Consider the following 72,089-nt stretch of genomic DNA (forward strand, 5'->3'; position numbering starts at 1 on the left):
ACTGACCAGGCTCACAACTGCTTAGCTTCAGTGGGATGCCAGTTGCAGGGTGATGTGGCTGATATGGCAGGGTGATATAGATTGTGAAAGGAAATTGAATGTTAAAATCCTTCAGCCATGCAACATGGGTAATGTATAAAATAAAGCACACATGATCTAAACAAAGGTTGATTTTCAAACTGAAAGTCATAGGAAATCAAGGAAGTACATGCACAGGGATCACAAGCATGAAGCACTAGAACTTCTAATTAAGCAGATGTGAGCAGTGGAGTGCTGCAGAGATCAGTGTTATATTATTGTGCTTTATATCACCAATTTAGATTCTGATGTACTTGGCAAACTAGTTAAATGAGGAGATACAAAAACAGGGAGTGTGGCAAACGGACACAAATCAAGGCAATTACAAAATGTTATTTTAAAAAGTTAAACTTAAATGAAAAAAATCTCTTTACAATCCCCAGTAATGATCAAAAGGTGAAACACTGAATTAAGCAGAACTCAAAGAGACGCACCAAGCAAAACTATGAAATAGACCAAACTTAACATCCACTATCCATGGGTAAAAATTCTGTAATTTAAAATCATTCTATTGTGTCCTGACAAATTTTACTTTTTTTTTTAAAATGTGCCAATTCTGCTTAATGCATCACATGAAAATAGGTATTCTTCATTGATTATAGCAAAGGTAACTGAATATACAAAAAAAAGCTTACAGTACATAGGAACCTGAAGAAACTCCCCCTTCCAGTTATTTTTCATTTATAAACTTGCAACTATTTACCTACAGTATGTCTCAATCTTCTGGTAAATGTAATGCATGTTAGATCCAGAAAACAGAACTTTTCTTTGTTCTTTAAATGTTTATTTGCCCATTGTAATGCAGTAGTACTTTGACAGTGACTGACAGGCATCAAAGAACAGAGGATGGATTTACATTTAAACCGCAATTACAATACTACAGTGACAATTAAAATGTCACGGGCACACAAGCATTTGTTTTTTTCCTTTAATCTTTACATGAACTATGCAATATTTGAACCAAAGTAAGGAGCTAGGCATTTAACTTCCATTAGTAAATAAAACCTTCAAACTTTAAAAGCCATAATACAACAAAACAAATTAACACAATCATGCATGTTATTTCCAAAATCATAAAATGGACTGATGCACTATGCTTTTTAACAGCTATTGCAGGACTATATATATATAGTACATATAACTGAGATAACCTTGGAATAAATTTACCACTAACACAAACTTCTCAGCAATCAGTGTCTTTTCAGAAATTTAAAAACAATGCCACAGGACCTATAGGTGCATTTGATGGTCCGGAATGAGGTCAGACCATGAGAATTTAACCTTTTTCCTGTTTAACTGTAAAACAAGACCTTTAGCTTCACACCTTTTGCATTGTGGAATTAAAGAAAATCAATCTTTAAAATTACACTTTTGGAAACAATAAATTGTGTATGATCAGTTGTGTGCTTTACATTGGCTACAGACTAAAGCTGACCCCCTAACCCTGCTGGATAAAAAAAAGTGATTGTAGCATCTATGGTTAGTTCTGGTTAAATTCTTGTGAGTTTTAACAGTATACCAGTTCACTTACTGTTCTGTATTAAACCTTGAGAAATACTTGTAAGGGGCATATCAAAATAAAAAGCATATTCAACAGAGTAAAGGGGGTTATAGCAGAGTTGCTGTTTACAAGAAAATCTACATGTAAGTGCAAGGTGAAAACTGCTTAGCTAACATAAGTCTAGACCTGAAGAACTCTTCAAGTCAACACTGAAGCTAAACAATACAGTACAGCACAGATACACCCTTTTGTAACTCAATTTAGCTGCTGTCTGACATGTACTTTCAATGATTACTGGACCAGAACTGAGGTCAGGCCTGTTACTAGACTACAGATATCACAAAAATATATTAAGAAAAACAAATAATGTAAAACACAATATTTTAGTGTGTTGTCAGTAAGTAGGGTCATTGCAATCCCTAATAGTTGTCATAATCCTTTTTGTCTTTTTTGCCTTCTCCTTCGAAGCCGTCCACACCGTCGCTGTTGTCTCTCCGTCTCTTGCGGTTGTTCCGTACGTTGAACCGGGGGTTCATCTGGGGCAAGGGGTCCATTCCCAAGACTTTGTGAATCTGACGGAAAGCCAGCAGCCTCAAAGCAAACTAAAGACAGAGGAAGAAAAGAAAATAAACTGTGATCCCAAAAACTGGAACCAACTAACCGAGTTAGTTCATTCAGAACTCATCCATACTAGTTAGTACAATGTGATGCGAACACTCAATAAGAAATGCATCGTATGACACCTTCTTCACTTTCTACAGTTGGCGAAGGTTTTGAAATTATCTGAATTACACCAAATTATAATATTCTAAAGAAGACAGCTTCTTTATCATTTCAATTATTCAAAATGTGGGTAACAATTCACATGCTTCGCATGATCAAAGTTTCATAAAAAGAACACTCATAAAAAGAAGAACAGGTGTGTATGAAAGATTTGTCTTGTCTTGTAACTCAACCTCAACTTAAGAACACACACAACTCTTAAAACAGTGCTCCAGAGAAGGAGACATTTATCTATGCTTGATATACAAGGTTGCTCTTGGGTTATTGGAAATACCTCCAATAATGATGCACTTACAATCATTTTAAAGCATTGTGTAAAGAAAAAAATAGTTACAACCAACATCAAAACGGACACTCCTTGGCCATCACATGCCCTAAGATGCAGATTATATCATCCCTACTGTTGCTTTACCCTGGCACTTTTCACTTAAAAGTGCATCTGTTTCCAGGGGGGTTAAAAGTTCACTTTAACAATCATGGCCAAAAACAACCATTTCCATGTGTAATCAAAATAATTTAACTTGACTTCATGCGTCAGTTTCTGTACATTCCCTTACAAACAATGTACAGTCACAAGTTGCACAGTGAAATGACAAATTGACCATGAAGACAAAGGAGCTTTCAGACAAGACAAGGACAAAGTGGTTGAAAGAAACAGATCAGGGGGTAGTCACTAATCTCTTTACAGTGATGCCAATCATCAGAAATTTGAACATGGCAGAATGTTTTATTGTCATCTACACAACAAAACTTAAACATTTTGCCTAAACGCAATGCTGAAGAAGCTGCCTAACAGCACATTATCCAGTTAGCATCATTACAGTGGTCAAGCAAGGTGGTGGCGGCATCATGTTATCAGACTCCTTTTAATGAGCAGGAACTATGAATTTAGTCAAGACAGAGGGGGAAAAACAGGTGGTACAAAGAACCCATGAAGGCCAAAGCCACACTGAAGTAAACTGACGAATAAAGTGAAGGACTCGGTCACTGAATGACTGAGTTGACTCCAATTTAAAAGTTACAGTGATGCTTGACTGCAGTCTATTAAGTACCCAAATGAACTTGCCAGAACTAAAGCACATTTTGCCAGAAAGACAAAAAAGCATTTGAGAAAAGCTGGTAGAAACTGGTATTTTCATTAGAAAACTAATGAAAATAGTGACAGCAATAAGTTCTGCCAAAGATGCTTTCACCAAGAACGGACTTAGTGGGATGAATACTTATATGAAGGGAAAATTGCACATCTTTGGAGGTTTTGCAGACATTTAACATCCTTCACATAAGTGTTTCACAAAACAGAGTGAATACTTCTGCAATGACAGTTCTGCACTTTACATTGGCTACAGACTATAGCCAACCCTTTAACTAGTTTGTGTGTAATTCAGTATTAACACTAAACGTTGTGACGTGGTACGAGATTGTCTGTTTCCGTATATTTACTTTTCACTTGATGTGAAAAATCTGCAAATATCAATGCCATTAACTGTAACTGCATTAAAACAGCAGCCACAATTAAAACAATGCATGTCATTAAACAGTGGTCTTGCACGACAATTAAAATGGGGATTCGCAGCTGTGTTGTGACTTTCAATTGGTAGTAGCTGAACCCCACAAACCTTTGAGAGTGAACAAAAGAGTCTCACTTAAACTGAAGACCATTATTAAGATCCTTTCCACTATAACTTATACAGGACCATTTAAATAACAGATAATTAACCATAATATAAATTAGAGATCCACATTAAAAATAAGAGATTCACATTCTTCCGATTCATATACTCACTTTAGGTCACTGGATTCACACCAGTCACCTCCCCAGCTTGCATGGCAAGAGTAAAAAATTCCAATCTGATCATGAATCTTGAGAGAGATAGCCTGAAACTGCAAGCTTGCAATCTCAAACCAAAGAACTATGAGAAAACCTTAACTTCTAATAGTGCATCTGTTTCCCAATTCTTCTTGGTCAATTTTACACCTGGCACTCTAGTCAGTGTTTGTACAAGCACCTCAATGTACAATGAGGCCAGCCTTCATCCTACTACATTATCGTAAAGTAAAGGGAGACCGTCTATACAAGAAAAGTTATTTAATGTTTACAGCTGCAGCAATGAAAGAGTTACATTTCCTCACTTGTTGACGCTTCATTAAAAAAAATGGTGTACTCCACAAACTACCACCAGAATAATTTTTTTTAAAAGCCAACGATAAAATAAAGATAATGGTCAGCACGTCAAAATTAAGGTATTCAAAATAAGATCACAAAATTACAGTATGGCGGTTCACCAAATCTTTGTAACAAAATTTTGATCTTGCCCATACCTGAGCACTAGAAGTGATGTCTTCACGCTGTTGTTCAGTCATTGCAGATAGAGTATCAGTCGGGTTCTTCTCACAGGGGTCTATTAACCCGGGACCACCTGCACAAAAACACTGGACTAATAAGATGCGGGTCTTCTCCCATTTTTCTAAGATAAACATCATATGCCACAAGTCCTGCAATTAAAACTAATAAACTATTGTTTTTTTTCTAAATTAAAAATGTTGAATTTCAACCACTAATTATGCATCGTAAAACATGGGGTTTCACTGTGGTCCTCAGTGACAAACATTCCACCGGGAAGAACAAACATGTCTAAATCAGATGAATACGTTAAATATCCTCAGACGAGTATATGTACTGAAATTCAAATTGAACCATGCCACTACTAAAACTGATAAAATGTACTCATTTGCCACAATAATCTCCACAAAAAAGTTTCTATTACACTTGAGATACACATACTGCATTCTTAATTTTGTTCTCATCTTGCCCAGCTTCTGCACCAGTTAAGAACTGAATTGTGATCAAAGGGCTGCTTGGGTCCACTTCTATAATACAATTAAGTGGAAGGTCTTATTTCATTACTCCTGACCTACACTACTTTTGGCATCAATTTGCAAGTTTGAACCTACCTGATAGGAGAATTCCAGAAGAAATACATTCAAAAACCCTTCTCAAAGCATCCCCAGGACTTAGGGGCCCAGAAGCACTGCTTATAGCCTTTTCCACTAGCAGCTCCATAGCCTATAAAAAAGAATGTTAGATTCTGATATTAGTTCTGTTTCTTCAAAGCAACTCAGTTCCAACAGAGCAGCACGTTATCGTCTTCCCAACTCAGTTCTCTTAGCAGGAACTTTGCAATCAAATTTTATGTAAGTGAAACATCTGTCAACATGTGACTGTTCCCTTCTGAAGTCCCTTTGTTACAAATAGTAGCTCATCCTAATGCAGTTCTCAACCAATAATTTCCACTTATTAACCACAATGAAATGAAGACTGTTTAAATGTGTTTATCCGAGAAAAATTGGTCTTGATGTAATCTACTCTTGTGACTCAAATACTGTAACATTTAGGCCTAATCTCTATAAACATTTAAGATTCATTACTGAAAAAATATTAGGCATATGCAATCCACCAATAAAGTTTTGCAAAAATGGACAATGTTAATGTTTCTAGGGATAATGACGTCCCCCATCCTTTACCTTAACCGAATTAATCTTTTTTTATATTGACCTATTCATAATAGTCATGGTTTTTGTTAAAGCAGAAATGGTATTGAACTCATTAAACTAGGTGGTAAAGCACTACCAGATTGTGCTGTAAACATTTATTTGGACAACTAGGGATTATTTTATAACTTACATTCTGGAATACTTTCCTATTTAAGTACTTTGACTTAAGTCTCATTCTAAAGTAAAACTACTCCTTAAGTGAAACCAATCTCAAGTTTATTTTTTTAATCTGAAGAAAGGAGGAAACGTATTAATGCACTACATTCAACTTCCCACTGCCAAGAGGAAAAGTAAAATTTAACAAATGTTACTTTTCAGGCTTTAACACCAAATCTGTAAAGATGGGGAAAAGAGGTGTATCAAGCAAAACACTGGTTACTTCTATGGATGTAAGACTGAACATGATAGTATGAGGCCTAGATTCTAGATTATGACCAAATCGAGGACCAAGATGGTATCTACTAATTAAAGGGAAAGGCAAGTTAGTTCTCCCAAAGTCATTGACATCAGTGGACAGGTAAACGTCAAGATTGATCAGCCAATCTGAGTTTCAGGCATTGCAACACTGACTTCTTCAGTATTGTAATAGAGGTAATGTAAAGTGCTACTCTGACAATGCAATAGACATTTTCACTTGACTGTCTTTTCAAAACACTTTATAGATTTATAGAATATTAAACATTACACTACAAATGTACTTTATTATACTGTATAAATTATATAGCACTACATTGAAGTATGGAGTTTCTGAATTTATGAATTGCATGTTTTCACAACTGTGGGACAGACCACAGTTAAGCATACAATACATTCTAAACTGCACATTTACTTTTTTCAAATGGAGGCTATTATATCTCAATCACAGGAAAACCACTGGACTCTACTTCAATATTTAGCTCTACAAAACCTTTGCCCAGAACTCAAGATCATTCAAATGCTGTTTTGCAAAACTGGCAATTCTTCTTCTGGCACTTTCTAAATGTTTTCCACGTTCTTCCAACCAAGGAAATACAATTCTCAACCTGTGGCTGAAATGGAAACCTCATTTCCACTCGTCTGTTAATTAACATCAGATATATTTGGCAGTCAGATTTTCACAATTTCCTACTTTGTTCTAGACCAACAGAGCACTGTGACAGTAAATTGAATCTTGTGCTTCTTAATTATAGCCATCTTTCTCCAGCTGAATGGCAATTCCGTCTTTATCAATAAGTCAGCATGTGGAAAAAGTATTCAAACCAATGATCCAACCTTTAAAGTTTAAGAATGTTCACCTAGAATTGAAAATTTTCTGCGTTTCCCTAGACCTTATCATATGGAAGGCTTATAGCATGTTGCAGATAAAGCTACAATAGCTTCAAATAAGATAAGATCACTTTATTAGCCATATAACAATTTCTTGCATTAGGAATTCATCTTTTTGCATACCCCAGCTTGCTCCCCATGAGACAGAGAGGGAGAGAAGCTTGGGGTTAGAGCGCAGGGGCAGCCATTGTACAACACCCCTGGAGCAGTTGGGGTTAAGGGCCTTGCTCAGGGGCCCAACAGAGTAGAATTCCTCTGTCTGCTGCTGGTTTTGAACCGGCAACCTTCCAGCCACAGGCACAGATCCTTAGCCAAAGAGCCACATCTCCGCTCATGGTAGACATTCTGACTTAGCATTTGAGATATGCACAAAAATTGTGCAAATAAATATTGCCTGCAACTTTTTTCCTCAGCCACAAAACCACAGTTCTTAAAGTTTCTCTTGTTTCAGGAAATTATAAATCGATAACTAAATAAAAGCTCAAAACATACACAAGTGTTCAATGTGACTTGAGCAGAAAAAGCAACTTGAACTGCAGCACTTGTTGGCAGCACAGTCCCCGAACTGATATAAATAGGTGTAGAAAGAGCACACTGAATACTCACCCAACTGGGGAATGCAGACCAAGTTGGAACTCGCTGACAGAGATCACGCAGAATGCGAATAATAATCACACAGGATTGGAGTCCATTCGCTCTAGCCTTGAGTGTAATAAATTCACATTTAGTCACATTAAACCAGCCCGTTATAAATATGGTGGATTTTTAAGGGAGGTGCAACACTACTGTTCACAATGGAAGCTTGTAAAAATTTCAACTCTCATGGCTTTAGTTTATTCTGATCAGCTGCCATTCACAGCAGTATTTTACCTCATAGTTAGTAACAGAGATCAAAGTTTGCAGGACGCCCAAGAAACGAGCCCCAGTCATCTTGTAAACCCTGACCTCCATGGTTCTATATATTTCACAAACAGTAATCTTAATTAAATAAAAAGCTCAGAAGAAAAGCATAGGGACTGAAAAAAGTCCAGGAAATCTGTTTTAGTTTTCCTGTGCATTGCTATAAAGCCATGTCACAGTAAACTAATCAGATTTTCCTTTTCTCTCAATCCCTATTCTATAATCAGAAAAAAATACAAAAGCTCAACATGAAAGCTCCTATAGATGACATACTTTTATGCCAGATTACTCTGCAGCCTTATGGAATAATGGTTTTAAACTAATAAAATACAGTAGATAAATGTGAAATACAAAATCTTAAACCAATACAAGGATGCCTTACTTTTTTTTAGATGACCATAGACAGGTTTACATATGAAAAAAAACAAGGGGACTACAAAAATAAGTAAATGACACTGGTAACTTAAGATCTTTTTTTCTGGTCCTAAATAGATTACTTTAGGCATCCTTGGATGTTTTTTTCTTTCATGTAAAATTATATTGTTTTCCCATTTAAAACCAAATGATTTTTTTTTGTTACATTTGTACAGCTAAAATAAAAAAAAAATGCATCTCATAAGGCTACAATAAGAAAGTAAAATGATGTTCCGAACCTGGAACCACTTAGCGTGGCGTAGAGCAGCCAGAGCGTCAAGGCATTTTTGCCTGTCCAAGACGTCCGCTGGGTCTTTCACCATACCCGAAGTTACATCTAAAAATGGATCGGATTGTCAAAGGCTGGTGAGGAACGGGTGTTTGACCAGGTGAGCAAGACACCTTTCGCAACACAAACACATTGCCACACATACCAAGTAACTGCTCTCCTGGTTGCCCAGTGATAAAAAAGGAATGTTTAGCCTTCACGTTCCCAGAAGTAAAAAGCACGACAACTCTCCAAATCTTGCCTTCTAGCCTATCACTTCTGAACCTTTTCATGCAATACTATATCACATAATGGCATTCCAAATCTGAGAAATGGGAAGTAACCGAAGGTTATTTGAAGGAGAGACTTTTGAATCCCTTTTTCGTCACAAACACTACAAGAACCACTAAGTCTTTAAGAGGAAAGTTGGATGATGTATAATTAGCATTAATTCATGTAGCATTTATCAAATTTAACCCCTCCTGCCTCAGTTCTTGCACATGAATGGCAAATCTCAGAATTAAGAAAGACCTGAAGCTCTTGACAGCAAAACATCTCTGGTATGGGAAAATGTTTAGTCAAGAAAAGCAAGGAAGTGGTAACATACAAAATCCTATAATTTAACTTCGCGGTGTATTCTTCACATTACACATTTGGAGTAACCTCTTAAAGATTCAACTGTGAGATTTTAGAGAGAACAGGTATGGCTTTTAAAAAAAAATCAGTGCTGAAGGAAAAAAGACCCTGAGAGGATAAAAATGTTTTGACTGGATTCCATGTTAATTCATTTTACTAGAATGCCCCCACAGGCTTTAATCAAGCTGTAAAAGATGTCCTGCATTGTCTGAACATAACACTGAAAGTGGGCTTTGAAATGTCACAACTGGAGAAATTTCAAATCTATTTCAATGTTAAAAGAAGATGCTTCATGTTACAACTGCAGCTTAATGAAACTGAGAATTGATGTTGACCCAGAAACATATCATACATGAAATCTTACATGGCTCACCTCAATTAAGAATGTCTACTAGTCTGTTTTACCACTAAACCTAGGTCATTTAAAGAGATTATCACTCTTTATATTTAATATTAAATACATTTTGGAATAAGATTGTTGGTGTAAAAAACAGTCCTAGATTGTATTCCACCTCACTGCAAAATGGAAGGATAAAACCAGTTTGCATGGAGCAAAGACCCCAGCAAACTGCACGCTAACAGAAAGAGGAGAAAAAAAAACAAAAACAAAATGGCAATCAAGAAGCACTGTTAACTCTTAAGCACTGTGTGACATCCTTCTTAGTACTACATGGTAGGTGTGGCAAAGTGTTTTGGGGAAAACCTTGGTCAAAAATCCTTCCGAAGCTGTGACAGCTGTAGGAAACGTGTTCTTGCAGATGTAAGAAAGGCTTTGGACTGGACTCAAAAGCTATGAATACATAAACACAGTAGTCTTGCTGGAAAGAAGGGCAAGCTCCCAGCAAGGGTTAGGACGTCACTGCATGCATACCTCTTATCAGTTGGTTTTTAGACCCCAGAAACATTCCGTACCAATCTCTTTAACCCAGGTCCAACCACAGATTCCTCTCACAAAGCCTTCCTCCCTCAAGTTTACAGATACTCCCCTAAGGATTTTCAACAGGCACAAGGCCACCTTAGATCCGTGAACCTGCACCCCAAAGATTCAGGATTGCCATTTCTTTCACCTTTCCGCATCGTTTTTACCTCAGTTTTAAGGAGGGGGGAAAATGATCAAGAAGCATGTGCTCTTCTCTCATACAAAGCTTTTGCAGGGCATCGAAAAAAGGTCTGACACCCCCGAGATGTAAAATTTTAAAATTAGACCAATCTTTTAAAATCCAGAGCACAGTGATTCATTCACTCAGGGGAGCACTTTCATCTCTACACAGGGGACCCTCAGAATGGTGACCGTTCCACCAGACAAATATTTTGTTTCCTGTGGAGAAGTCATTTATTAATTGACGGATTCATTTTTCCTTCTGTGCCTTGCAGTGCAAATCAAGGGACCGTTTTCATTTAACAACTTTCAGTAAAGCAATATCTATAGGCTTTGTTAGCATGTGGTGTCTCCTTTTTTCCCTGGAATCATGACCTATTACTGGAAAAAAAAGTATATTCCAGTTTAACCATAGGCAATTTCACTAAAACACAGGAAACAAAAATGAATCTTACCTGGGACCTATCTATAATTACACAATGCAAACACTGATCATGCTTGTTGGATTTTTTTTGAAAGCTTTAAGAGCACTGGAAAGTGTTACAGAGAATAGCCAAGAGCTTCTCTGCTGGCACATGAACAGTAAATATCCAGAAATTAGAACATTATTCCTAAAAGAAATGCCGCAAATAAATTTAAAAAGCATGTGATATGGATTTTCACAAAATAACTTGGATGTTAGTATGGTAACTGAAAATGAAAGCTCTCAACTCGTGTAAAGATTTCAGAGGAAAAGAGTACTACTCTGTGCGAAAAAGCACCAAAAAAATCAATTTGATGCAAAACCTTTTCAAATATTTGATTACAGAGAGAAACTTAACGTAGCCTTCAAAACAATTACCATGGATCATGCTTTGTGTCCACAAATAACTGGTTAAAATGCATGTACAGGGTATGGATATTAAAACTACAAGAATTTACATGCAAGGCAATGGTTAGCCATCTGAATATGCACCAGTGTGGAAAATGTTAAATGAACTATGACAAAGCTTGGCTTTAAAAAAAATAGCAGCTCAGACTGCTGCAGGGAGGGAAGTCACAGAATTTAGAATTCACAGATTTTGAAGGCATCAAACACTATTACATAAATCGATGGAGACTGCTTAAATTAAGCTTAGGCATTTTCAGAAACTGGTCAGCATCTAGAATTTTAAAAAATTGTTAGCTTAAAACAGAAAAGCTACATTGCACGAAGCACCTACTGTATGCTAAAGTTTCCAATTACTGCCTATACTGTGCCAGCAAATGGGCTCTTAAGGATAAAAAAAAGTGTATATTTAAAAGAAGTTAATTTCACAGAGCAATAGTAAATAAATGTCCATTTTTTCCCAACCTCCATCACGTGCGTTCTCCTCTCGGATGACAGGAGATGTCAGCGTGATGGTCACCTGCATTTTGGGCTCAGTGCAGGAAGTGAGGATGATGGCGGCCTCTTGGATAGAGCCCTTGACTTCATACTTCTCAGGTGTAACCAGCTTTTTTTCCCCCAGAGAAGAAGCAAGAAAAGGTTAGAATGAGTTTTTTTATATTCTAAACTATATTAATTATAATTGATAATAAAACATCTCAGTTGATTAACATTTTGACAAATTCTGTATGTAGAGCCTGTCATTAACCAACATCTTTGTCTCTGACACAGCATTACAAGCCTACAATACTACTTCAATAATACATGGAATCATTTTACAAGACAACATATTTAAATCTCATCCTTAAATTTAAACAGGAGAGGTTAACACTTGTATCATGACTACAAGTAATCAAAATCCTTATTACAACAGTAATTTAATCCAGTATTAAGGCTAATTGTTTTAAGAAAATGGAAAGTATGCAGTACAGTGTTGTATGTACATAATCCAAAAAATCCTATAAATACTATACAAAATAAATGGTATTAAAATGAAATAAAATGCATTACAGGTGCCTCTGAAGCACATGCAGTTGACTGTTGCACTATTTTATTGCTTTGCAGTTTAGTACAAGACTTTCAGCTTTTGCAGATATGTCCCCATGCATCCATGTCTGACAAAAAGAACAAATGCCCACAGCACTAACAGCACCATGTCTGCAGTGAATGGTCACTGACTTTAGATCAAGGATACTAAAGATAATTCTGAGTGGAAAGTTTTTGCACATATGTAAACACTTTATTCTGTCACACTATCTCTCCATGTGTTCCAAACACAAATTAGTCAAAATTAGGGGTTCTTTTCAAAACAGGAACGCCAAAATTTCCATGACATTTTAATCCAAAATCCAGGAGAGAGTAAGCATCTCCCTGCATTAGCTGTGAATCAAACCCATTTAATTTATATTCTTTGATATGCAAATTGACCTCAAGAACAGCAGCAAGCTTCACTCCGGCAGTGGAGTTGTTAAGAAATGAAAATTTCTCTTTGCAGAAACAACTCTTTGCCTTAGGGTGAGGTCAATAGGGTCATACTTTAAATAAAGGCACCGAAGGCTGCATTGCTACAAAAACGTCCATGTCAAGCTGAAACTTTGCTCCACTATTGCAGAAACATGAATGAAGGCAGTCGATGGCATTTAGAAATGACAAAGTACAAACAAAAATGCAATCAGTGATTGCAAAAAAAAAGACACACCGTGAGCTGTTTTGGGAGGTTTTCCACAATGCGAGTCAGGAGGTTCCTGTTGGGTTTATCGGAGCACAGGAGGACAAGGTTGACGTTCTTGTCTCCCCTCAAGAGCAGACCTTTTGCCAGTACTCCAACACGCATGACTCCCTTCAGAGCCCTGCAGGAATCAAATACATTGTTACCAAATCACAAGTGTGATATGTCATATTTAGGCCGTTTTCCTTAGATTATCATCTTTTCCTTTATTACCATTTGCTACACAGAAGGCTAGGTTTTTCCTTAACATCCCCAAGAATGCAAGACCATGATTTTCCTATACAGCAGAAACAGACCAGAAAACGCTGAAGTGATTTAGCATAATACTTATGAAAATTAGAGTTCAATGATTCAGTGCAAAAACATAAAAAGAGATTTTACAGGATATTAATAATCTGGATCATTAATAATCCATCAGAAATTAATTTAACTGCAAATCATAAATGTTTTTTATTTTTTTGCAAATAATACAAATCACAGTCAACTGGGTGAAACATTTCATTTCACATTTCCAAGTGCAACAAAAATTGGTTATTTAGGAGAAGCTTGATTTCCTCCCAAAATTTGATGACTCTAAATAAATGCTAATTACAGTTTAAATTCATCCAGTTTATGAATCCATGGCAACATAACCACACAATCTAGTTAGAAATGGATTTGAAGGGTGATCGTATTTATACCGGAGACTTGACCAAAGCATACATTTGAATTTTCTTGAAAGGAAATAATTAAACATTACCATTGTTCCCCTTAAATATTCAGATCAATTTTATACATTTAACTGCTCTTTTACAAGGAAATACATATTGAGTAAGTTTAAGTCTTGGGACAGTGAAGTGAAATGTCATTTTTGCTGTGCAGTGCCCCTATACTTATGCTTTTCAGTAAGTAACGTAAAAAGCATGCATGAAAATGCCAAAGTGTAAATATTAAAATCAGTGAACAGTAGGTGGCAGCAGAAATAAATTAGAAAAATACATCACAAAAGTTTAAAATGATTCAAACACTAGCGGTCAACAGTAAGTAAATGAACCCATTTTACATTATTTACACAATCTACCCCACTTAGTAAAGGGCATCTTTACCTGTCCCTCTGAATCTCCTTTTTGTCCTCGTCTTTGGTCTTGTTCTTGTCCTGTTCAGTAATGATGTCCGACACCAATTTCAGTGCTCGCTCTGTTATGGACACTATTTTCTGAATAGCCTGGAGTTCTTCCTCCACAGGGTAAATGGCTGCATGCTTGGTCATCACATATCGGTCATCTGAGGAATCTGGGCGACGAGGGGGCTAAAAGAACATGACATACAAAATGCCATAAGCTTGCAGAACAGGAAAAGAACTACACTATAGCCATCACAATGGTACTAGCTCGCAGCACCTTAAGACGCCTGGAACCTTCAAAACGCCACTTTAATAATTATCACCACAGTTTAAGGGACCTTGTAACCAGATTAATGCAATTGAAATATATGCAGAGGGCAAAACTGTATTTGATAATTTGTCGAGTTCATTAGTGCAAACACTGTAGCAGTCAGGTGCCTTTAATAGTACTTTACGCTCAAACCTAATTTTACTTTGATGGAAAACTCCAGTTTAGAACATACTCAACTTTCCTTTTCTGGCACTCTAATAGATTAGAATGAAAACCAAAAGGAAAAAAAGAAAAGTTTCATTGAGGCATCCAATGACAAGAATGGTATGGTCACAACATTAGAAAAACAGAAATGTTAAATGCACACAATACATTGTGAATATATACAGCTGTCCACCTTACCAGGGCAATATAAAAGGAGCTCATGTCAAATAAGCAGTGGGCTTATATCTGACATGCGAGATGAGAACTACTCCCTGACCCCACAGAATCACCTCCACTGTCCACAAGTACACTACGTCAGTCAGTAACTTTCATATTTCCCGATTTGAAAGAAGTAGATCTAAATAAGCCTAGTTTTCTCAAACATTGAGCCAAAACACAGGTTCACTCATGGCATTAGCAAAAAAGCAGAGGAAAAGCCACTGAATAAAAGTTTAAACTCCAGTTTACAGCTTTAGCCAACTCATTTCTAGTGCACAAGATGGAATATCTGCCATTGACAATTTCCACACTTTATTCATCTTCTAAAACAGCCTTGGGCAGACAGAACATGGAAAGCCTACCACTGGTCCCTGGGGCTGTGGAATGGGCAGGCCAGGTCTGACTCCCAACAGGCCCGGCGGGCCAGGAGGTCCCTGTGGATAACCGCCATCTGGCATCCTGCGCCGGTCATCCCAGTGATGCTGTTCCTCTTCCATCCGACGCCAATACATGTCCTCCTCATAGCGCCTGCAACCAGGACACGTCTGCTTTGTCAAAACCCTTTACACAACTGGCTTTGTAAACACCTGGCATCATGGTTATTTAATTCTATGTTTCATTTACAGGCCCTCATCCATTTCTCTGCTGGATCACAGGAACACTTATTCTGAGACTTATTACCTGCAAGACTTACACTTCCAAACTCCTGCTCAAGTCTAATTTTTATATTAATACAAATACTCTTCTATAAAAATCCAACTAAAAAAATACGATGAATGCAGCTAAAATTACATTACTCCATGCTACAAGCAAGCGACATTAGGAATGAACATCTCAGATGATAATGAAGGTTTTGGAGCAGTGTGGTGCTATTCTGGACACCTTCATTTGAAATTAATTTTTCTATATTAATCCACCTTCTCAGGGAAAAAAAGAAAACTTTCCTTGGATAGAATCAAACTTGCATATTTTACCTCATTTCCATCCTCCAGCGCTCCTCCTCCTCACGCCTCCGCCAGTACTCCTCCTTCTGCATCTGTTTGCGCATCTTCTCCTCTTGGATCTTCCGGGCCCGGATACTGGGTTTCACTTCCACTTGGAGATCAGGGTTGACTTTTTTCTAATTTAAAAAAAATCATTCAATAAAATATTCACGCAATGCTGATTTTGCAGGTGAGCAATAACGTTGTCTACAGTTTCAAACAAACTAAACAAAGGAAGGGGGATAGAATGTCTTCCCTTCCAACGCAGGGCCAGATCCCACTGAAATGCAAGCCAACTCTATAACTCTATAGAATTCACAAAAGGAAATAGAGAACTGTAGCTGCACTCAAGTGTGTAAGTACTAAGATTGCATTTGGTTAATTTTGATTTTAAGTGAGCAATTAATGAAAGTTTTAAATAGATCTACTAACCTTATACTGTAATCGATGTCTCCTTCCCTTTAAGTGCATCTCCTTAGCATTGGGATCATTGAAGCTGCATTCACAAAGCTTGCAGTGGAACCTAATAACTTTTCCCTCATCATTACGAACCTGAAATGAAGAAAGGGAACAGCAGCTTGTATTTTATTTCAACTATCAATCCATTAATCTGCTTATCCAGTATATAGTCGCTAGGGAGCCAGAACCTATCCTGGCAAGCAACAGGCGCAAGGCGAGATATACCCTGGATCAGACATCGATTAATCCATCACAGGCGCACACTCACAGCATGGCTAGTTTTCTCAAAAGCCAATTAACCTATCAGCATGTCTTTAGACTGAGGGTGGAAACTAGAGCAACCACAAGGAACCCACACAAACAAGGGGGAAAGACTCCAGCACCCCAGGAATTGAATCCAGGGCCCCAGCACTGTGAGGCAGCAATACTAACCACTGTACTGCCCCATCCTCTCAAACCAATATAAATTCAGCACTTAGAAAAGGGAAAAATGTTACAATTTTGGCTTAAGAAATTAAAAAAATACCATCTGAACCTAAATAAAGCATCATTGTACCTCTTCCACGTAATCATGACCAACAGGCTGAACGTCACTTTGTAAAGCAGCAAGAGTTGCTTGTGTGGAAAGCGGCTCAGGAGTCACTTCAACTTTGGTCTCCTGTGGCTGGGGAGCCATTGGTGGCTGTGTAGGCTTGGCTGTGTCGTTTTTCACATCCTCCACTTTCGCGCCCGTAGTCTGCAACTTGTTTCCTCCTGCATTATGGGGGAACACAGTTTCATCTTTAAAACCTCAATACTCGCCATTATAAATTTCCAAAGCCGTACTGGATGCATTCCATTTCCTTTAACAAGGTCTGATGCTATTATAAGCATGTCATTTATTGATCTGCATTTTCACATAAATTCCGTTAAAGAAATCATACTTTAAATGTACAGAACACAAAACTTCTTATCAAGCACAAAGCCTAGCAGGACAGGCTAATACAGGAGAAAAAAAGAGGCAACCCTTTATTCATTTCACAACATGGAAGGCTACTGAAGGCAGACGGGTGAGGTCAACCCTCTCCAGGAGACAGAAAAAGAAAATCGAGTCCAGGCTAGAGGTGAAGCAGCCATCAGGCCTTTGGGCTTTATTTCAGTACTGAAGTCATGGCAGAGCAGCAGTGTGAGAGCAAGAGAGTTCTACCAATTTTTCCGACAGGTCTTTTTTTAAAGCCTGAAACAAACAATCGCTGCAAAAAACACAAAAACCACTATCTTAGTCGACACTTCCTCCTGCAGGCTTAAATGACAGATTACCTCATCCTACAGTTAGGAGCAAACCTTCTCCCCCCTGTCCGTTGCAGAAAGTTCTTTATAACAGTTTTATAAATAACAGTTTATTTATAACAGTCCACAGCTTGCTTCTGTTTTCAACAAGCGATACAGAGCTTCTCATAAATTAGTCCCCATCAGCTGTCTGCATTTTATTTATCAAATATCACAAAAACATGTTTTCAAACATACAGTATATGGTGGATATACTGTAAGCACTTTTTTGTAGGCTACAGGTTAACAGTCCTCTTGTTAAAGTTATGTTATACAAAATATAAAATTCTATCCTTCACCACCTTAGTTAAGTTTTCAGTGGTACTTAAAAGACCACTTGACTTCAATGTGATTGGATCACACAGTGGTAATGACAAGCTGGTTTAGGGATATCTACTATGGAAATTCCAGAAAAGGCAGTTTAGCTTGATTAAAATGAGAACTTTCAGAAAAAAGAATAAAGGTAACCAAAAAAAAAAAGTGAAGACTAACCTTCGCCCCCTTAAGAAAAATATACTCAGTTTGGAAGAGCTAACTGTTTAAAGACTTGGCTCTCTAGCACTGATTCCTGTACCACATAGGAAAGAATGAGACATGCAGGCACGTTCCTTTGACATACACACATGTGCAAATCTGTTACGCATGTGACATGCTGGAAGCTCTAAAGCCCAAGAGGAATGAGCTCTAACTGGTAGACTGGCACCTCAGTTATTGATTTATTTCTCTACAAGCCTGTAAGTGCCTAGGAAGTTGTAGGCGCCCCTTTTGTAGTTACAGCCAAGAGAACCCTGGCCAACTGTTCTCAGTCCTATCTTTGGTAACATTCTGTGAACTGTGTACAGCTGCTTGGGAGAATCCTAACACAGCTGGCTTGAGACAAACCAGTCCTGAACTTCTGACATTAGATCACAGGGCTCCACCTGAGCTCCAGGCAAGTACCTTAACTTAATTTGAGAGTAAAATGCAATAGACTTACTCCTCCTTTAACAAAAGTACAAATCCACGGAGCAAAACCTTTTAAGATGTTGTGCTCAAATCAACTTTGACTAAAAATGTTCAAGGCAGGAATTTTTATGATGAAAAATAAGATGTCATTTTAATGTGTATTAACAGATGTCAACAGATTCCCAACTAGGCTTTATCAAATGCAGTTGTAGTTTTACTCAAGGAATTAAGAGGATGTTACATTCTTTAATGTACTGGAGCCAGAAGTGTGAAACTTTTTCCATGTAACTTACCTTCAAGTTAAGTGCTCCGCCCAAGGCGATAAGTAAGTCAAAGTATGCTTGCTCTCTTACCTGACAAAATCCTATATTGTTTTAAACTATAGTATGGGCCACCTTTTAAGCCACTTATTTTTCTCACATGCAGCATGTGCCCAAACAGCTTTTAGTACCCATTCACAGCTATGTACATGCACATGCACTGAAATGTTTCAAGATTTTAGTTTTTGAGCATACATAGAATAATAAATGTGTGATAGGTCAGACACTTGTTTCTGGAGTAAAACATTATCTCGTGAGGTAACTATTTCATAAACACTTGAAGATGAAGACCACATGGACACTCCCTCATGAAATGCACATAAGAGTCATCAGTAACCATCATTAACTGGAGGCTTACCAACAAAATTAATCTTGGGGGTTGCAGCCTTCTTGACATTGACAGCTGCACTAGCTGTAGCAGTGGTTAATGCACTGCCCTTGTTAACTCCACTGCTCGCTGTGGGACTGCTCACGATGTTGACCGGCTTCAGGTAGGACGAGGAAGTGGAAGCGGGCGCCGAGGCAGTAGTGGTGCTGCTGTTGCTGCCAGCAGTGCCACCGCTGCCAATCCCAGTGCTGACGGCCGAACTGGTAGCCTTGCTGGAAGCCGCTGTGGTCGATGTGGTAGTCTGGGTCACCACACTAGGCTCAGTTGACGGAATGGGTTTCCCAAGTTTGGTGTGTAACTTAACCACCTGTATGGAATTAAAAAAAACAGTGTCAAATGTTAGGCTTACTTATTCCTTTAGCAAATCATAGTTAAGCACTGCTCACCAAAAAGCTTTAGACATCACATTACCGTTAAGCAGAATAGATTATTAGAGCTCTTTCTTGATCTTAAGATGTTCATTACAAAGCACAGGAACCCTATACTCCTGATGACACAATAGTGCAAGAGAAATCACAATATATAAAAATACACATCTAAATCTAAAAAGAGGAGATGCACAAATACAAGATACTTCCAAAATTCCACAGAAATGTATGAGAAAGAGATGATAATTTTATTCAGAGACTCAAAACTATTAAAAGAGACAGAGATTGGACCGAGACCAAGTAAGCAATATAATCCTTAGACATGCACATCAGGACAGTATTGCTTTCAAAGTTTGTCCAGTGGTTGACAGACAAAAACCTTGGAAAGGAAAGCTAATGGAGTCTCACGGCATAATAATGATATCATACAACTTATCTGACTGCAGATACTGTGTAAAGTGTGGCTCTTAAAATTTGGTTTCTTTTAGGCCTGGTCACAACCTAGCTACCTTCTGGTGCTTGGCTCCCCGTATGTGGGCTGCGTATGCGTCTGCGCCAGTGCAGGAGACATCACAGAGCTCGCAGCGCAGCTGGTTCTGTGTGCCCCGGGCAGAGCTGCCACTGCCACTACCACTGCTGCTACTGCTGCTCTGGGACACTTTCAGAGCTGCTTCCTTCTTCTTGTGCTTCTGGCCCTCCAGGTGCTCTTTGTAAGTCTGAAAACCAGAGAGACAAAGGGCTCCATTATGAAGCCTGAAAACAGAGTCTACGGGCCCAAATGTTATGGTACGGAGAGACAAAATCTCAATATCGTCTTTACAGGAAACCACATAAATCCTTAGGTCACGCGTCGCTGAAAAGGCAACAGGTGTGCAACAAAACACTGCAGGTGTTTTAGAATGTCATGTGCTGCAAGAATGTTGCCCATTTCCTCAAAATTTCCCAATTCATTTGTAAAAAAACCTCAATGTCTCTCCTTCAATGTCGGCAAAACCAAATAGCTGGTCATCGATTTAAGAAAGCAGGGTGGGATCACGCCCCCATCCACATCAATGGGGTGGCTGTAGTGATGGTTAGCAGCTTCATGTTCCTGGGTACCTACATCACTAATGAGGTCCCAGCATGTAACTGGAGCTACAGAGAAGGCACAACAGCGCCTTTACTTCCTCAGAGAGCTGAAAAAATGTGGTCTATCTTCAACTGTCCGTATTACATTTTACAAGTGCGCTATTGAGAGTGTCCTCACGTCTGGGATTACAGTGTGGTTTGGCAGTGTCTTGTTGTCTGACCGGAAGGTGTTACATGGGGTGATCAGGTCAGCTCAGACCATCATTGGAGTACAGCTCCCCTCTATTTAGGACATTTTTTACAACTCACTGTCTCATGAAGGCTAGAAGTATCACTAAGGACACCAATCGTCCTGGTTTCTAATTTTTCTCCCCCCTTCCCTCTGGTAAGCATTATAGGAGCATAAAGACAAACTTCCAGATTCAGAAACAGTTTCTTCCCACAAGCTTACTGAACTCTAACCCTATCACTGGCTCACACTGATGTTCTTTTTTAAGTTGTATGTTATTTAACTTGTTGTTGCTGCTGTCCTGTGTTTGTTTTTTTGGGCGTTTCCTTAATGTTTTTATAAGGGAGGATATGTGCAAATAAGCATTTCATTGCACTTGAGCATTTAGACAAAATTCTGATCATACAAATTTCACTTCTCTCCATAAAATCTTTTCCCAAATGACTGCAGCATATCTCATTCTTCCCCTAACTGCTTCATCCAATTCGGGGTCGTGGGGGAGCCCAAAGAGGAAAGACTTTCCTATAACAGTAGCTTGTATTGACAAAAAACCCATCCATTAATCCTCTTATCCAGTATAGGGTTTCAGGGGAGCCAGAGCCTATCCCAGCGAGCAATGGACACAAGGCAGTATACACCACAGGCAGTATGCCAGTCCATGTCATTGATGATATTTAAACTTTTTATGCAGCAGAAGCTTGTTTTTTGCCACACAACCATACTAACTCTTTGAGTAGGGACCAGAATGTTGTTAATGTTCACGCAGTGGACAATAAAATATAGAAATGTAAATGTAAATCAATTTAGGTAATTCACTGTTCGAGTCACCGATTTGGCCTGTATGTGTAAAGCGCAGGTATCACAATTCTGGAGTATGGACATCTGCCTACCGTTGCCCTTTGCCAAGGATGTTTTTCCCTCCAAATTTCATACTGACATCACCTTAGAGAATGCTGTTCATTAAATGTCAGGAAGTTGAACTGTGTTGGTTACTGCTAAACATGCTCCAACAAACAGCCCTCTTTCAAAGCCACTGGGGTTTCCTCTTGCAGCCATAATTATAGGCAACCAGACCTATCCAATACTTTATACATGACCCTTTGCATAATGAGATGTTATTAGCCTAACACATTAGCCACAACTGTGTAGAAGCAGTTGCTTGCAATATACGTGTTACTCATTTACCCAGCTGTTTCCTCCCCCCCTCCATCAACTGCATGCACCAGAATTCAACTCAACTCTATAAAAGTTACCGTTTCCTTCTGAATCTGCTGTTTGCCCAGTAGCCTGATCTAGTTAGTGTCCTGATAGGATGATACATATTCCACTATAACCTGTGTCTCTACCACTTTATCCCCAGTTTCTTTCAAAACTTCCTTGGGATTTCATAGTCAGTCAATTTAAACCCTTTGCTGTGGCAAAACTAAATTGGATGCACAATTACCTCTATTAGCCACACCATTATTTCACTGCCCTTTCGCTTGTGTAAACTATTGTAGAATAAATACATAAAAAGGTGTTTCATCACAGAATCGTGAAGACCAGGGGACTTTCAAAACAGCTCAGGGATAAAGCTGTATATAAAGGCACAGATCAGCAGAATAATGGGACATAAAAACATTTCCAAGACCCTTAAATCTCTCTTTGAGCATCAAGTCGATCATTAATAAGTGAAAGGCACACCCAGACACTAACTAAATCAGATTTTCCCTCCAAAGAAAGCCACTAGGAGGAAAGTGATTAGGGATCCCAGCATAAGTCTAGTGGATTTTGAAAGACTTTAAGAGCTGAAACAGGAGGAAATGGCCATAGGGCAATAATATCCTGGTCACTCTACAAAGGGGGCTTCCATGCAACTGAAAAAAAATCTCAAATCCTACATGGGGTTTGCAACACAGCGCTAAGTGATAATGCAAACATGCTGCAGAAGTTTGTGGTCAAACTAGACAAAACTGGAAATTACTGGTCTTAATACAAAAATACAAACCCTACATAGTTCTCAGTCAACACCATCCTTAACTACAGTCATGAGAGTGGCAACAGTTAGTTCTAGTTCTGATAATCTTGTCAAGGTTAATGGGAACGTACAGCAAATGGACTAAGGTACTGGAAATTGACCCAAAAAGACTTCACGGATATATCTGCCACCAAAGGTGCTTCCACTAAATATGAAGTATTTAGACCCATGAACTCACCATCCCTCATTTTTCTCTTTAGTTTTTGCTGACAATTATAAAAAAACATGGCATGCTTCATTGTATAATTTTGACAAAAATGTAAAGATCACCACAGGAAGCATCTGAATAATTTTGAAAGCACTGTATATACTGCTATGGTATATACATACTTCAGGCAATAAGTGAATTTTCATTTCTCATCTTCTGTAACAATTTACAATTCTGCTATCAAATACCACCCACATGCAAAAAAAAACAGTTGCTCAGCTGTGGACAAAGCAGCTGCTAGCAACTGAGCTAGGCAATTTCATCTGTGCAACATTGTTTAGGTGCAAACACAAGTTTGTACAAATTAACAAGCTACACCAGCTCCTTCCTGATGCGTATCGAACTATGGTCTCAAAAAACGAAGCTTGAAAACATCACCGACAGCCACCAGAAACTCAGTTTACTATAACATAGTTTTCACAAAAGTGAAAGAAAAATAGAAAATGCCAACATCTTTTTCATTCCAATAACAAGATTTAGGATAACAAATCTTAACATATATGCAGAAGCTATATTGACCCCTAGAATTTACATCGCCAATTCAAAAACAAAAAGTTTGCATATTTTTCAAACCTTCTTGAGCAGGAAAAAAAAATGGATTTTAAACTTTGTGCTTAATTAAAAATAATTCTCTAATATCAAGTTAATAAGTATCCTATACGTTCAAGTTAATTTTTAAAAACAGAAGTTTCTTCTCCTTCCAGGAAATTAAACACGAATAAACGTAAAATGTAAGATGTAAATCTCAATCAGGAGAGATACAGGAATGAAATTTCTAAAGCATTTGGTTTAAAATTTCCAACATGTCAAAGTTAAGGTACAAAATTTCTATAAAGCACATTAATGAATACAGGAACAGTATTTGACAGAGAGTTTCATTTTGTGTTCTGGTTTGTAATGTTTCAACTTTGTTTAATACATTTTAACAAAACTGGGTTATGACCTTTGGTTATTTTAAAGAAAGGCAAACAGTTTGATCAGTATTACATTTCCTACAGTCATTACATTCTGTAATAAAATGCAATTAAACAAAACAACTTTTGAATGCATGTATGCATGCGTAGTTCTACAGAATGAATGTGTTAAGATTTTTTGAATTGTCATCTCATTTGAAATCAATGATTAGGGTGAAGATTTTGATCCATCCTGCAATTCCCTTACTAAAAACTTTAGGAACTTAAGGAAAAAGCTTTTTTTTAAAAAAAAATGCTAAATGTCTATCGGGTGGAGTTACTAAATCTTGACTATTTTTTCTCCCAATTCGTGCAAAGAAAAGCTTTTTAAAATTTCCGAAGCTCTAGAGGCCAATGATTCCAATGAAAAAAATTAAAAAGCATACCTGAGGGCCGGCGCAACTGATCTTGCACACATCACAGTAGTGTATCTGGGGAGGTTTGGGCGGCTGCTTGGGTTTGAGCTGCTTGTTCTGGAATGGAGTCTTCTTGGTGAACGTGCTCCCTGTCCAGGCGGCGGTGGCTGCCACCGCCGCTGCCGCCTGTTTCTGTTGCTGCTGCTGCTGTTGCTGGTAGTAAGAAGAGGCGGCAGAATACACAGCTGCTTCATAGCCGGAGTATGTAGTTCCTGGGAAGGACAAACCAAGCAGTGAACACTTAAGCACTGATGAAGATAAAAACTCGGGTTCAAAGTGCAGTACAATGCAACCGAATAGGTAACCCACTAAATAAAATGTATTAAAATGCAGGATAAAACCAGACAAATACAAGGAAAGAAAAAAATTAGATCAATCCGAGTCAAATGCAGTTTGGTTCATGTGCATAGACAAGATGCTGCCTTCGGTTTATGCTTAAGTGTAATACACATGATCACAAACAAGACATCATGACAGCTGAGTGTAACAAATCCATACGGTTCCCAATACACGAGACATTCAAACGCTAATCTGGGAAATGGCAGTACAAGATAAACAGCTTTCGAGTCGAATACTGTTTTGCCAAAAACGCAACTCGTTAGGCAGCTCCACAAACCACAGCCGACTGAAGTAAACGTGACCAAACAAGACTGGCACTTACCAGAGTACGTGACTGCAGTCGTGCTGTAGGTGGGGCTCTGGGAATAGGATGGCACCACAGTGGCAGCCGCAGCGGCTACCGGCTGGACAGTGGAGGATACTGGGTAGATTGAAAAGGTGGTGGTGGCCGGGCTGGGGGTAGCGGGTTTTATTGCCGTCACCTGCCTTGTCTGCTGTGTTTGTGTATATTGTGTTGCTCCTTGGCTATACCCTGTTTTGGGAGCTAAAAGAGAAAAAGTAGTAAAATTTTAAGTTGGTATACAGCTTTATCCAATAGAAAAAAAAATTCTAAGAACACATGCTATCCCAGAAATCAATGTTTATGTAAGGTCTTCAAGGGATCTTTTGATATTTAGCAATTTTATTCAAGTAAATAAGTAAATGATAAAGAAACCACATAATTTTGCTGGCATTAAGATGTCATGGGAACAATATGCACTGGAAACAACTGAGAAAGCTTTTAAAGTTCAAGCAACCCACCCGCAAACAAAGACATTTATTCCCCCAACTTGAAAAATCAATCCCCTCTTCTTGGACATTATGTTTTACTTGCATGGCCAGAAAATCAGTAGTTTCTTTATTCAACCAAACCATTAAGAGATTAAACCTGTATTTAAAAATCAAAGCTGCCAAACAAAGTGTGCACAAGTCACATGTTAGACAAGTTACATAGGTGTGAATTATATACTAAAAAACATTTCCAACAGATAAGATGTATGGAATCTGAAAACAAATCATGACATAAGTCCTAAAACAGCAGCAATAGAAAAGCATGTATAAGGAAATTTCCTTTAGCACATCTCACATACATGGGATGCTCACCTTGGCATATAATATAATCACAATTGTGTATAGCCATGTAGATGATTTCTTCCTACTACTTTATTCATCGCAAACATGCATCTCGATTATCAAATGATTAACAATCATACAGAAATATGCTTTTCTGTTGATACTGCAGAACTAAAAGGACGTCACAATAAAAGTGGCTTAATAGTGCTTTAAGAAAAATCTAAATACAAGCATTGCATAGAATTATTACATCCAGGACTTATTGGAAACATCTACACAAGTTTTGAGGGAAAAAAAGAAAAATGTATTGACCTTGGAGACTTTTCTTCCATGACGAATCCCAGGATGTGTTAAGCGTACCTGTCTGATAGTAGGAATCAGCTACAGTGGGCTGTGGCTGAGCAGCAGCTGCAGCCACAGCCGCCGTAGCTGTAGGCTGCTGGTAGTACTGTTTACTGTCATAGGCGACAGCTGGGGCTGTGGATCGCACATAGGAATAGGAATCCTGGAATAACACAGGGAACAGGAGCATTTAGACCAGAGGGTACCAGGGCAAGCACTACAGGAGCATTAACAAGCTACACCAGCTCCTTCATGATGCGTATCAAACTATGGTCTCAAGAAACGAAGCAAAAAAGTTTGGCTTAATCTAAAACTACAGGGCCAGACTGATTACAGTTAAACTTGGACTACATCTCAACTGCCCCTTTTAGAACTCCCCCCCGCCAGCAGCCTGAATGTGACAGTAATTCACATAGAACAAAACATCCCACATTTTATCACTGATTGGGGAAAAAATGCATTAGGAAAATGTAGGCTATATAAAGCACTAAACTTTCCAAGTTTCATCTCCTCTTGACTGCATTAGGGTATAAGCCAACTGAGACAAGCATGTCTTTGTGTCAAGATGTTTCAGAATGCAATGGGAGAAAAAGGGACTTTCTAATTGTAACAGAATTGTCTTCACATTTTTCTCATATCTTGCACTTCAACAAGAAATTGTCTAGCAAATTTATAAATTATGCAGGCCATGTTAATAAAGTTCATTACGCCTTCTTCTGTCTAGCCCTACAGAAACAGTCTCTGACTGTATACTGTTTGACGCATTCAAAGGTTGGAGGGTGTATTTGTATATAAACCAATACCAGGTCGAGATATGTAATCTTTCACTACTTTATGTACACTCTGGCATCCTGCAAGAATGGATATCAGTTAATGAGGCTAATAGCTTTTACGCTATAGTGTTCGAATTCACAGCACACATTCGAGAGAAGCATTAAAATGTAATGCTGAAAGTCTCCACAAGTTGCTCAACCATTAAAGGTGCTTGCACGAGCTCTGGTTGAAGTCCATTATCAAGGCGGCTCAGGTTCCAGCCTGGCTCACATCACTAGCTGACTGTGACCAGGATTCCCAAAGTGGAGGAACACAATTGTGTGTGCATCGCCAAGGGTAGGGAGGAGTCAGACACATCGTCTCCTCCAGCTGGTGCAAAACCTCCTATACAGCGCTTTTGTCTGCAATGCGTGAAAATACGAGGGGCTCAAAGGTCACAGGAGTCGGACCACACTTCTCCCCTGAGTGCCGTCACAGAGTTCGAAGCCAGAAGCCAAAAGCCAAAGTGACAGCCACATACGGTCAACTTGCAACTTACATGTCCTTAACTATCAAGATTGGTTTCAGAAAATAAAAATATTAAAACATTTTTTTCATTCTCTGAAGAATTCATCAAGCACATCTACAAGAGCTAGTGAGCCTATACAGTCATCTTATTTACTGTTTTTATACTTCTATCTTAAAGAACCGTTTGAGGCAAGTAGGGTTGGTTTTTTTATAAACGTTATAGATTAAAGTTTGTCTATTTGTGAATTTGGCTTTACGCACTACTTAAAACCCCTTACCCCCATATAAGTTACGACTATCTATTGTATTTATCCACAACTCGGCTAGTATAACGGCAACTGGCGAGTCCCAATTTTCACAAGAAGGCTGGAGTTACCTGGTAGTTCTGCGAGGTGACCGGAGGGGGAGGGGGTGGTGCTTCCTGCTGCCTCTGTGCGTAGCCGTAGTCCGTGGCCGCGTGCGCTGGCTGATACCCGCCATAGGCGGCGGCTGTGGCAGCAGCCGCCACGGCCACCGGGGCCGGTCTGGCCACGGCCACAGTGGCAGCCGCCGGGGCATAGGCCGCTGTCACAGTGTGGGCTGCAACCGGCGCCTGGTGCACAGTGTAGCTGGCCACTGTGGTCGGGTGAGTGTAGGCTACCCCAGCGGCCGGCTGTTGGCTGGAGACAAAAAGACGGGTTACAAGGTGCTACCAGGACATTCACGATGTGCAGAATGACAGCTGAAGCCATGTTGGTCCCATATCGTTATGCCTTTAACCTACATCTCATTTGCCAAGATTCTCCAATGATCTTAATGCTTGCTACACCTCATTAAAATAGACTTTAATCGGACTAATTTTTCTGTTCTTGCTGGAGACAAAACTTTACAGACCTTGCATTCTTGCGTGCTTAGTGCTGCCTCGTCTCTCATTTCTAGAGAATGTTTTATGCTTAACTTGAATTCAACAGGAAAGAGTATTCTCACGTGCGATGTTCCATGAAATATATTTTAAAAATCTGTTGCAGATTTATACAGCCATAAAAACCTCTTGCCGATATGCATCTGCTTGGGAAAGTAAAAAGAATGACTATCTCGGAGTGCTGCATAATTGCATTCCAAAGCACTGGCAACAATGATTTATTTGGAAGTCCTTAAAGGGAATAACAGAAATGGAACTAAAAAGAGTGGTTGAAAAAACTCTGTTGGTGGGTTCCCAACCTTCTCAGAGTGCAGGTGGACTCCTGTTGTCCAAATGTTGCCAGCTCATGCCTGGTCAAGTCACAGAGACTCCAATTCTCAAACAGCAGTGCATAAGGATTTTCCACAAGCACCACTATGGAAATGTGGGTATTAATCATAGCTGTGTTTTTTGCACCTGTGATTTCTTGTGCCTTTGCTAAATTCAATGAGTGAGACATGCCACTTTACTCTGATCACTAAACTCAAAAAGTGAACAGCCCTGAAGTGTTGAAGAGCACATCTGTAAGTCCTGATTCTCACCATTTTACCTGAGCTGTAGCCATGTGGTACTATGTACACATAACAGCGTCACATAAATATCAAATTGCAGCAGAACCATCACTGTGCCAGACAGAGGCACCATTCATGTATCACTGCATTACTTATAGATGGCACAGAACTACTACACCAATCTCTCAAGGAAATCCTGTTTTCACAGACAACAGAAGGTAATCATTCTGCTTGAGACATCACTTCATCAATAATTCATCAACTGTAGAAGAAACATTTACAAACAACTAGTGAAAAGGAGAGAATTATTTTGGGAACATCATGCTGCTTATAAACTAGGTTAAGCAGATTTATTAGTATCAGTCTGGGGTCAGTAGACTTCTGTATCTCATGGAATTCATTGATTCAATTAAAAAAAAGTTGCAATGAAATTCTCTGTTTGGACAAAACTGGTGTGTTTTGTCCAAACAGAGAATTTCATTGCAACTTTTTTTTAATTTGAGTAATAATGGCTTTACTTGTTGGCAGTCTTAGTGTAAACAATTTTTCCCTTGTTAATGGTACTATGCATTTCAGAGTTGTGTAGCTGAACATAAAGTGGAGCATTGTAACTTGAAGTAACAATGTCCTTTAAATTCAAATATTAGGCCTTTCAGTATAAATGCATTTTAAAAATATATTTTGAAGATAGATTGATACATTTTAACCTACAGGAGATTGACATGCCATAATTTAGTTTCCAGCATTATGTAAGGTTGTTTCCAGCAAACAACCTTACAACAACCTACCTAACAAGGAACTGGAAGCTAAATGTTAGCAATTATTCCAAAAACAGCTCTTTGCAATAGTTTCTTAAATCACAACCATAAGCAAATGAACAAGCAGGATGGGCTGAACAGTTTCCTCTACTTTGTACGTTCCTACAGTGTTAAGTATCAGAGTTTTCAATACGGTTTCTGGAGGATCACACAATTACAGTACTTGTTTTTAAACCAGCTAATATTAATTACCAAATTAATTCAATTTACCATTTTAATTTAAAGAAATTGCTAAATGTTCTACTCATAGGTTTGGATTTTACTTTACTTATGAAATACATTTTTAAGAGCTGAAAATAAAAGTTCCAATTAATAATACTATTTTAAAGTCAGTTAAGGACTACATCACGTAACTTGGCTGCAACAAAATCCAGCAAGGGTTTTTGTCCAGGATTTGGAAATTTGGTTTTAAAATACATTTCAAGACCACTAACTAATATTCATTTGTTTTTAAATCAACTATTGCTTTCATTAATGGCACAACAGGATTGCCATGTTCAAATACTCATAACTTACAATTTCATAACAGAATTCTTGAGATAATGCGCTAAATGATGTAACTAGCAGGAAAGGGAAAAAGAAAGCATTTGAAAAACATTATACTGCGATTATTTTGTACAGCAATTGGACGTGGTAAAAATTTTAACATTTTAAACTAAATTAAAAATTGTAACATTTAATTAATAGAAACAGAATTTGATATAAATCACCCGATTTCTTCACTTACTATACTTAGAAATCCCATTAAAAGAACCAAAATGAAATTAGGATCTTCAAGATCTGTTTGCAGACAGATCTTAACACAATTAACAGAAGACTGCAAAGAATATGAATATGTGAAACAAACTTTTGTATCACTGAGCTAAAGCTGAAATTTGATGAAAATTTTAAAAATGTACTTTATAGATTATAAAAAACTAGTAAGCCTATTTCTACTTAAAGCTCTCTGCTTTCCAGCACAATGTCATAATGAAAAGTGCATGTATTTCACAACGAAACGATCACGCAATATATCTAAAAAAGATCCAGATGCCTTCTCACTGGCAATACAGATGTATGCAATCGCAAAAAACTTCGAAGACAGGATTGAGCACGGCATTGCATTTGGAGGATTGTTGCTTACACATGGAATAGGGTACACATCACAGCCTGGAAATGATTTTCTTCTCCTTAGAAAAGGGAATGAATCTTTATGAGGCTCTGCTACAAAAAGAGGACATTCTGATTATGTATCAAGACTTTTTAGTCAAAATCATTTAATTATGTAGATGCATCCTGCTTTACAATCTTTGACTTCAAATGTGATAAAATCAAGTACAGCCTTAAGAAATTGGTTTAAAGCTACTTTAGTTACATCACAACTAAATCCGAATATAAATGAGTTACTTTACCAAAACCTGACAACTACTAGTATGGACTTAACCATGCTTCTAAAAAAAAAAACTCTTAAGGGAGCATCTTATTGAGCTTCATCAATATTTTCACAAAAAAGTGATCCAAAAAGGAATATCCAACATCCATGCTATAGATGAGAATACCAGAATGCAGGAGACGTTGCGTCTCTGATGGACACCTAAGAAGTGTTACAAGTCTCTTTCGGTGTATGCCATGTTACTATGATGTAACCACTTGAGCATGAAAACAACTGCTGACCCTCTGGGTCACGTGACCAAAGACACAGCTCGCCCAACTTGCTAGCCTGCCCGTGTGCCTTTGGGATGCGGGGAGGAGACTGAGCTGGTGAATCAAACTCCAGTGAAGGACGAACCACTTGGATATTTTAAATTTTCTTATGTCTGTTGTGGGGACAGCTTTCTAATAAATGGGATCTGACAGGCCCAGTTAAAAACCAATCACGCACACACAAACTGTCTGGAGTTCAAAGATTTCCCCCACCAAATCTGTTAACCAAACTGCAGAGCGCTAAGGGGTGACGAAAAATAAAACAATGCTCATTGTGGTTAATTCTCTTAAGTAGCTCATTGATTCCACTGCATATTGGAGGGAAGGCTTGCTGGATATTCAAAAACGCTGTGTAATGGCAAAGCTTTAACAGTACATTATTTTTGCACATCGTGGGTTTTTTTTTATTTGTTTTGTGCATTATAAAACATGAAATACTTAAAACATACTAGTTCAGCAAGATGCACCTAGGAAAGTACAGTATCTGCTTCATAACTAGAATACAGTATGATATACTTTCAGCACATCGACCCGAGACTGCTGGAAAATGCTGGAAACTAAATTATGGCATGTCAATCTCCTGTAGGTTAAAATGTATCAATCTATTTTCAAAATAGATTTTTAAAATGCATTTATACTGAAAGGCCTAATATTTGAATTTAAAGGACATTGTTACTTCTAGTTAAAATGCTCCACTTTATGTTCAGCTACACAACTCTGAAATGCATAGTACCATTAACAAGGGAAAAAATGTTTACACTAAAACTGCCAACAAGTAAAGCCATTATTACTCAAATGGCACATTCACTTATTAGCACCCACAGGACAGGAACACTGGCACTTTGACAAAACTGTACTATAGCAATAGGCTGTAGGCCACAGCTGAGCCCAAGAAGTTGCAAACTCTTTGTGAACTTGCTCCTTATGTTAATTATAGGAACACTAGACATTACTTCCCCCCAGCTATCCCAAAGCGATACAATCTTTCATTCCATCTACATCGTATTGCATGTTCAATGTACTTGCATATATTCAAAGATTTGAACCCAGCAGCTCATGGTTAAACTGCAATGCAAGTCACCAGACGAAAATCTGATCCCCACATAATTTATTAAGCAAGATGAGCTCAGACTTCCAAGTACACATATAAATTATTTAGAGTTCTCCATGCAGTGCACTGTTCCTCATTAGTGCGGCTCTGAGCTGGAAGGCATCTGTTTAAAAACTAGCCCAGCCTGCCCTTTCAAACCAAAACAATTATACATTCTTCTATTTCTACACAAATGAACATATGGCTACACACCAATTCTAATTCTCTAATGGGCTAACAAAGGTAAAAACAGATGTTACAGTGAACGGTCTAGGTCAGACACTAATTACAATTTTAAATTGTAACTACACTTCAGCTAAAAAAGTTGATTTAGGTGTTGTGTTAAAAGGCCAGATACTGATTAACATAACAGGACGTAAGCTTTATACTCAGCTGAATTTACCAGCTTTCCCTTATGGGGTTTACAAACCATCCTAAAAGTATTACGCATATCACTAAAAAAAAAAAAATAGAGAATCACTCAGTTTTTGTTCTCCAAAATGCTTTAATAGACTTTCCCCAACTTATATTGTTTTTTCCCCCAACCAAAAAATAGGTGCCAGACTAAAAACCTCTCAGAACTCAGTTTCTAAAGAGATACAATTGTTTTTAAGATCCAATGGGTAAGTGAGGGTCATCTGCAAGGTAGTTCTTCATTCACGGGCTCTTCCACGCAGTCGAGGATGGCCATCATCTGTCTCGAGAGTATCTCAACCAGTAAAGGCACTCAAGTGAGCAGGAGGAGCTCTGCAATCACGGGTTTAAGTCACAAGTCAACTGTGATAAAGAGAATTGCTCAGCCAGGGGACCAAGAGTCCCTGTAGTCTCCCAGGAGCTTGCAGGTTTGCGGTGGCCTCAGTGAGGGATGTGCTTCTCCTCCAATCTTTCAGTCTTGAATGGGTAGGTAGGAGGAATGGGTCTTCACCTCATTAACTGTGAAGGTTATTGGGGGGGGTCACTGACTGAGGTCATGGGGTGCACTGCTGGGAGCCAAAGTGTAAAAATCACAACTGGCAATTCAAAATAGGCTGGGTATAACAAAAAACAGTTTAACATTAACACCCAGATTTAAAAATTCCACCTGAGCAGACCACTGTATGTGGAAATGAGGTAATAAAGAAAAGCTACCGTCTTCTTTCTTTCATTATTAGGAGTACAAGTCCTATATCAATTTTTTTTTGTTTCAGCTGCCTTCCAAATATCTTAATTTTTGCTATTTAAAATTTTTTCAGTGGATTAAGGTTTTTAAACGCTCATCTCAAACCTAATACATAATGCCATCTTTGAAGAAAATAGGCTACAGTAGGCTTTTTGAAGGATAAAAAAAAGGGGTTTGTTGAGAATAAATATCTAAAGCCACCAAGCAGACTGACTTGTTTTTCAAGTTATTTAACATGTTAAAGGTTCAAGAACACTTCAAGGTTAATTATGTTTCACAGGTTTCAACATGGAGATCACAATAAGCTAACAATTAAACAACCTGTCATTTCTATTTATACATTTCTCCCTCCTGCATAAAAATTAACATCAGCCTCGGCAGTCTTATTAAAATAACTCAAATTACAAACCTTGTACACAGAAGTATGTAAAATAATTCAGACATTGGGGAAAATAAAAATGGCTTTATTCTGTAACTACCCATCACAAAATGTTAATTCGGTTAACATAGCACTTTAAACAGCATCATAATGCATGCCATAGTGTAAAACGCTCAAGAAAAGAAATTGAAATTATTCACAAAAAGTGCTTCCAAATGATATACAATTGTATTAAATTGTTCATAGGATGCAGACAAAGTTGAAACAGAACTGAAGATGGGTAAAGTCTATTATAAACACATTAAAAAAACTAAGATACAGGTAATGGACAAAAAGAGGGAAACGCTAAAGTCACTGTATGGGACACTGGGCCACCACATGACACCTGTACAGCCTGGATGTGCCATCACAGTTTATGAACATCTCGCTTTCTGCAGAAGGGATGTGGCACCATTCTTCTACAAGAAGGTCAAATCAAGACACCTGCGTGATGGAGGCTTAACACATTGTACTTGGACGTCATCCCAGAATACCTCATGCTTCTTGCGAACTTTGTGAAAGTACTGCAAGTTGCCACATAGTCACAAACCCATGGTCCAGAGTGAGAGTTCCCACAAAGTGCGATGTGATTGTGATCTTTCTGCTAACTAGTCACTGTAATGACTAATGTAAATGTGATGAACAAGCGAATAAGTACAGGTTGTGCAGCAGACATTTCACCACAGAAAGTTTCCCACGTGATCTGCATGCAGAGTTAACATGTAGTAATCATCAGCAAAACAGTCTTAAAATCAAGAGCAAGATTTCTATTAGATTAAAAGAGATGTATTCACAAGCTTGCTTGTTTACAATGTAACAATGCCGGAAGTTTTGTTCCCAGATTTTGAATCGCAGAATATTGCCCTGCACATACCTCAGAATTTCATCTATTTTATGATGTACATTAGTTACAAGATAACCATTTTACTTTCATGGTGGTTTGAAATGCTGATTCTTTCCATCCCCAAAACATAAAAACAGTATTGCAATTCACTTTAACCTGTGTGGAAGCCTGTGCTTTCAATAAACTTGGGTGCCCTTCATTTGTCCTTGGGTGCCCATTTTTTTTCATCTTTTATTAAAGAAAACACTTTACAAAGTAAAAAAAAACTAGAAGGCTTTTTTCTTCTGCATCACAGTCAGCTAGCATACAGAACACTGCTCATTGTTAATTACAAATTACATTTTTTATTCCACTTTAAGCATTCCTAGTGGAATAGACATATTGTAATACTTGTAAGCATTATTAACTTGGCCTAGAACCAAGACTAAAACGTTCCAGAAAGAATGCAGTACACTTAGTCCAAAGTGAAAAGTGTTGCAGTTCTGTGCTACATAAAACAAGCTTTAAAAGCCTAACCATAAAAGGAACATTGACGAAGCACTTCAATACGCCTTTAGAAAGCCAGTATTTGGTTTACTTAAATATTGTTTTCACCAAGATAAAAGAGCTTGATAAAAAAAAAAATGAATACACAATCCGTGAAGCAGGCCAAGAAAAACAGGGTTGATATTACAAATCCAGATTGATATAAATGTTGAATTTTCAAAAGACTTCCGCTCAACCCTACACGTGACTGCAATTTGTCCAAAAAATTGTTGCATGCTAAAAGTATTCCATACAATGAATTCTTAAAGTGTGAACTTTCACTCCCCCCCTATCCATCTTCAGTTTTTACACATTTTCCAAATACAAGAAAGCACTACTTTAAATGAATTTCAAGATTAAATTCATGAACTCCTACTACCAACAAGACATTTGTGTAATGACAAATTAAACAGATGGTGAATACCTGGATTTTTTAACAGAAAAATATATGTAACCAAATGCAAAGAGTAAAATACTCAACCACAATGATGGAATGATGCAATGGATTGAAGTGCCAGTGTCTGCTTTTTAGGCCACTATACTTTGGATCAACAGAACGAGTATTTCCATGTCTCTTGAATTGGTTACTCTTATCTATAGTTTGCAAGTTGCTGAAAGAGCACTGATCAAGCAAGACCAAGACAGAATGGTCATCATGGGACAAGAAATAAGTAAGAGCATGCAAAATATTGAGGACCAGCTCTACAGTACTTTGTTCTAGAGCATAAACCATTTTACATTTGACTTTCAAAGAAGCAATAAAGAGGCCTGCTACATTCAAGGATTTAATTCTGCCTAAAAACAAGGAGGTAATCAGATTTGCTGAAAAAACCATAAAATGGTTTCTGGTTTCCAGGAGAGCAGCCAAACAAATCTCTTAAACTAGTGACCCAATTCTTTACACAAAACAAGATTGGGGCTGAAACTCTTCATTAAGTGATTTCATTAAAGATCAAAGAGGAATCAAACTGAAAAGATACTGAGCTACCGGTTTAAGTATTAATTTTAGCAATGCTCTCTCAGCCTTTGTTTCAAAAACCATAGGATTGTATCATAAAGAGCTCTACTCCTTGGAAACAAACATTGTCCTTACTTCACTTTGAGTCTGCCTGCATTGAGCAGTCAAGCAAAAACATTAGAGAAAGGATTTCAACACGTGTGGTTTTGAAGAATTTATAGAAACAGCCAATAACACACAAAAGTGCAATGTAGATCATATTTAGACTTTTTCCACTGGGCAACCATTTCCCCTTTAATATATCCAAGGGCATGTACCAACATCCTTCCTGTGCCTACTTTCCACTTTTAGTACATCCATTCACTTTCCATGATCAGAAAAGCCTCTTATTCCTACTAAGGGTCACAGCAACCCAAAGCCTCTCTCAGAAGCATAGGAAACTAGCAACAACTATGCCCTGGATGTGACACTGGTCTAAGATACTGTAGTGTGCATGTACATAGAAATACATGAGAATTTAGACACCTATTAACCTATTGAACATATCATTGGAAAGTACATGAAAATGCCACAGACAGGCATCCCAATCTAGAATCAAACCCAACACCCCAGAGGTGCGAGGCTTTTAAAAACATGACAGACCTGATCGGATTTTACCAAAACCTCTCAGTAGTAAGGCATTCCTTAGTAACTACAGAATACATTGTAGGACTTTAGTATTTTCAGACTGCTCCACCCCCACAACAAAAACAAAGTTCCTTTCAAAAAATCAGAGGCACATTTCTGACAGATTTACAGTTTTCCCTTGCCCATAGTACAAGAAAACAAACCTAACAAAAATAACTGATTTTTTTAGAAAACAGTACTGGGAATTATTGAGAGCATTGTATAAGTTTATTACAATATCTATGAAGCAACAGAAATGAAGGACTGTCACACAGCATCTGATGTATATTGATTAAATATAATAACTTGAGAATGAAGTTGATCATTGTTCAATAACATCAGATTTATCATGATTAATTCTAACAACTTTCTGTCCAGTTTCTGGGGATGAAAGATTGTTTTAGTACTGTGCAGCCAGAGCTGTGGAAAATTTTATCAAAAAAGTATACATGTCATAATTGCATTAGGATATGTTTCTTAAATATTCTTTGTGTACTTGAGTTACATAAAAGATTTGTTCCACAACAGAAATGAGTTGCCACCAATGAGAACACACAAAACCTCCCTTATTTATTTTTAAATGATTAACTGTATTAAGACTAGGAAAACTAAATGAAAACAGGAAGAAAATAAGGCCCTAATGGGCAAACTTTTGTTAAAAACAAGGAACAGTTTTGAAAATTTAAACCAATTTAAGCGATGAAATTTGTTTCCATTTATTTCCCTTTACATTTCCTGCTTACACAAAAGAAAAGCTATGGGTGTCAGTCTGCTATGTTAAGTTGCATTTGAGCCTAAAAAACATTAAGTTAAACACATCTAGAATAACTAGAAACTCAAACATTCATGGGAAACCAAATTACAGCTGTAAATCTAAATACAGTAAATATATTTCACTATTTACACTGAGTTCATACGAATGTTGAAAGTTAACAACCTAAAAAGACGTATTACAATGTTTCTGCTGCGACTTTTAAAGAACATTACGAAAGAACCATGACCAAGTTGTCCATGTACATATATTTACTGTTACAGCATGTTATAGTACGGGTGGATCAGGTCTCGAGGTCATTACGTTGACAAACCGCAAGCCATTCTATCAAAATATAATTAAAAAAACATCTCGATAACTTTTTTTAATCGTTCATAAGTACAAAAACTACCGACATGGACCATTGTTAAAGGAATGGTGCCATTAGAATTTGATCGATACAGAACATCCAAATGCAAACAAACACTGCAGCTCCCCCCCACATTTCCAATTTGCAAGCTTTCGGTTATTCAGCATCTGTCACGCCGTGTTTGACCTTTTGACTTTCCCTGCGCAAAGATCCTAACTATAGCCAAACCCCAAAACCCACAGCGCGGTCTCCCTGTTTTTCTTGGCTCTTTCTTCTCGCTGCTATTCACGTTTGCATCCGACTATACAAAGATTACAGCACCTAAAAACTCCCCAAACCGAAATCCCGAGCAACTACAGAATCAGATTCGCGGTGCACAGCAACGAACCGGAGCTTCAGGTTTTTACACTATAATTCGTTAGTGCAGTAATTCTACGGTAACCACATGTAATGCGATCAATTGTTTTTTTTAAATCAAGAATTCCAATATAGTCGCATAAACAAATAATCTATAACCTAAACTCTATATTCTATTTCGGTGGACTAAACAGATCTTTTAATTATCGGAGTCCCAAGACAAAGCACTGGGACGTAGACCCTATGCAAGCAGGCAAAACTGCCCTGGCAGCGATTCTATGACAAATCTATTTTACTGCAGACTCACCCCCCGCCCCCAAACCCTCGATGAACAACAACTGCAGTGTGCACGGTATTTTTCCATCACTGGTTCCTCCTATGCTGGAGCGCCACGGTACTTTTTAGACCCAAACACTATAATCATCACCCCATCCTCACCTGTACTGCGCAGCACCACCATGGGTAAATCCAAAGTAGTTGCCGGTAGCCATTTTGGCATCTTCACCTAGCCGGCTGGGCACTGCGGAGACAGAGACATGGAGGTTGAGCCTTCGTTGCTTGCCGTGTAAACCCTCGCACAATACACGGAGCAAAATAGGCACACAAACACGACAGGGAGGTCCCATTAACCGCACCATTCCTTTAAATAAACACCTTAACACTACTGTTTTACCCTTCTGAACACCAAGCGTGCATTCTTTCTCCGATTTTATTTCATTTTACTCACCATAGGTGAAGGAGACTACTGGGCATATGGGAATCATTGGGTTCCTGTTCTCTGACGAACTCTGACTCTTCACCCTTCCCAATTTATACCAGAAGGTCACACCAGGAAATGGCTAATACTGAACATGCGCAACGGCGAAAGGTGTACTGGGAGTTGTAGTTTTCGATCGCCTCGATTATGCTTGTTCTTTATTTTCAAGGTCGAATGGTCCTACACAAATAGCGATTTTTAATCGCTTGAAAAGGTTTTTCTTAAATTGTTTCAGCAGTAGATTTTTAATTAAAACATATTATGAACATTTTGTTGACAAACGTTATGTAAATCGTTCAAAATCTTTGAATGTACATCATAATTATTACTGTAATTATTATTATTATTATTATTATTATTATTATTATAGCAATTATAATGTTGAGGTTTTAGAGTACAAAGGGCTTTCATCTTATTTAATTAAGCACTAAAGGCTTAAAACTACTATGAAATTAAATTAATTATTTAATAACTGAAAGTTTTAAAAGTATGAAACAAAATTGCTCCTGTGCGCTCAAAACACCAATAACTTGCTTGTTTTCACTTTTACGTTGACCTGGATTGCAGTCTTAGGCGCCTTTTTACAGAAGACTTAATCGCAAATGAGCTATTTAACTCAATAATAGCTCAAACAAGGAGTCTGAAAATTAAATAAGAATCAGATTTTAAACCTAGATCTAAACTGTTCATGAGGACATTTATTATCAGATTCGATTGTAGCTTGCAGGATAGCTTTAGGAATTTAGCTTTAGGAAATCTGAAAAAACAACATAATGGAATATTGTAAAAAAAACAATATAATATACAGTTTTTTTTTTACAATTTGCTAATAATATAGAAGCAGAAGTAGCAACTGTGTAACTACAATTTTAAAAAGTCCTAGTCCTAAAAAGCATTTACAGAAAGAGACTTGGAAAAAAGCATTTAGAAGTCTGTTTCTTCAACATTATTTGAATAACATTGATACGACTGCTACAAATTTAAGAGAATGTTCTTACAAGAGGAGGAAGACATGAAAATTCTGACCTCATTAACAATGACTCGTGCATATCTGTATAAGGAATTTATTTTTTACCAGTGTTAAGATAGAAAGATGGAGAATAATGTAGGGCAAAAACACTGGAGCCATGGTGCGTTCTATCAGTATTGAGTAAATCAATTTGCTGCTGTCTGAACCACTGCATGCTGGAAACCGATTGACCCTTTACGACTTTGACAATTGCTGCTTGGGTAGATCCAGCTTTGAATTTGCGTACAATATAATTTACTGCAAGCCTTCATCAGCCTATTGTCCCACAAGAGCAGACAAAAGACTGAAGGCATAGTTGTCAACATTCATAGCTGGCATTGACTGAATGCAAGTCTGTTGCCTACCTGTACCTTTTAATATCTATTCATATTTTATGTGCACCTTATGCACTATATTATGTACTCATGTTAAAATAAACTAAACAGAACTAAATCTGAAGTTTCCTCAGGAATCCTACTAGCACCTATCAAAGGTGAAGAGCTTCAAATATGAATCCTTCAACACAACACAACGCATAGATGAAGATGTGGTGTGTAGAAAAAGGCTTCAGCTTTTTTGTCCACTGTAAACTTTTCCATGGCAAAGCCCATCTGTACAGATGTGACAGATTGCATCTAAATGTGATGAACACGAGATGTCTTGTCACATCAAACCATGATGAAATCTATCAATATTGAACTTAGAATAGGAGGGGAGAGAAATTAAGGAAAATCTGAAAGAAAGTTACAAAGGGAGCAAGATCAAGGGGGAACCAAATGGAAAAACAATGAAAGGACCAGGAAATTACGTGCTTTTACCTATAAGCCAGGAGTATGACCAAACACATTAGATTAGATAGAGGCCACCACATTGGCAGGCAATTCGAATGCTACTGGAATCACAGAAACATGGCTAACTAAACAAAATAGAGATAAATGTAACATCAGTGGATACACATAATTCCTGAAAGACAGAAACCACCTGAGAGGGAGAGGTATAGCACAATATATAGCAAAAAAAGGACATTCAGGCTTAGGAAATTTAGATAGAGGAATCAAGAGTCTTTCAATCCATATGGGTTAGAATTGTTAAAAAAACATTCCAAAGTATCGTGATATGAGAATGCTATACATCACCAAATGCGAAATGTGATTATAATTCAACAAACACATGGTAACATTTTGAATATATGTAAAAAGAAGTAGTTTTTATGAGAGACTTCAGCTTTCCCAACATAGAGTGGGAAAAAAAACTATAAGGAATGTCAGCAGTGGTAACCAAAATAACAGACATGGTTAAGGATTGCTCTGTTACCCAGTTTATTGGAACACCTACAAGAGGAAATGCTTGTGTTGATCTTGTTTTTTCATGCAATTAAGACAGCGAGACAGACAGAAATGCGAGAACCATTAGGGAAATGTGATCTTAATATGTTGTGCTTTGAGAGCTATTTTGAAACTGCTTAGGTAGAGTCTGAGATTTAGATGTTTACATTCAGTAAAATCAGACATTAAAAAACGAGAGAGTTTAAGGTTAGTACAATAGGATAAGATAGATATGAAATCAGCGGGGAATGGATGGCAACAGTTTAAACAGATTCTACTTGAGATACAGATCCGATGTATCTCAAGAGTGAGTAAGTCAAAAACTAAGAAACAGTACCCCTAATGGTCAAACAAACCCAGTAAGAAAGATATAAGGGAAAAATAAATCTCTTTATAAAATGATTAAAATATGACAGGGTCCAGTTAAATAAAAGGAATAAAATGAACTGAAATTACAGGTAAAAACCTGTATTAGAAAGGCCAAAAGAGAAATGGAAAAGAATATTGAAATGTGGACTACAATAAATACTTAAAGGTTCTTTCAGTACTACAGCTGCAGATGAACCATTAAGAATTAAGCAAAATATATCCAGGACAATAGAGGGAAACCTCCAGACAATGAAAGGGAAATGTCTGATGATCTAAAAGAATATGTTACTCAGTTGTTCACTAAGTAAGAAGTCAACACATGCCTCAGGAAGTGGAAGGACAAAGATCTGTATTAAATATTACATTACATTTGTAATAGACTACTGTCTAGAATGCCCAACTGCACTATATCCAGACTTCAGCTTGTTGCTGCTGCACATAACAAAAACAAACAAAAAGAAAACATGAGCGTTTATCTCCAATTTTGGCATCTGTACATCTTTATGATTCTGTTTAATTTGTTATAGTTTCTTACCATTTAACTTAAATGAATCAGTTTATCCTAGGGATATCACTGTAATGAAGATGTTTATGAATTATCTTCTGGCCTTCACCAGCAAAAGTGGAAGTTGGCACTTCTCCAAAGAAAGTTAGGAACTGAAGTGTAACAAAACATGCAATCTGCAATGTGATACACAGACCCCAACTGGATGATGCGACAGCCATAGTACATCAGTACGCTCACCACACACCAGTTATCAGTGGTGAGGAGAACTGAGTGATGAAGGTAATTTATAGATGGGAATTATTAGGAGGCCACGATTAGTAAAAGCCAATGGGAAATGTGGCCAGGAAGTTGGGGTAACATCTCTACTCTCTTCAAGAAACACCCTGGGATTTTTGATGACCATAGAGAGTCAGAAGCCAAGTTTTACTTCTCATCTGAAGGATGGCATCTTTTTACAGTGTAGTGTCCCCATCACTGTACTGGGGCATTAGGACCCACACAGACCAGGGTTGTCAATTGTGAGTTGTAAGATGATATAACTACTGGCTAGCTGGCAGTATTAGGAAGTGGCAAGGACGTCCTGGAAAATGAAAAGTCTGCAGGTCCACGCTACCCTTGCTGAGGAAGGCGGACAGGCAGGAAACATGCTGACCGGTGAGAATATGATGATAAACAATGCACTGCCACAGTTCTTGAAAAGGTTTAGTCTGTCCAGTAAAATACAGTTCAGTTCAGAATCTGTCAAGCTTTAGAAATGTGAAACCAATAAACAGATGATCACAACAAGCAGATACTTTTGAAAACAGCAGCTATTAGAAGTGTAGTGAGAGGAGTGAAAGATTCCTTGACCGTGGTAGAAAGGGAAATTGTAGAAGGTCCAATGAGATTCAGGATGCCTCAGGCACACCTGGGACATCACAGCCAACTACTTCATTCATAACTCCACAGCAGCCTTTGGGAAAGGGAATGCACAGGCAAAAGGGTGGCCTCTCCACTGGAAGATAGATGTATAGAAGATACATAGTCCATTGTCTGGTAATTGAGAACATTCTTGTTACAAGGTAAAACATAGTTAGTTTTTTCTGTTTTAAATCTTGTTCTTGAATCAGTCAAAATATTTCATTTATGAGTAATGTTATTTCACTTCAAAATACACGATATGATGATGGGATAATACCAAATTTATATTGAAAATATGTACAGGCAAATGCATAGAGATGAATCTGTCTAATTTCTCCTTTTTTTGTTCAGATGTCTGTAATGATTTTTTAACAATCCAGATATCCACTCGAGAGCTGAGTGTATGGCTTGAGTAGCAAATGAAAGAGTCATGGCTGAATAATTGACAGTTCCACTCTGAAATCTTGTAAGTACAATCACTAGCTCTAATAATATTTCAGAAGCCATCTGGCAGAAAGCTACCTTGATGTCCTGCAAAACTATTTTTATTGTGGGGAATACAAAATATTTCCTGGTCAGGTTTAGCAGAACATGTAGTATGTGTTGGAAAAAAAAACTAGAAAAAGTTTGTTAGAAACCAGTTTCTGTATCCGTGACAGTTCAAAATAATCTATATAATGCAATGAACACAACATTTTCTCTAGGCCATAACAGTATGACTCATGCAAGAGAAAGGTTAGATGTAGTCATTCATTTCCTCATATAAAATGAATATTGTACTGTGTATGTGCTGAGTCTATATCTGGTGAGGAGTTTTCACAAACTGTGAACTTTTCTTCATCCACTCTCCTTTGTTGATGGTCTTTTTCTGTTAGGTAGGAGTATATCCAATATGAGAAAAAAATCACTTGGCTATAAGGCAGCTTTTTAGAAGAGCACATTGCACCTGCTAACCCTCTGTGCTACATAGCATACAGTTTTAGGTAACAACATATGGTTAATACAACTTACTGTACTTTGTTCTTGGATAAAACACATTTTATGACACAGGAACTTTCAGTGTGAAGCCCTACAGTAAGTCACTGATATTCAATCTTTGCTTTGTCCTTTGGTTTTTCAATGCATGCTGGACTCTTAATGTCTTAGCATATAGGGGATTGTAATTTACCATTACAATTTGGTGGACTGTGACCCTCCAGGACCATGAATGGATATCATTACTCTAAGTGATAATAATAATAAAAAACTTTATTTTATATAGCGCCTTTAAAGGTGGCTTCTCAAAGCGCTTTACAGGATGACAATAACAATAAATAAGACTACAACAATAATTAAGAAGATTTCACAAGATAGGACACAATTTTAATTACAACAATAACAATAGAGGAGACCGTGGAAGGTGGTATTAAGAAGAGCAAAGGGGTGAAGAATGGAACCAGTTAAGTAAAGGTTTTTCTGAAGGTTTTGAGTCTAGATTTGAAGGAGTTTAGAGAAGGTGACTCTCTAATATCCTTGGGCAAAGAGTTCCAGAGCTTGGGGGCATAGCAGGAGAAGGCCCTGTCGCCCGTACAATGATGACATTGACATTAGTGTTGTTGTGTCAGTCTCAATTTGGTAAACATAATGTTGTACAATAAGATAACCATCAATGGTAAGAAGCCATTTTGAAGTTTCTATCTTATACACTCTCTCTAGGGATCTCATTCATGTTGATGGTGTTGTTAAAATCTGCATTGTTGCATCCCAGTGACAGAGAGTTCCAACTTTACCATTGCCAAGGTGCATTTTCTTGATGTCCAGTTGTGTTAACTGTACTTGTTACTGTGATGAAACAATCCATCAGGTGCCTTCTGAATCTGACTTTTTGGGGTTTCGGTAGATCCCAGGTCTTTCCCAGATTTAAAGGGGAGGGAGTCAGGGATTTTGGTAGATTGATGTACTCTGAATTCTGTAGTAACTTCACACTGCAGGCATACTGTCAGTAATGTTCCCAAAGTGCATTCGCTCTGTTTCACTTTCACCAAGCTGTAACACAGCTGCAGTGTAATTAAATCATGCACACATACTGCATTACTTTTGAACTTCCAAATTCACAAGCCCACACATCTTGTGCACACATTTTGTCACACCGCACTTCTTGCATAGGAAATAATGAGCAGGACGAAAGATTGACGTGTAACATGCACTTATATGAGAAGACATGCTGTGGAATCAGTCCCTACTCAAGTAGAGAAGAGAATCACCAATTTCACCAGTTGAAATAAGGATTAAATTTCAGCAGGTCTGATTGTGCAAGCCCAGAGTGGAATTTAGTCATTAAAATGGGGGAATGACCCCTGTTGTTAAAAACAATACCATGGGATCCTTAATGACCAAATAATCAGGACTGTGGTTTAACATATCACTTGAAGGACAGCACCTCCAACAGCACACTGTCACCAGTTACCATAATGGGTCATTGGCTTGTGGAAATTCTGGTGCTGCTACTGGCAGTAGTGGTCTATTAACAAAATGGCCAGCAACATCATTTATTACAAATTTAGGCTATTTTTAGATGTCTCCCATCCCAATACTGACCAAGATTTTGTTTTGCTTCTATTTTTTGAGCAGCATCATTGTTACGACCCCAAGTGTCTAGAGGATAATTCTTTTGGAAGCAGGGGGGTTTTGATGAGAGACTAGGAAGCGTGATAAGGGTAAGGAACTAGAGTGGGGCCAAAGAAAATAAACAAAATGGAGCTGGCTAGGACAGTGAGGGAAAGCTAATCCGACTACAAAAGAAAACCCAAAACACAGTCTTCGGCATCTTCAGCACCCTAGCTAACCTACACTGACTACCCAAAACCATACAAGACAAATGGCACTCACCCGTACTAAACTAGTGTACTAATACAAAATCAACTATGTGTAAGTGTAATAATAATAATAATAATCAACTTTATTTTATATAGCGCCTTTAAAGGTGGCGTCTCAAAGCGCTTTACAGGATGACAATAACAATAAATAAGAAGACTACAACAATAAATAAGAAAATTTCACAAGACAGGACACAATTATAATTACAACAATACAACAATAACAATAGAGGAGACCGTGGAAGATGGTATTAAGAAGAGCAAAGGGGTGAAGAATGGAACCAGTTAAGTAAAGGTTTTTCTGAAGGTTTTGAGTCTAGATTTGAAGGAGTTTAGAGAAGGTGACTCTCTAATATCCTTGGGCAAAGAGTTCCAGAGCTTGGGGGCATAGCAGGAGAAGGCCCTGTCGCCCATACAATGTAGACGGGCTTGGGGGACAGTAAGGAGGGCAGAATTTGAAGAGCGGAGGTTGCGAGGTGGGGAGTAGGGCGATAAAAGTTCAGACAGGTATTGAGGTGCCAAGCCATGTAAAGCCTTGTAGGTGAGCGTGAGGATTTTAAAGTCTACACGGAATTTGACCGAAGCCAGTGCAAGGACTCCAGGATAGGAGTAATGTGAACACTTGCACTACACCTGGTCAGGATTCTGGCTGCTGAATTTTGGACATACTGCAGCTTGTTCAGAGTAGATTTAGATACCCCAGGGAGCAGAGCATTGCAGTAGTCAATTCGAGAGAATACAAATATGTTGATCAGCTTTTCAGCCACAGTTAATGATAGCATAGGGCGTAGTCTTGCGATATTTCTAAGGTGTTTTGACAGTATGCTGTACATGTGGGTCGAATGTTAAGCCAGAATCGAATATAACCCCAAGGTTTTTCAATTTTGATTGGAGCTCAAGTACAGAGCCATCTACAGACAGGGTTACAGGACTGGCTTTACGAAGTTGATGGGGGGTACCAATAAGCATGACTTCAGTCTTGTCACAGTTAAGATGAAGGAAGTTGTGAGTCATCCAAATTTTTATGTCAGAGATGCAATTAGATAGAATAGAGACAGCCACATCAGTGTCGGGTTTGGTATGGATGTATATTTGAGTATCGTCAGCGTAAAAATGAAAGCTGAGGCCATGTGATCTTAAAAGCTGACCAAGTGGGAACATGTAAATGCTGAAGAGCAAGGGGCCCAGTATTGAGCCCTGAGGGACACCAGACTTGACAAGACCAATTTCAGACCTGTACCCGTTGAGAAAGACAAAGTGACAGCGATCAGTGAGGTAAGACTTAAACCATTTGAGGGCAGTGTCAGAGACTCCAAACACAGTCTCGAGACGAGAAAGCAAGATGTTATGGTCAACAGTGTCAAAGGCAGCACTGAGATCAAGAAGGATGAGTATGGAAAGAGAACCAGAATCAGAAGCTATTAGGAGATCGTTGGTGACTTTGACTAGGGCGGTTTCTGTGCTGTGAAGTTGACGGAAGCCAGATTGGAGGGGTTCGAAAAGATTGTTTGTCATGAGGTGGTTATGTAACTGAAGTGTGACAGCACGTTCTAGAATTTTAGAGAGAAAGGGTAAGTTGGAGATGGGGCGAAAGTTGTTAAGGTTGTCGAGAGCCATGTTAGGCTTCTTTGGCACTGGGGAAATAGCAGCAGTTTTGAGGACCGTTGGTACAATGCCGGTGCTCAAGGATTCATGTATTATATTGAGGACAATGGGACAGAGAGAAGAGAAACAGGACTGGAATAAAGTGGTGGGAATGGGATCTAAGATAGATGTGGTGGGTTTCATGCACGTAACTAGTTTGTTTAGGGATGCTGAGTCAAGAAGAGAGAAGCTGGAGAGATGGGAACCAGAGAAGTTGGATGAGGAGGGAGGAGGTGTGGAAATTATATCCGTAGTGGAGAGAATGTGATGCCGGATGTTGTCAATCTTAGAACTAAAGAAATCTAAGAATGTGTTGCAAAGTTGTGATGAGGCAGGTAATGTGGTGGGGCAGTTTGGCTTGAGCAGTCTGTTGATGGTGGAGAAAAGATGTCTGGGATTGTTTTGGTGATTTTCAATGATGTGAGAGAAGTAGGTGGATCTAGCAGACTCTATAGTAACCCAACAACCTAAGCTAACCGTATATACAAAAGTTCACACAAAAACACAAGTGAACCAGGAATAAAAATAAGAGAAAACAAGAGTAATCAACAGGAGCAGGGTACAAAAGAACACAAAAATTGAACAATGTAACACAATGCAATGCAAGGTAATGGCAAAACAAGGATGAACACAAACAAACAAAAGTACAAAGAAACTAACAAAAAACCAACAAAACAACAAAGCCAAAGCTATACATAAATACACACACACAAAGCAAAACAAACCAACAAACGACCGAAGCCAAAGCAATAACCAGAAGCAAAGAGGACTGAAGTCAAATGAAAGGCCTTTTCTTCCTGAAAGCCTCCATGTTATATAGTGAATAAAATGTGTTCTGATTGGCTGAGAGTTAATTGATGATGACGTCATACTGAAAATGTGGTGTGATGGTGGGCCAATGGGGAAGGGAGAACAATCAAGGGTCAGCAGTGTGGACATAACAGAAAAAACACACACACTGGGTTGTAACAGTAATGCTTTGCAATAACATTAACCATGTCATTTATATGTCATTTCTTAAGTGTCGAAGTTAAGAAAGATTTTCTTATATAGTCCAATATGGAGCACATTCCAGAGAGGCGGATGTTATAAATGTCAACTACAGGAAAGGCCGCTGTTTAATTTAAAATGGATTTTAGCATGCGTAAAAGGCCAGCAACTATCTAAATATATATATACACACTTTACAATTATAATTTGTATATAGTTTGTGATTATGTACTGTACTGTAAAGGATTGCTTTCAAAGTTAAACCTAGAGGAACGTGTCTTTCTACTCGGTGCTAATACAGGATTTTACAGCTAAGGTGACACACAGTGAGGTAAAGGGCTTAGTTCAAGGACAGCTGTCTTGCTCCTAAAGATTCCTAATTCTATACTCTCACCATTAGACTTTGTTGTTGGACATTTATTTTAATAATTTTGTATGTTATGTCATATTACATTTCTTTTTGTCTTATTATACATATAATACTGTTCATGATTTACAATACAGTATGTTTCTGCTGTCACATATTTTAAACGCTAGCAGATTTACATTAAATCAATGTTCGTGAGTCACAGAGCACTTCACACATTTTAAATTCCTCAAGATCTGAATCAGGTATTTTACATTTGTTCTAAAGATAAGGTACGAAATGTAAGAACTGATCAGCTTTCAATACCCATTTAATGTCACAGCCTCTGTGTATGACCCACATATCATTTCAGATTTTGGTACAGGCTAAGTTTAAGTTTTTAATATATCTGCCAAAAACATCATTTCTAGGATATGTTCAATTTTAAACACAAGATTACTGTACATGTACTGTATAAAAACAATGAAAAAAAAACTGTTTTTTGTCAATCTTAACATATATATTTCCATTTTCATCTGCAAAGGTAGTCACTATGTTGAAGATAGTCCATATTTTAATTTTCTAACCGTCTTTGTTTTCTGTTATTTGTTCTCTGGATAACTATATGGAAAGGGAGATCCTGTTATGCAATTATGCAATTAAACTGTGTGACTGCAGTGCTGCCTTTTCAAATACAACAAATGTTTTTAATGTAGACTTTTTTTGACCAAGTTAAACATACATTAGCTATGTCTGTGAACATCCCTGTTATATTAGGACATTATAAAAATGTAATTTACGAAGGAACAAGTAATAGGTTTATTCCATGCTGAAAAGAGAAGAGAAAAAATACAACGTTTCGGCTGTGAAGCCTTCTTCAGGTGTGAGAAGTAATGAAGGTGAGAGGTAAGTAAATAATGTAATTTACTTAGCATTATTTACATTTCACCCTTCTTCAACTTCTTATGTCCTTATTAATGCTCAGTTATTAAAACAATTTTCTAATGAGATTTCTATTTGTGACCCATTGCTGACCCAGAACCCTTTTTGCAAGAGATTATACCTTCTTTTCTTGAAGGCACGAGACCTAGCAGAATAGACGCCATTTTGGTGTCCTGTAATAGTTTGAGAATTGTGATGGAGATACAAGACAAGTTAATTTAAGATCACGATTAATATTTGACATTTTAATTTTACCCTGATATAAAAGGGCTAGGGACTGGAGATTTAACACATTGTTATTGAGATAATGCTTTTACTCAACATTTAACAGAACAGTTAGAAGATTTTTTATACTTAATTTTTTTATCTGCCGTCAATACTGATGTCTCTGACACTGACTGGGCTGTGACTAAGTGCTGTTTCTAAAGCTGACTATGTTTTTTGCTTCATATTTGAATAGGTCTGGACTCCAACAGATTAACAAGATAAAGGGTAATGCTTAGGGTAAGGTTGACATACAGTGTCAATAATTCCAAAATGAAGAAGCTACAAGCTTTGAAATTTGGGCAACTATATTATGAACATGTGCAATGTCCAAGCAGACATCTATCTATGTATCTAAAAAAAGGGTGTCAGACTAATTTCCTCGAATGTATAGTGTCTTCTATGTTTTTCCTACCTGAGAGTTCAATTGAACAATAACCTTATTATTTATTTATTTATTGAGCTGGAGATGTGTAACATGTTTCTTAATGTTGTTTACAGTTGATTACTCAAAACATTCACTTAATTAATGGAACAATAAATTTAAAAAACCTCTCAGAGCTTGGAGATGAGTATTACGGTTGTGCAATTAAGTAAATAGACCAACCCTGGCTGGAGGTTTATTAATCTCTCTAGGGAATTTTTTTAGTGCTTCCAGTACCAAAATGTTATTGTAATCAGTTAATAAAAGTTTGTTTTCCCTTAAAAGTTTCTTTAAGTATTTGATTAACCATTTGGAATACAATTTTTAGCTTTTGATTTACTCACTCTTGAGATACATTAAATCTGTATTTCAACTAGAATCTGTTTAAACCGTTGCCACCCAGTTCCCACTGATTTCATATCTACCTTATTCAATTTAACTGATCTTACTTATCTTATTCTCTGTCTCATTCCTTGATTTCCAAAGGGTTCTCTCAGTTCTTTTTGTCTCACTCTGTCAAGATTTAAATGAGCATTTCTTCTTGTAGGTCTGAAAAACTGGGTAACAAAGCATTCATTAACCATGTCCATCATTTTGGTTTTGAGATAAGAGATAAGATCACTTTACTACCCATATACAATTTCTTGCAATTGGAATGTGTCTTTTGCATACCCCAGCTTGCTCTCCATGAGACACACAGGCAGGGAGAGAGAAGCTTTGGGTCAGAGCACAGGGTCAGCCATTCATATGGCACCCCTGGAGGAGCTGGGGTTAAGGGCCTTGCTCAGGGGCCCAATGGAGTAGGATTCCTCTGCAATCCATGGGTTTTGGACCGCCAGCCACAGTGCCACCGATCTGCCCCTTTATTGTCTTATTGCCCCTTTCTGCAGTTGACATTCCTTGTAGGAGTTTCCCAGTTTATGTGGGGAAAGTTGAGGTCTCTTATTACATTTTGTTGTACATTCTTAATATTTATGCAGTGTTTAATTATAAACAACATCTGCATCTGGTGGTGTATGGTATACTCCTAACACTTAACCTCTAGAATGTTTTTAATGAATCTGACACATATAGAGACTCATGATTTATTCTAGCTTTAGTTCCTGAGTCTGAATACTCTTTAGATATTTAAAGATTTGCTTCTCCCTTTTTCTTTGCAGACCATGTTTTCTCCCTCCCTCATTTTTAGTTTGATTTCTATTTTTGTGATCTAAGAGGGGAAATCCTGTCTGAGAGAGTAATCCATTGTGCTGTTATCCTGCAGTGCCTCATTGAGCAGGTTCAAAGTCTCTACCATCACCTGCACTACCAGTTTTGTACATTATTTCTGTACTTTTTTAACTTGCCTTTTGAGTTTACAATCCTGCAAGTTTCGAAATTATTTAACTTGATGTTGACCATAATGTTGGTTTGGAAAAGAAGCATTTAAGATTTGAGTAAAAGGGGAAGAATCCAAAGAAAATCTGCAAGGGAAACATAAAGGGACAAGAGTCAAAAGTAGACTGTGTTCATACAGAACCTACTTCAGGTGCTGGGAGCATTATAAACAAAACACAAGAACTTTCAAGAACTGTCTGCCTTAACAGACAATTACAATATAATTGGAATCAGTAAAACATGTCTAACAGGAATGGGCAGCAACGGATACATCCTGTGGGGGTACAAAATGTAAGAAAAATCTGAAAGATGGTAGAAAGGGTGGTGTAACACTAACTATAGGTGTAGGACGTTTGTACTGTACATTATTCACACAGATGGTAACTTCAAAAAGTCCAAGAAGGGTAGTGGCTTCATTAGGTTGGGTTTGTAACACAGACAACCAGAAGAAAACAGAAAAAATAGTTCTGCTTTGAGCTCTGGCTATTTGCAGACAGTTCTACTGTAAACCCCAAAGGCAACTACTAAAATACCCACCCATTTACTACCTGGTCTACTGTGAAGTATACTGTAAACACACTTGATATACATACACCTACAAGGTGAACATTCAGACTCTCCAAACCATTAATCATCATTCTATTACAATCTGGATGGACTGAAAATCTTTGAATTGTCTCACCAGTGGCCTCTGGTGGCCCGTCTATTGTCACAAAAGCCCCCCAGTTTAATTTTTTTTATCAACAAATTGTTTATTTAATTTTCAAACTAAAATCCAGCAATAATGTAATCCTTTTGCCTGTGGTAATCTTGCACACACAGTACATTAAAAAAACATTCAAGCACAGGAAGTAAACCAAAGTGAATCAAAAATATTCAAAGGGTGCTGTATACTGTATGTTACAGACCATAACATTTAGATACCAATTATAATGCAGTGTCAAACACTTACATGAAGAACGCAAAGAGAGAATTGGTTATCACAATATATTTTAATTTTCCTGACACATTTTTGGATACCCATCATGGATGTCAGCAACTGAAAGTGAAACAATAGACATAGCAATAGGAAAACACTTGGCAAGTGAAATTTAAAGTAGGCATGTATAAAGTGTTAAATATAAGTGCTAATGTTTTTAAGGTATAACTGAAATATGGGAAATAGTGAGCTTCAAAACACTGACAGTGCCTTGAAAAGTATTCAGACTCTTCACATGCTGTCCCATTTGTTCAACTACAAAATGATGCTCACTCATTTTTTAAAACCTAATATAATTTTTCAAAACCTAAATGATCAAACTGAAATTTTCTCTGGGTAACAGTACAGTAAATATCAGCTCAAAACTAAGGTGATAAAGCTGCAATATGTGGATTGTATAAGTATTCAGACCCTTGGACCCAATATCTGGTGGAAGCCCCTTTGGCAGTAGTTACAAGTCTTCTGGGGGTAAATCTTTAACAATTTCCACACTGGCATGGTGCAATTTATGCTCATTCTTTTTGACAAATTGGTTCTCTCAATTTGCTTCAGAATTGTTTATGGACAGCATTTTTCAAGTCTTTCCACAGATTCTCAATAGGATTCATGTCAGTATTGTGACTAGGCCACTCAAGGACATTCAATTTTTTTATTCTTATGCCACTCTACTGTAGCTTTGGCCTTGTGCATTGTGTCATTCTCCTGATGAAATATGAAGCAGGTTTACAGGTAAGATTTGCCTGGACTTTGTTCTACCCCGTTTTTCCCTCAATCTTGTTAAATTTCTCAAGTCTCTGCTAATGAGAAGCCTATAATATAAAGCTGCTATCACTGTGCTTGAAAATTATGATGTTGACTGGGGGATGTGCTGAGCTGTTTCCACTATTTACAACATTTTGCAAAATGTTCTGGTTTTGTCTTGTCTGATCACAATGCTGATTTCGCCACATGTTTGTAGTATCTCTTAAATGCTGTGTTGTAGACTCTCTGCAGGATTGGAGATGTTTATTCAGTAATGGCTTCCTTCTTGCCCCTCTGCCATGAAAGCTGCCTTTGCTCTATGGACATTTTCTCCCTTCTTAGCCATGGAACTCTGTGGTTTTCTTTTCAAAGCTGACGTTAGCTTTACAGTGGCATGGCTAACCAGTTTCCTCCTTGCCAGACTGCTCAGTTTGGACAAACATCCTGATCTAGACAGTGTCTGGTTAAGTCACAGCTTCCACTGCTTAATGATCAGCTTCATGTACGGAAAGGTATACAGTATATCTGCAGAGAACAGAGCAGATACATTACCTGGCTTAAAGGAATATTCTACTCTGACAGACTACATCAACTTTGTATACTGAAACTATAAATGGACATTTATCACTTTATCCAATTACAGGTCACAAGCAACAGGGATAAGGCAGGATACACCCCAAACAGTGTGCCAGCCCATCCCAGGGCAAAACACACACACTCCCACCAGGGTCAATTGTCCCAGAAGCTAATTAACCTACCAGCTTGTCTTTGGACTGTAGGAGGAAACCAGAGCACCCAGCAAAAAAAACAACATGAACAAAGGAAGAATGTAGAAACTCCCTGCAGTTAGTGCACCAGGAATTGAACCCGGGATCCCAGGGCTATGGCCCTGTGCCACTTTAATAGTCCCAAAAGATAATAAGAAAGTCAATGTAACACAGTGAGCACTACAGGAACATGCATTTTAAAGTGTGAATGGGAGACACTTTTTTACACTAAAGTTTGGTTGAGTCTGGAAGGAACTATTTAGCACTACTGTCAAAGGTGATACTTTCTGTAAAGAAATGGATGTTTGTAATTTTCAGAACAATATCTTATAAGTGACCAAATTATTGCAATTCACAAGTTTTGTTAAGTACTTCTGAGAAAATATATATACTCTATATGTGCTTGTAACATTGTACTGTAGGTATGTATATAGAGAGGAATCAAAAAGTCAACAAATTTTACTGCATTTGCTGCATTTTCAACATTTTAAGGGAGAGTATAGAAAGCAAATAGATTACAAGTCTGTTACTGAAATGACTGTACTAAGATTGGTGCAACAGAATTGGATGGAATGGAGGTTAGTGCTGCTTCTACACAGTTCCTGGGCCCCATGTTTGATCTCAGACTGGGGTACCTTCTGCTTGTTTGCATGGCCTTCCTGAGCTTGTGTGGGTTTTCACCCGGTGCCCCCATTTCCTACAGCCTTCCAAAGATGTGTTCCTCAGGCTAGTTGGTGCTTTTAAATTGTTCTAGTGTTCCCAGATGACTTGTATTCTATGCCTTTCAGATGAGTTGCAGATCACTGTGGCTCTTGCTAGGAATAAGCAGCTGTCTGAAAATGGATGGATGCTACAGAGAAAAGGGTAGAAGACACTTCCAACAAAAGAGACAAAGAGCTCTAAAGCTCATGCCAGATAATACTGCCTAGCAGGAGATTGTCTTACAGGATAAAGGAAGGAGGCCAGGGACAAAGAGACAGCTGTCATGTGTTTCTTCTGTTTCTTGAATGGATGCCAGGGGATTACATCTTTGCTTCGTTTTTTTTGTTCTTGTCTCAGTTACTAAATGTGGATGATTTTTTTTCTCAGTCTCCAAACTGATATTTTATATTGTTTGGCTTATACTTGATTTGTATTTATTATTTTTGTCTTAGTTTTTAAATATGTGGTACTGAACTGATCTGGTTGTGTTCTGCTGCTTTGCAAAAGGAAAATTGTTGGAATTTATTTTGGAGAGACCCTAACCATATAACCCAAAGGAATTTCCTGGAATATTCTGATTTGAATTAACTTTTCTTAATGTATTCTATCAGTAAATGTAGTCCAGTATACAAGTATCATCTAACAATTATTTCACAAATCAAAATATCCTCCTACATATAGTTATTTTGTGCTTAAAATTTGCTGGTGCAAATTAGTTATTTTTTCTCTTATATAAGACAAATGGTTAGAGCAGTAAATAAGAGTACTCAAAACCTTCGGAATCAAAATGTAAAAAAGTCTGAAAACTGAAAACAGTGTAGTCCCGTCCTTCGGAGCTGTCCAATCTTCCATGTGCTGAACAGAATGAGTACCGATTCATTTTCCTGCGTATAATTTAATGTCTTAAGTAATAGATACCTTCGTGCAACGTTCTAGAGTGTTTATTTTTATATTTTATGTGTAATTACATTTTGTCACTCTAAATGCAAAGTGCTATTTTTGAAATTGTCAAAAGTACTGTATGATTGTCTTAACGCACACGCAAACACGTGTACTGTAAAGTATGTATAGATTTGTTTTCTACTGATTAATAACTTACAAAACTTAAACAGATGTTTAACATAGGTAATCGACAAAAGCAGTAATTAATATTTTAGTTTAAATTTATGCTTTACAATATATTTTTTATTAAAATGCTTTGAACAAGTGGTATCAAACATTTTAGCCCCCCTACATGTGATATCGCGGCGCTGCTCACGCTAGTATTAAGAACTTCATTTCCCACAAGTCAGTGATAATCATATGATTGCAAAAGCCCAATAGCAGGCGAGCGCTAAAGTGGGTTAGCTACTGCGAACCTCCAGCGACTTCCCGCGCCAGTGAATCAGAACACGACGCAAGCTTGCAGCAATACTGTTGTCGGTACAAGTAAGTCTTCTTCTGCATTCTGTCATCCTAAACTGCCAGAAAGAGCTAAAAAATATGCAATCGATTTTCCCTTTGTTAACATGACAAAGGTGTTGCAGCGATTGTTATAACCCTTCCGATGTAAAAAAAAAAATACAGGCCTAGTAAGATGCGCTGCAAATTCTGATCTACCCTTGTCGGAGCAGGTTTCTCGGTGCCCAGCAGTGTAGACCCAGTGATGCTTGGCCTTTGGTCACAAAGCTGATGTCGTTTTATAGCGGACCAGAATTTCTGCAAAGACATCTTATTTAAACTTCACGAAAATCGGAAAGAGAGTGAAACTGCTAATCGGTAAATGAAAAATACTTGAGAGTAGCGTGTGTGCTGAGAGAATTAAACACTAATACAAAGGCTTTTTCTCGGCCTGTTTTTGTGAATTGTTTTTGTTTTCATGTAAAACTCGGAGCAGATACTGTTTCACATTTACGAAAATTTCTAAAATAATCCTAAAATTGGGTTGCTATAAAATGCAGCCAAAATTGCATTTGGAATTCAGTAATCCGAGGATTGTATGTATCACTGTGAGTTTGCAATTGAACAGCATTAATACAGTTAAGGTGAATGAGGTAAACTAATTTGTGGAAATTATGCGATAAAGTCATTCTAAAATCTCTACTTAAGTTTGTATTTTTTGTTTGTTTTTTGGTGTAGTTGGGTTATTAATCTTGCATTACAATAATTTCTTACTTATACTTATAACCTGGGATTCATGCTGTGGTAATAAAGTCGACTGATTAACCTATTGTGAAGAAAACGTTTCTGGCCTTTGATTGTGCAAAACTTACATTTTGAGTATATTGTAGTAAATTCACGTAAATTGTACATCTCACTAAATCTATTTAGCCTGCAAATTTGTGTCAGTGGATCTCCTAATTCTACTAGTCAGTTATATTTTCACAAGTTTGAAATGCCCAGATTTGCAGTCCTTGGATGTATTTACATCAAACTGTTTTTTTTTTCCAGTGATGGCTCAAAAATTGAAAAATCCCATTTCACTTCTTTCCACCATCACTCAGTATTGAAAGAGGTGCCTGCAGCATGTTTGTCTTTACTGTTTTCTGACTTAATGAGCTATCACTTCCTACGCTGACCCAGATCCTTCAAAAGGAAGCAGAATATGTCATCACAATTTACCACCATGAAGTGATGTGTTCTGAAGAATAGGAAAGATGACTTTTTTATTTTATTTCTGAAGCTTCCAATGATATTTTAAGCCACCACAATAATGAAAGGGAATAAAGAGGTCCAAATTGTCTTCCATTTTTGTGTTTGAATCATAATGTGGTCATTTGTTTCAGCCCAATGTGTTCTGTCATGAGATTTTGGGAAACAAATGTGACTGTGTCCATGTTCTTCTCTAAAAAGAAGCAGGTCTTTTCTTAGATGATATCTGTTTTTTTTATATTTCTTCAACACTGATCATTTTGTCTCAACTGCAAGGTTAAATTATCTTTTTTTTTACAGAATGCCAAAATCCAAGGAAGTTGTTTCTACTTCTTCTGGAAGTGATTCAGACAGTGAAGTAGAGAAGAAGGTACGTTTTGAGTGCTTTGCAGCTTCACAAAACTGCTTCTGTTTGTTAGGAAGGTTGTTTTCAGCAGCTTGTGATTTAATATCACAGAACTTATAGGCATTTGTTTTCTGAGAGGGTGCTCCTGTTTGTGAATTTGTGTTAAAGAGATAGATACTATACAAGCGTTTTTATCAAGGACTATCAGGGTTGCAGAGTTTTTTTTTAATCTACGGAGTCCTCCCTTGACGTTTGGACAGCTGACTTGCTAGTCTTGTGGTAAACGATAGTGGTGTCTGACTGTGATGGTGAACTCTTTTGGAAGGCAAAGAGGAAGAAGCCAGCAACCCCTGAGAAGCCAGCAAAGAAACAGAAGAGTGGTGAGAGCTCAAGAGCTGGGGCTTCATCCAGGAGTGGAAGTGATAAGGATGAAAACATGTTTCAGGTAGGACTGGGACAGATCTTGCACATTCTCCTGCTTTGTGTTCCAATAAGCAATGGTGTACAAGGTGGTAGAGCACAGCTATATCCCATTCAAATGATGCTCTAAACCTTGTTGTATTTAATGAATGAAAGGTTGCTCAGATCCACCTTTTAATGCAAAGCAGCCTTTAGCTGCCTGTCTCTTAATCCTTAGACGACCGCAATTCCTTCAAACAGGAAAGCATTCATTGACATGGTGTGTTGTTGCAGCAGCTGTGAGCAACCTTTGATCCATTTTTAGGATGTGACCTACATTTCTGTGCTTTGTGTTTCTCCTGTCATCCATTTTGTCCTTTTTTATACCGTTCTTCATTTCCACAAAGTGTTGGTGTGTATGTCGGTCTGAACCAATGTTTCTCTAGGTTTTTTTTTTATTTGCTAAACCTTCTTGATACAAGCCTTACTGCTAATATAAGGAGCTGACCTGATACAACCAAAGTCCTGGGTTTCCCCCAGTTCTCACATGCGGGGCTGAGCATTAACAGTAGGTTACTCGCCACTGTTCCTTCAAAATGTTTTCAATTTTGTAATTTCCAGCTTTCTTTTTTAAAATGTTTGATACCAACAGGTTTCAAGTGTTACCTATTGACATCAAGCAATCCTGTGTTGATTTAATTTGGTCAAATGAGGCACCAGATGGAGTGAAATTTAATCTTAAGCATCAGTCATGTATAGGAGATTGAGCCCTGTGTGAGGACATGTTTTCTCATAGCTTTCTTTTTTGATAAAAATATCTGCAGCCTCATGGCCATGTTGTTGGTTCAAGGCAATAACATTTTTTCATATGTTGGGGTTAGAAATAATCAGCTTTGATGGGTGCATTTTAAATCATGATAAAGGAAAGAGGTACAGAGTAACTTGTAAAATCCCCAATTTACATCACAAAATAGAAGAAATTTCCAGGCAGTGCCACATACTGCGATTCAGAATGAGGCAACAAAACTTACGGGAACATGTGTGGCCTTATGACGTTAAAAACAGGCAAGCTTGTGAATGTCTCTTTCAAATCAATAGAAATATTCTGCTTATGCTTTTGATTTCAACACAGTTTTGCCAACAAATACTGCCATCATGTTAACTCTGCATAATAATAATAATTGCTTATATATTGCTTACTTATATAGCGCTTTTCTGGACACTACACTTAAAGCTCTTTACGGGTAATGGGGACTCCCCTCCACCACCACCAATGTGCAACATCCACCTGGATGATGCGACGGCAGCCATAGTGCGCCAGAACGCTCACCACACATCAGCTATTAGTGGGGAGGAGAGCAGAGTAATGAAGTCAGTTCATGGATGAATTAGGAGGCCATGATTGGTAAGGGCCAATGGGAAATTTGACCAGGATGCCAGGGTTACACCGGTACTCTTTTCAAGAAACAACCTGTGTCCCCGTTACTATAATGGGGCATTAGGACCCACATGGACCGCAGGGTGAGTGTCCCCTACTGGCCCCACTAATATCTATACCAGCAGAAACCTTAGTTTTTCCCAGGAGGTCTCCCATCCAGGTACTGACCAGGCTCACACCTGCTTAGCTTCAGTGGGTTGCCAGTTGTGAGTTGCAGAGTGATATTGCTGCTGGCTGGTTATGGTTGAACATTTCTGTGGTGAAATATTTGCTGTATTTATTGGCTCATGCATCACATTACATTAATCACTACGGAAACTAGCGAGGAGGAAGTGCTGAATACGTGGGACCTTGAATGACAGCTTGCGACAACATGGCGACTTACAGTACTTTCACAAAGTTAACGATTTTGTGCTTAATTCAGAAGTTGTAATTTTTTTCTCTAACGTCAATTAATTTATTTTGTTACCGAGATTCAATAGCTGGTCTGAGAAATAAGGACTGCAGTTCCCCTTTCTATTCATCCAGCCTTTTGTCCAATTTTGCAAGTCACATTGGATATGTTCATTTCTTTGAGAAACTAAGAATGACATGTCTGATATACTAGTAAACACCACTGTGATTAACAGTTTTGTAGATTATGATAAGTCCACATATCAATGTTTATTGAATAGTTCCATCTCAGCTTTAACAGTTAACTTCAAATAAGTGTAAATTCTGTCAACAGCTGCACAGGTTTTTAAGGGTTGATCTTGGCGAGTCATATTTTTTAAGTTTGTCATGTGTCATCTGTTATAGTATAAGAGATGACATTTTGCAGAGTTGTGCTGGTGGAACTGCTTCTCTTTACAATAATTACACTTGATGTGACACATTTTTGTGTTGTAATATTGTAAAACCAATGAATGGTGCAGTATTTTGTTTTTTATAGCCCGCACAGAAGCTGATGCACCCAACTGTTGCAAATGAATCGCAATTGTAGTGGAGCCAGTGCAGTAGCTGAACATTCTTGTACGCTATTCATAATGTGTTTTATAAAAGTGATCTATAACTGGTGAGACTTTACTATGATGTGGACACACTGTATCACAGTGACTTTTAAAGCACACTTAGATCTGGGTCGTTCAAACACTCTTTGTACTCCTTGTGCGGTTTTCTTCACAGATTGGGAAGATGAGGTACGTCAGTGTCCGAGACTTCAAAGGCAAGGTCCTGATTGACATCCGGGAGTACTGGATGGACCAGGAAGGTGAAATGAAGCCTGGAAAAAAAGGTAATGTATGACCATGGAATTTTATGGTATTCCAGCAGTTCCTAGTAGCCACGAATGGCTGTGGAATTGAATTTATTATTACATTCTTTATTTACCGTTTGTTTTTCTTGTCACTCTCTGTTTAGGGGTTTCTGAAAACAATATTATATAAATGCTTTCACACCATAAGAAGATGTCAGGCAGAAGAAAGTTTTTATTGCTTTGATCTCCTTCTATTCTCTTAATCTTTCCCTTAAACACGTAGTTATTGAAGCCCCTCAAGAGTCTGTTAATATAAATTCATGTCAAATAATTCTTCCACTGCCTGTGTAATTATTTTGATTTGCTTATAGAGTGAAAGATGCTATTCTGAAACTTTTCATTATCCAGTTAGTTTATTTTTTCTTTGTGTCCCTTGGCTTTTTAAACTAATTTAAATTTCAAAGGAGATGGCTTAATAAAGAGCCACATTTTCTGTCGAAATCGGTATTTAAAACGCAGCAGATGTACTTTTCTTAGCTCTGTTCTTTTTTTTTTTAAATTGTCTTTTCAGGAATTGCTTTGAACCCAGAGCAGTGGAACCAGCTTAAGGAACAGATCTCTGAAATCGACGATGCAGTGAAGAGAATATAACCAAAAGGGTTCAGATGTGGAGCTTGCTTTTTTTTTAGATCTTAACCACCAACTTTTACACTGGCATAATGTTTTCTAAAGGATGGGATTCTTTTTTAAAATAAGACTACATTGTGTATATTTGCAATTTAAGTATCATTTGAATCTTTGCATGCATGTTCATCCTAGTATGTGAAAAGCAAGGCAGGAGGTTGTAGTTTTCTTGGATTGGTTACATTTGGGAGGGGTGGTGGGGGATTGGGTGGAGAAGGGGGAAGAAATGTTCCTCGTACATAATAAATGCGATAAGAGGCGCCAGAATTTTTCCTTTCTGTAATTTTTTGTCCGAGTTGTTTACTCCACTGTTTTTTGGGACTGTTATATAATCACAAGGTTATATGGAAATACATTGGGTTTGTACTGAAAACAATTGTATGGTCTCTTCTCTGTGTAAATGGCCTTTCACATCACCTCAGTCATGTTGCATTGCCTTCATTGATTTGCAATGACTTTATTTTGGCATGATACACACTGAAAGAATATTGAGTACTACTCACTTCAGACTGGTTCTAGGGCTCAGAACACTCCTTTTGGGGAGGGAGATTTGATCTAAACTGCCAGCTGTGAGATATGCAATAGTGAGATCACATAACACTGAAAGCAGACAGTCTTTCATGTGAGAATACCTGGGGAAAGGGTTTTGCTTTTACTCTGTATGCTGTGCTATGACCCACAAACCTCCTTGATGTTCTCCTATTCTACATTTCTTCACATCCTACAGGATATTTTTAGATTTCCAACTTTTAGAAAGCTAAAAAAATTTAAAAGATGGCATTTAATGAATCTGGAGTTTTGTGTAAATCTGGAAATATGAAAATTAAGTTCTGAACGTTAGTTCACACATGGAAAGAGAGAATCAAGTAGAGGTTACTTCCAACAGCCAAAACGTTTTTCTGCTTTCAATAAAGTTTTCAGTGTCAAGTTATCCTCTTCTGGTTTCCACGTTGACGCACTCAAACCTGTATGGGGAAGACTTAAGTTTTATTTGAAGCCAATAATCTTAACTCATGATTAGTACTGAAAGCGAGATGCAGGCCAGATACTATAGTGAAGAGCAGATTTAATTTGTCAACTTTAGTTTATATTCTAGTTAATAGATTTGTATTTCGTGTAACACACAAGTGTCGTCTTGAAGGAGAACTGGGCTGAAATAAGAATACATTTAAAAAAAATAGTATTTTTTTTTCCGTGCACGGCCAGGGTGACTTAATATATGGCATACATAAATGACATTTTACATTATGGGAAACAATGACTTAAGTACAAATTAATAAAATGATAAGGCTAGTATAGTATAAGCTTGAAGCGCAATGCAAATATTGAGTTAAGCAAAATTAATTGGAATTTAATTTTTTGTTTAATGTGGATACCAAGCAGTAATGAAGATTGCTGAATATCATGTGTTCCATGGATAAAGTGAAAAAGTTCAATAAGCAAATCACATTGCAGGTTTAAGAGTCATTTGTGCAATTTGCTGTAAGAGTGCAGAATTTAAGAACTGAGAATCTGAGCTCTGAATTACATAAACCTACAATCCTGAATTCTGCATTATGATTCCATCTACTACAGGGCAATTGGTATCCATGTACATATTCTATAAATCATTACCCCAATGTTGGGCAACACTGGTTTCTTAAAGGCTTAGTCCTGTTCGGTATCTACAGTACTTACCACAATTTGTAGCACTAGGACATTATGTTCAATTTAGTAATTAACCGATTATGTGGAATGAAAACCATAAAACAACTGGGGTTTATTATCCCTGCTTTAGTCTCAAGATAGGGGGCCAAAAGGGGGCGCTTGCCCTCCGATCTGTGTGGGTCTTAATGCCCCAGTATAGTGACGGAAATACTATACTGTAAAAAGGCGCTGTCCTTCGGATGAGACATAACATCGAGTTGCTGACTCTCTAAAGTCATTAAAAATCCCAGGGCACTTCTCAAAAAGAGTAGGGGTGTAACCCTGGTGTCCTGGCCAAATTTCCCTTTGGCCTTTACCAATCATGGCCTCCTAATAATTCCCATCTATGAATTGGCTACATTACTCTGTTCTCCCCACTGATAGCTGATGTGTGGTGAATGTTCTGGCACGCTATGGCTGCTGTCACATCATCCAGGTGGATGCTGCACATTGTTGGTGGTGGAGAGGAGTCCCCATTACCTGTATAGCTCTTTGAGTGGAGTATCCAGAAAAGCACAATATAAGTGTAAGGAATTATAATTATTATTATTAAGTTGATAAGATCTATGGCAGACACCTGGCCATGACCTAAGTGCTACAACTTGCAAGTTTTCTTTATTCTGTTTATAAATAAACCTGAATGGGTCAATAATTCCTGGTTTATATACTTTGACGTGGATGGACGTAGATGATCTAATGTAAAATCAGTCTGTTGTGTAGAAGTTTAATAGATTTTCTCATTTATGGAGGTTTGGCACTTAATATAGAGATGACTAATGCCAACCTGCAAATTATTGTCCCTTAATTGCCACAAGGTGGCGCCAGCTGCACAATATTCTTTAACGCTGGCAGCTTCTGCAGCTCTTAAAAGTTTGATTTTGCAGCTCCATTGCACCACTAATGTTAAGTTCTCTTGCATTTCTGTGAGCAAGAAATACATATCAAAACACGCACCAAAAAGGGAAAGAATACCACCTTTAATAAAATACATTATTATTTCAGACACACCTTTACTATGTTTTGAATGGCATGCATATAAAGTTAAGAAGCTCTAATTCATTACAAAGGTTGGGAAATTAATGCAATGGGCAATGGGAATCAATTATGAATACAGAATACAAGGCCATTTGTCAGACTTTAGGATTCATGTCAACTGGATTGATATGAACTGACTGATTTGACTAATTCATTCACACTTTTACTCAACGATTCAACCACAGCAGAATCTTCCTGGTAACAATCCTTTTACCTTTTATCGTAGGGTCACAATCTACTCAAGCCAATTTTCTTAGTTGCACTTTGTTGCAATTATATGCCTACTGTAAAAGAAAAGAGTACTCTTAGCTGTTTATAATACCAAATTATTATTTTTTATTTTACTTGTTTAGTAGCTAACTGATCCAAAGATCTCATCTAGCCATTTATTTAAAAATGTTATTGGCTTCAACAACATGGCTGGGTAGCTTGTTCCAGGCTTCCAAAACCTTTTGTGAAAAAAGAGCCTCTTCTCACTTTTGTATGCAATTTATTTTCTATCTGTATACTATGGTTCATATTTCACTAGTATTTCAGAAGTCAATAGGGTTTACGTGAAGGACCTTATCTGGTCAAGGCTACAAAATTCTGTTCTTTCAGTCTATGAGAGTCAGACATTCCTTTGAGCCTGAGAAGGTACCTAGCTGGTCTTTTCTGGACTGATTCCAGAGCAGAAATAACTTTGTTGTAACGTGATAAGCAAAATTTCACAAAATCCTATTTGGGGTCAGCTGTGAACTTGGCTTGTTTTTCAACTCCACTAAAATCTGCATCATTCCTAGAAATGAGGAAGGGAAGAGTCCTAGTACTGTACATGTGGCACTTAGCTGATTATATTTCATTTGGAGCATTTCCCCTTATCTGTACTCATTGTTTTCTACCTATTAACCAGTTCTTAATATAAATACATGCTCTTCTTTGACTACTGCAATTTGTGAGTTAATCTTTTATGAGGATCTTTATCAAAAACCTTTTGAAAATATGGATTGTATGTTCTGTCTGTATTCATTGTTGCTGCTGTTTGTTAAGAGACCTCTTAGTTAAGAAATATATGCTGTATAATAATCTCAAATAATTCTAATACAAACCTAATATAAATCCCCTAGAAATATGTCACCATACATTTAATCTTAAAATGTATTTCTAATTACTGTTTACATAACCTGACAAGTAAGAGAAGTATTGGTCTGTAATTTTTTGGTTTGGTTTTGAGACCATTTTTATGGATTAGCTCTACAATTGCAGTTTTCCAGTTCATGGCTACTACTGTTTTGAATGACTATTTCTCTTTCATCATGTAAAAGATTCCCATCATTATCTCAGAATATGTCTACAAAATCATTGCCCGTGCTAGGTTTTATTTAAGGTAATTTAAAGTTCTACGTCTGTATAGGTAAGGTTTTCTAATGTCAGATTTATTTAAATAGTTTGAAACTACATATCAAGCCTCTCTGTTTGATGGATATCTCTGCATTCTGCATTCCTTCGGATGAGACGTAAAACCGAGGTCCTGACTCTCTGTGGTCATTAAAAATCCCAGGGCGCTTCTCGAAAAGAGTAGGGGTGTAACCCCGGTGTCCTGGCCAAATTTCCCCCCTGGCCTTTACCCCATCATGGCCTCCTAATAATCCCCCTCTATGAATTGGCTACATTACTCTGCTCTCCTCCCCACTGATAGCTGATGTGTGGTGAGCGTTCTGGTGCACTATGGCTGCCGTCGCATCATCCAGGTGGATGCTGCACATTGGTGGTGGTGGAGGGGAGTCCCCATTACCTGTAAAGCGCTTTGAGTGGAGTGTCCAGAAAAGCGCTATATAAGTGTAAGCAATTATTATTATTATTATTATTATTCTGTAGTTCTGCTATATTTCAGTTGACATAAAATATCCCCTATCTTGGAAGGAATGTGTTCTTCTGTCAATGTGGCATACATATTGATTATGGGGCTACATCTATACTGATTTAAAAAAGAAATGCAACATTTTCTGGAATGAGAATAGTATAGTACTGTAGTTATACCTTATGTACTTTCACAAAAAGTTGTCAATTTGTTTATAAGCCCTCTGACCAGCAATACAGGTTGTGCAGTGAGGCATTGCAAATCGCCAATCACACGAAACCTCCTTAGGTGCATTTTATCCAATGAGGTCCGGGTGGAAAAATGCCTGATATGATGATGATAATAATAATAATAATAATAATAATAATAATAATAATAATAATTGCTTACACTTATATAGCGCTTTTCTGAACACTCCACTCCAAAGTGCTTTACAGGTAATGGGGACTCCCCTCCACCACCACCAATGTGCAGCCTCCACCTTGATGATGCCTTGAATGTCATCAGAAGCAAGGGAGAGCGCCATTGGCATGCTGCAGGCAGGCATGTCATGTGCCAGCGTTGCCAGACGCTATGGAGTAAGCCACTCCGCTATGTCCCAACTCCAGAGAAGGTTTCAGCAGACCGGCAGGACAGATCCAGTTGCCTTTGAGTGACTACACCAGAGCAGGACCGACACATCAGACTGGTCCATCTGGGAGATTGTTTGAGATCTGCCACCTGTACAGCTGCTGAAACTGCCAGCAGACACAATGCCCACATCTGCTCACACCTCCTAGACGTCACACTTGAATGGCTTGGGCCAGACAGAGGCTGCAATGGTCTCGTCAGCAGTGGCATCAGGTTCTCTTCATGGATGAGTCACTCTTCAGCCTGTTCCATGCAGACGGGAGGGCCAGAGTGTGGAGGAGGAGGTGTAGCATTTCTTTTTTCCATCAGTATATATCCTGTTTATAATGGAGTTGATATTGGCAAATATGGGTGTCATATTAAGTTGTGAGGGATCAAGTCAGTTCCTTGAATTTTATTTTCTACACAGTTCAGACAAGCTATTATTAGATTTGTAAGCTTGCAAACCTCCACTTTGTATTTGAGATTAAACCATTCATCTTAACTTGTCAGTAAGAGATGAAGACATCCCATATACATCTGAGTCTGATGGAAAAAGATATGGGTTTTCCAAAAATATGGGACGTCATCCCATACATTCCAAATCTTTGTCAATTTAATTCACACGGAAATTAATGGAGATACAAATCATATACAAATTTTATGTTTCTCTGTCAAATGAAAGTATTCAGATAAAATAAATGTCCATCAGATGTCAGTATAAGGTAAGAACAGAAAAAAATACTATATCCTCTTGACAATGAGCTCTATTAAACAAATAACAATGTTGACATGTGGTTTAGTCTTGCCAAATCCTTTCATTGATGTGCCATAATATAATGTTGTATTAAATATTTGCACAGATGGTACTCACGCAGCTTGATTTTGGCTTAAATGATCAGACAACATAAATCCACCCATCCATCCATTTAACCACTTTATCTAATACCATGTTGCTGGGGAACTGGAACCTATCCCATAAAACAATGGGTGTAAGGCCGTACACACCCTGGATGGGATGCCAGTCCTTCTCAGTGCACACACAGACACTCACAGCAGGGTCACTTTTATTAGCTGCCAGTTAACCTACCATTCTTTGAACCGTAAAGGTAAACCCATGCAAACATGGGGAGAACATACAGACTCCACACAGATAGCACTCAAGGTCTGGTATTGAACAAAGGGCCCTAACGCTATGAGGCAGCAATGCTAACCATTGCAACACCTTGCCTCCCACAACATAAATCAACAAAAATCAAAAAGTTAAAATGGTGATTATGGTAAAAGAACATACAGAAATAATGTCGAATAGATAAATCACATGAAGTAATAAATAATGATTATACCGACTTGTAAAGTACAAGTCATGTTAACACATCAAAAGCTGTGTTTAATTGATTTGAATCTAAATTAGTTAAATTTCAGATCTTTCAAATTAAAGATCACCATTGAATTGTGAAGGAAAAAAATGACTGAACAGAGCAAAATGTTAATATTTCTGCACAAAAGTGTGTTTATGTAGTGTGTATATACATCTAAAACAAGTATTCCTTTTTATTTAATAAAAATTATCATTAGTGCATAACATACAATGCATGTTTTGCTCATAAGATACAGTATCCAATAAATATAAAAGCCATGTATGAAACAGAATCTAACTGGAATAATGCACAATTTTAAATCTGGAAATCATTCACATCAATTTAGGAAACTTGCTTGACGGAAAAGGCTCTGGCTGCCCCACAACCCTGTATTGATAAAGTGGTAAGACAAAGGACACATGGATGTTCAATAGTGACCGGCCAATTCCACATAGGTCATTAAGCCATTCTCCATGAAACGGAGCATACTGTAAGAAAAATAAAGTTACTGAAAAGAGAGGAAAAGAAGAAAATAAAAGGAAGAAGAAGAAGGAAGGCGGAATAGACGAATCATTGTTATCATCATCAAATGTATTTCGTCATCAAATCATCAAATTTATTATCATTAAATTTATTTTTACAATCAGTCGTACAAACCAAATTCTGTCCAGAATCTGAAATCTAAAGACAACAGGAGCTTAAGCATTATTTTAAGAGAGCTTGCTGCCTTATTTATTGAAAACAATTATTCCTATGTTGTAGAAATTGTCTCTCCTATTTTAGTGGTGCACATTTAGAAAAGGGAAACAGATTCTTTTTCATTTATGGTCATCCCTGGTTTAAAGAGGAAGATTTAGTCCGATGTTGGATTTGTTTTCCTTTTTTGCAGAAACCAGGTTTTCTTTCTGTAGCTTATCAAGGTTTTGTGCTAGTGTGGTTAGATTATAGGGCCAGAAGATGTCATAGAACAGCAGGTGTAACACTGCAGGTGTAACTGGCTGTGGTTAGAATTGCTGCCTCACAGAATTGAACACCGGGGCCCTGGCCTCAGTTCTGGAGCAGGGTTGCTATCTGCATGTCATTTGTATGTTCTAGCCATGTTTGTGTGGGTTTTCTCCAGGTACTGCTGGGCAGATGCAGCAACATAAGTGTTCTCTCTCAAGCAGCCTCACAGTAATTGAAGTTCTAATCACCACCAGCTCCATTGGACTAGTCATGCCATCCAGAGCTTAGATTCCAATCTGCCAAAGAAGATTCTGTTCACCCAGGCTTGTCAAGGTAGTGTCATCAGTGGAGGAAAGAAGAAGAAATTCAAAGATATGATAAAAGCTAATACGAGGATATTTATCCCCATTCTTCCCAGATGCGGGAAGAATATCTGGGAAGGGTCCTTTCACTTTGAGGTGCAAAGGTGTCAGACTGAGGAAGCAAAGCCACAGAGGTGAAGAGATCTCAACCATGATCGGATTGCACAATAATCAGAGTGATATATCCTAAGACTAAACCTGCCCAACCTGCTAGAGAGGGATTTTATCCTATATTCATCTTAAAAGATTTACATTTATATATTCATACTATATACTTGTATGTGAATACAAGAGTGCAGATAGTGTGAAAGAGGTAAAGTTTGGAAAATGTTTGCCAAATCATACTTTTGATAGCCCATATCTGTGCACGAGTTATGTTTTAGGTATTGAAGTACAAATACTTTAGTCTTATATTTTATTTGATTTTATTAATTTATTTTCCAAAACTAAAAATCCCTGTTGGGAAAAATATAGCTGAGTATGGATTTGTAATTTGAATGTCATGAAAAACTAATCCAGTCATAGATTGTCAGTCCATTCTCTTATGTAGAAATACCCATGTGCTTTTGAAAATGTATTATGCAAGAAGAAGAGAAACTGGGATGCAGCATTTCACTTTTTAATGAGAGGGAAAGTTTTGCTGAGTATACTTTTACAGCAGAAGTTAGATAATGAGATCAGTACCATCAAGCCTTAGGCAACTGGTCCAAATGGAGGTTGTATATACAGCCCAGCAGACAACGTATGATTATATTGTGCTGTGATTAATGCAAGACCAATAACAGAAAGCTTGATCCTTCTTGAAAAATGGAAATCACATTTACTTGATAAGTGTCATGCACACATCCTGTTACATCAGCAGACTTTGGAAGCTTTGTGTCTGTCAGGGATTTATGGGAAAAGCAGAAGGTAGTACAAGCCTATCTAGGAAGTATTAAATATTATGTTTGTGGTTCATGTGAATAAGTGTGGAATTTACAATGTCAGGAAGAGATGTCCATGTAGCACTTCCATGTTGAATATTTTTTCATCAGTTGTCTGTGTGACTACATCGTCAATGTGTTATTCAGTTCTTTCTAGGTGGAGGAAAAAAAATTATAAATCAGATGCCAGCCTGCAATTCAGTTAGACATAATATGTCTGTTGTTATTTTTACCAACACACATTTATTAGCTTTAATATAATAATTCCAAAACAACATTTATGGACATTATATAATAAAGTATTTAAGATATGATACACATTTACACTGTATCTGGCTCTAAATTGTGGTGACTACAGATAACCTTTCCAGAAACTGAAGAACCAGATATATAAACTAAGGCATTTTGTTACAAACTTACATGTCACAGATATCTTTGCAAAGGTGATGACTGAAAGACAGTATTTTCATATTTGTTTTGAAAAGAGTCAAAGGAAATGAATGTGTTTTCTTGACGTTTATACAAATAAAATGTGTCTTTGTTTGCCATAGGCATGAGGCTCTGACATTGAACGCTATCTTTTCAAAGTGTTCATTTAAGATCGGGGATGGGCATCTCCAATCCCCAATAGCTGAAGTCCTACAGTTCAAGTGGGTAGAATCTGCTTGTGGTGGCTGCTGTCCAAAAGAAATGAACAATTCAGCAAAGTAAAAAAGATGTATCAGATAAAAAGAGAATTTTACTTGTCAGTGATATTGAGTGGCACTTATCTGCTGTTAAAAACAACTACTCTTTCCACTGTAGCATTTAGCAAACACTAATTTGATATGATGCAGATTTGTTTTTCAATTAAAAAAAAACTTTACGGGCAGAGGTATTTAACTTTTGGTTCTGTCTGATC

At 37.7% G+C, this 72,089-nt stretch overlaps 2 protein-coding genes across 4 annotated transcripts; one reads left to right on the forward strand and one right to left on the reverse strand.

Annotated features, from left to right (window-relative positions):
- Positions 1 to 840: 840 nt before the first annotated feature.
- Positions 841 to 39,605, reverse strand: zfr (zinc finger RNA binding protein). Of its 3 annotated transcripts, none has more exons than XM_006626737.3 (20): positions 39,524 to 39,605; positions 39,235 to 39,316; positions 28,082 to 28,364; positions 26,443 to 26,587; positions 25,292 to 25,513; positions 24,601 to 24,842; positions 20,249 to 20,455; positions 19,342 to 19,678; positions 16,967 to 17,163; positions 16,384 to 16,503; positions 15,943 to 16,088; positions 15,331 to 15,496; positions 14,258 to 14,460; positions 13,143 to 13,293; positions 11,870 to 12,011; positions 8,773 to 8,870; positions 7,826 to 7,921; positions 5,315 to 5,426; positions 4,682 to 4,779; positions 841 to 2,181 (listed from the first exon to the last, which is right to left on the reverse strand). In XM_006626737.3, exons 1-20 carry the CDS (start codon positions 39,558 to 39,560, stop codon positions 1,999 to 2,001), a joined length of 3,267 nt encoding a protein of 1,088 aa, XP_006626800.2. In that variant the 5' UTR covers positions 39,561 to 39,605; the 3' UTR covers positions 841 to 1,998. The 3 variants fall into 3 exon arrangements, with proteins under 3 accessions (XP_006626800.2, XP_015220520.2, XP_015220533.2); XM_015365034.2 differs by having other exon boundaries at positions 26,395 to 26,587; XM_015365047.2 differs by lacking the exons at positions 841 to 2,181; positions 4,682 to 4,779; positions 5,315 to 5,426; positions 8,773 to 8,870 and having other exon boundaries at positions 7,834 to 7,921; positions 26,395 to 26,587.
- Positions 39,606 to 57,014: 17,409 nt separating this feature from the next.
- On the forward strand, positions 57,015 to 62,803 carry sub1b (SUB1 regulator of transcription b). Its single transcript, XM_006626736.3, has 5 exons — positions 57,015 to 57,123; positions 58,627 to 58,696; positions 58,998 to 59,117; positions 61,674 to 61,782; positions 62,315 to 62,803. Exons 2-5 carry the CDS (start codon positions 58,628 to 58,630, stop codon positions 62,392 to 62,394), a joined length of 378 nt encoding a protein of 125 aa, XP_006626799.1. The 5' UTR covers positions 57,015 to 57,123; position 58,627; the 3' UTR covers positions 62,395 to 62,803.
- Positions 62,804 to 72,089: the final 9,286 nt, after the last annotated feature.

The sequence above is a fragment of the Lepisosteus oculatus genome, chromosome 3 (assembly GCF_040954835.1).
Source record: "Lepisosteus oculatus isolate fLepOcu1 chromosome 3, fLepOcu1.hap2, whole genome shotgun sequence".
Lineage (NCBI taxonomy): Eukaryota > Metazoa > Chordata > Actinopteri > Semionotiformes > Lepisosteidae > Lepisosteus > Lepisosteus oculatus.

Bases quoted from the DNA above. Each gene is read 5' to 3' on its own strand.
- zfr (XM_015365034.2), bottom strand. From the start codon at position 39,560: ATGATTCCCATATGCCCAGTAGTCTCCTTCACCTATG. The intron at 26,588-28,081 runs GTAACTCCAGCC...GTGTTATTCCAG, and splicing joins TCACCTCGCAGAACTACCAG to GATTCCTATTCCTATGTGCG. The intron at 13,294-14,257 runs GTAAAGATGCCC...TGATTCCTGCAG, and splicing joins AAGGAGATTCAGAGGGACAG to GGCTCTGAAGGGAGTCATGC.
- sub1b (XM_006626736.3), top strand. From the start codon at position 58,628: ATGCCAAAATCCAAGGAAGTTGTTTCTACTTCTTCTGGAAGTGATTCA. The intron at 58,697-58,997 runs GTACGTTTTGAG...CTCTTTTGGAAG, and splicing joins ACAGTGAAGTAGAGAAGAAG to GCAAAGAGGAAGAAGCCAGC. The intron at 61,783-62,314 runs GTAATGTATGAC...TTGTCTTTTCAG, and splicing joins AATGAAGCCTGGAAAAAAAG to GAATTGCTTTGAACCCAGAG.